The sequence below is a fragment of the Haliotis rubra genome, unplaced genomic scaffold, assembly GCF_003918875.1.
Source record: "Haliotis rubra isolate DU_JTF1 unplaced genomic scaffold, ASM391887v1 Scf35, whole genome shotgun sequence".
Lineage (NCBI taxonomy): Eukaryota > Metazoa > Mollusca > Gastropoda > Lepetellida > Haliotidae > Haliotis > Haliotis rubra.
Genome location: NW_025767024.1, coordinates 1,401,885 through 1,473,973, shown reverse-complemented (window position 1 = coordinate 1,473,973; position 72,089 = coordinate 1,401,885). Strand labels below are relative to the sequence as shown.

General features: G+C 39.2%; 1 protein-coding gene across 1 annotated transcript; it reads left to right on the top strand.

The window, feature by feature from the left end:
- Positions 1-45,294: 45,294 nt before the first annotated feature.
- On the top strand, positions 45,295-65,780 carry LOC124284973 (homeotic protein proboscipedia-like). Its single transcript, XM_046721101.1, is given in 3 exon segments — positions 45,295-45,672; positions 62,490-62,996; positions 62,999-65,780. Coding segments are annotated over 3 exon segments (2,079 nt in total). The 5' UTR covers positions 45,295-45,380; the 3' UTR covers positions 64,279-65,780.
- The last annotated feature ends 6,309 nt before the right edge of the window (positions 65,781-72,089 follow it).

Here is a 72,089-nt window from a genome sequence, read left to right as displayed (position 1 = left end):
ATGGGGCCCGCTGAATGGAAGACAATTCCCCATGCGCGGTCGCAAGCGTACGCAATTTTCGGAGCGATTTCTCCCCGATTCTAGCTTTCTATCACTCTTGCTTGAAAGATATGTAACTTTTATCGACAGGAGAATAGGGTTATTAAAAGCTAGGATGACTGCGGTGGGAACGTGGACATGATTGGACTTGATGTCGTTGGTCCTTCCACACGAGATGCACGTGCGATAGATTCACAACGTTGGGAATTTTTGTCAAAGGACGATGCATTGCAACCATCCGTCATATGTCGTCTGTCAACTGACAAGGAAAGCTCTATTTTTTTCTCTCTAAAATCTTCTTCTAGTGATCTGGTGCAATTTCCTTCAGAAGCCTGCGCAAAATAATCTTGATGTTTTCTGAAATCGATCCTGTTGCACGCTTTCCCTTATTTTCCTCTTTTCAAGAAAAGCGTGTACGAAATACAGCGATAATGACGAAGGTTAGCATTAGTAGCTTCCATTGTGACATTTGAGAGCGTTGGTTAATATTTTGAGTCTAAGGTATCAAATTGTAATCACATACCTTCAAAGATTTTCGTGTAAATAGGAAGGTCATTATCATTATAGTATTTGTATCGTAACGCGGGATAGCATTTCTGTCACAGGTATCAAATGTGTATATCATACCTCGGAAATTAAGACCGAATAAATCATTATGTCCATTTATAATGCAGTGATTTCGACCCAGTGAATGCACTATTAGTATCTAGGGGTATGGATCAATGTTCACTTGTCTTTCGTATTCAACTTCCTGGGGAGTATACAACGTAGCTTGAATTATTTAAAGGAGCATATAAAATGCAGGTCAAAATATGGTTTGCACCCATGTTTGATGGTAGCTACACGAGATATATCCAAGACGGGTATCATATAGTTTGTTACCATGAACCAATTGTGTTGTTTCAACTTTTTACATTTGCAGTGCTTCGGCAGCTGTTTGCATTCAGGTGGCAAACATTGGCAACTGTTTGCAGTCAGGTAACATGGCAACTGTTTGCAGTCAGGTAACATGCTGGTAACATTGGTATCGCTTTGAAGAAATATAATTTGTAATATATGTGTATATATAATTTGTTCCATGGTTTATAGTTTCTCCTTGTACCTCACGAACATACCATTCACCGTGTCATGGTATGTTCTAATTATATATTTTGTCATCTGTATTGCTCTTCTTAGCTGAACTGTTTCGATAACGTAATGTTTTGATGTATACAACGTTTACATTGATACACGTTTGTTACACAAACGTTTGAACGTGTAGTAAATATATTCGTATAACAGCTTTGGATGATAATTAATGTCTTCATACTGGGACACAATGTCAGCACCTTTTTAGTCAGCCTTTGCTGAATGTCCTCTATAAACGTCCAATCCATCAGACATGCATGTACACATGTACATATCTATATCTCTCAAACAAAACGTACGTACATATCTATTTTCTCAGTTGGGGCGGTGGGGTAGCCTTGTGGTTAAAGCGTTGGCTCGTCACACCGAAGACCCGGGTTCGAATCCCCACATGGTACAATGTGTGAAGCCCATTTCTGGTGTCCCCCGCCGTGATGTTGCTGGAATATTGCTAAAAGCGGCGTAAAACCATACTCAGTCAGTCAGTCAGTTTTCTCTGTTAACTTCTGTTGTACCCCTGTTATTGGGAGAGGCGCATTTCTAAGTTGGAAAACTTGTGCCCAATCCTTTTCTCGAATGAATAACATATGTTTCAATCGATAAACACAACCAAACCTCTCAGTGACAAACCTGTTTTTATATTTGATAATAACTGATCGTAAAAACAATTTTGAGAAGAGGAGACAGATTATCATTTTATCACAACAAAGTTCTTTTTACACACAATCAAACTTCTCAGTAACGAACCTGTTTCAGGCTCACCCTACTCTACTCACTAGACAGTGGACTGTTCCATTATACCCGTAGGTGTTACCCTAATTAACCTTCTAGTTCAGTGTCTGTCAATCGACTGTCTGTCAAATGGGTGTCTGTCAATTGGGAGATAACCGACATGTATACACCTGGTTAATAGTTAACCACCAATTAATTGTACTACACAAATGAGGTTAAAGAAATCATGAATTTTCAAATGACTGTAGTTACTCTGAGATTAACTATTACCACACGAAACCTACAGTTTAATCATCTTTTGATAAGTGGATAATTCCATACAGCATCGTTTCTTTAAGATCGTATCCTGTTTTAATTTTTCTTGATAAACATATTTGTTTTGTTCACAAAGGGAATACAAAACCGACACACCATCTTAATGGCTATATCATATGACGAATCGTTTATATGGTGCTTCTACTTGTTATGTTACATGTGCCCGTGAAGGTCCAGATAAGACTTGGTCTTCAGCAACCAATGTAAGAGTCGACTGGATCGAGTGGTCAGGCTGGCTGAATTGGTAGACACGTTCCATCGTATCCCAGTTGCGTAGATCGATGCTCATGATGTTGATCACTGGATTCATGGTGTTTATCTGTCAGTTATTTGAATTGTTTGAATCACGGATACAAATCTTTTTGTAGCCATCGCTAGATTTTGCTGACAAGAAAAACAGATTTAGAGTTATCTCCCTTCCATCGATTTGCATTCGGAAAATATCGGTAATTTCCGTACATCATACGTGATTCAATGTTATTTGAGATAATGAATTACTACCACGAAGTACAGAATGAGTTGCCATTGACAGCGGGGTACATTGAAATGTTACTCGCTTGTAAGCGGGATCCATTGAAAATAATAGAAGAGCGCTCAGCCAATCAGAAAGCGACATTTATGCGTGAGGTAAGATAAACACATATGTCCTAACACAAATATAACGGGATCTATTGCTCCAACTACACATGTCTATGTGACATAGTGAAGATCCATGTCAGGACTGGATTTCAGTAACCCATGCTTGTCGTCAGATGCGACTAACGGGATCGGGTGATCAAGGCTTCTTGCCATGGTTGACACATGTCATCGTATCATAATCACGTAGATCAATGATCATGATATTAGTCACTGGATTGTCTGTTCCAGACTCGATTATTCACAGACCGACGTAATATAGTTGGAATACTGCTGAGTGCGGCGTAAAAGAGCAGCAAAGAGCAGAGCAGTGTGTAATGCGGATTCTCTTTCTCTTTCTCCACCATCCCCACCCACCAACCCCTCTCTCGTGATATGGCAGGAATATTGCTGAAACTGGTGCGTAGATGCTCATGATGTCAATCACTGGATTGTCAATGTTGGTAAAAAAAATTCAGACCGCCATCATATGGCTGGCATATCTCTGCACTTAGCAACAAACGGACGAACTAAGAAATCATACGTTTGTGTAGAAGAATCAATCCCTCTCCTGTTAAAAAATAACATCATTATCTGAACATTTAAACCTACGCAAGATTCGCTAACTTTGCACCAAAACAAAAACTTTCCACAAATGTTTTCTAAATTTCTAGTTAGTTCATTCTCATGTGTAACAATCGCAGAATATACACCCACGTGCTAATGTTATATTTTATGTAATAATTTCACCTAAAAAATGTATGTATAATTCATATATCATTTTCGTTATATATCATAATCGCTTTATGCATAATTAGAAATGAGACCCTTTCGAGAGGTTACAGCTGATATTATCCTTACGACAACTAACAACCATTCTTTGCTACAAAGAAAACCCGATACTCTTAACCTGTTTATAATATTTTACCATATTTTTAATACAATGTATTTATGTTCAGTTCCTCGAGACAATATCCTTTAAATCAGCGATCTCGTGTCTCCTGTCATATATATTTGGGAAACGGGAAAGGTGGTTTAATTCCAAAGGGAATACGCCGTTTCACAACTGTAGAATTCTGGCACCAAATGTGATCACAATTGGAATCGTTTCCCAGATTGGCAATCGCATGGGCTTTGGTTAATCTTGTTTAATTGCTGGCCCATTTATCACTTTGTCATCTAACTGGCGCAGTTTTTTGTATTAATGAAATCTTCGCTTCTGTGTCGTGTCTTCCGTCCACAGCGACGACGCGAAGAAACATTACAAACCGTAGGTGAAAATTTGTAAATTTAATGGAACGCGCATTTATCATTCCTTGTCTCTGGCCGTTATCTAATTTTCGTTGAAGTTTGCAAATAAACTGTTTTTGAGTATCTACGTGTACAAGAAGATGGGTTTTTATTTTATTTGAACTTATACATCGAAAAATAAATTCTTTAAGTGTTTGTACAATCTTTCGTGTAGCAGATTTAGATTTACCATACACGTCAGTCTGTTAAACAAAAAGCAGACAATACAAATGTCTCATATTTAGATTTTGGTTAGTGTGAATTCTTTAGTTTCTCAAAAGTGTCCTTTCTAAATCAGAATTAAATCATATGTTTTTTCGGTTTTACTTTTGTAAAAATAATTGGTTGTAATCGATTCCAAATTATGTATTTCGTGTGTGCGTTGTTTTATGCTGCAAAGAATTAAAGTTTGTTTTTCATGTGAAATATTCAGATGTTTTCACATGACAAATATGAGTAACAATCAAATCATTGTTCTTGCGTTTGGTCCATTGTGCATGTATTGTAATGTAACAAATTATTTTTCTTTCGCGTTTCATGTTTCGTTCTAATATGGTAACGTTATGTTTTTGTATTGCTTAACCGATATAGAGATACTGCGGAAAATATCAAATAACATATAATAACATCATTTTACAATATCTTCCTGATATAGGATTTTAATAACATCAATTTCTCCTCAAAAGTAACCTATGAACTTTTTTAAAGGTCACATAATTAGGTTATCATACATTGTTTGATGATTGTAAATAGACAAAATTCTTTTTTTTACTGGCATATCTGTTTTTGTACATAATGACAGATGTTTGATGGTGATGTATTTTTTACTCAGCATAAGGTTATTATTAGTGAGGTAGGTGACATATGTCGCAAGGTTGATCGTGTAACCATATAGTTGGTCCAGCTTCCGAGAAGATATTATATGAAAATTTTAACATTTATATAATTATAAATTGCTTACGGCTGTATACGCATCGCTTATGCTTCATAGTGAACGTGATTTACCGATCGACCCGCTAACTGGCTTGTCAAATACTCTGTGGGGGAAACTGTTTTGGTGTTTCACCTAAGCCTGTTTCTAAAGGAGATGTGTAGTTCTCGCAGTGATATAGGTCCCGTATGAAAAGCACTATAAAGTCACTGAAGGCTCATCGCCGTCAAGGGCCACGATAGCCAATTATTCGAGGATGAAACCTTTAAAATTTATTAGATTATTTTTGAAAAACGAGGTCGTAAAGATTAAGGGGAAATTTCATTCTGGGTGGTATGCATAAATTTCAAATTCAGCTTTGGGGGTGATCAACAGGGCAATTTGCGTTGATGGATTTAGGAGATTACAACAAAAAAATTAAATTAATTTTGAGGACGCCATTGTGCACAGATGTATACTACTCAAAATAATTTAAACAAACACACGATTCTTTGAAATCAATAAATATGATCTGTTAAGGCATGAATATTAATTATAGTAATATGAGAAACATTAGATGTTCTTTAACTTTTATTGTGTAGTATATACAGGACTATATTCGTTCAAAGGTTCAATGCTAACATTATTAACTTTAGATGTTCCAGATACATTCATGATAAACAAAATGTACGACCGTTACGTTTTTCTCTTTCTGTGGAATCAGGGAGGAAAACAGATGTGACAAGAATTAGGACGTTTATTTAAAATTGATTGATTTTGAATGACGTATTTTAAATGGGATTCTAATGTAGAAGAAGAACTAAAAAATATGGTCGGTATTGAAGAACATTGTAATACACTTAATTCTATGTTCCAAAAATATCAGTTATGAAAAAGTATCATAAGAAGTGGGGTACATAGATCTTATTGGTTGAAGTAGATTTCTATATTGCATCAACGGGCGTTCTTATTTATGTTTTTAACTCAATCTGTGATAATCTAGTGGTTTTACTGTCCTTCGTTGACAGAGTTTTATATATTATATGTATGTATTACAAATTTAGAACTAGGTTTAGTCACGATATGGCTGAAATATTGCCGATGTGACTTTAAATCTTAACTAACTCACTCACTCACTCACTCTTATTTATGTGCTTGAGTCGGGTGTTGCAGGTAGGACTGGATACGTTCACCGTTCGTGAACACCTGATATTGTCACGGTTTGATAGTGAATCATAAACAGAATCCTGTGATTCAGTCAGAATCGAAGAATAGGCGCTGTACATAGCTGAGAGTTCTTATGGATAGCTCTTTTGTCGTTTTCCTGTCGTGAGTCTTTAGGTCCTTGTAGATGGATTCAAGAGAGTCCAGTCTACAAGGGTTGCTGTTTGACGTGTTGTAAATGTATTGTGACGTCATTCACCACTCGTTATTCCGGACATTCGTTAATCCGGATAACCCTGGGTGGTAAAGTTTAGATTAACTAGTATCACTGAATAATCTTGATTCTTAAATTCATCGGGATGATTAAAAACACACTCCCTACACTCGTTATTCCGAGACGAGAGAGAGAGAGAGACAGAGAGAGAGAGAGAGAGAGTATGTGATACATACCCTCAAACAAATGTATACACTGCTTGCAATTCTATAATATTTTTCAAGTCTAGAAATCGGCATTCTAAAATTGTTTCCTCGCTTATTTTTATTTCATTGTATTGTTTTTATCTGTAAAATATGCTTTGAGATACTAGATATCTATCTTACCCAACCCTGCTTATTCCTTTACCATTACAGGGTTTCTCTCCTTTGGAATCGTATTTACCTTTTCACGTGGACTCCAAATAGAACACACCAGATCAACTTCACAAAACCGTTAGAGCCTGTCACGCCAAAAATCATTCTCTATGTACCAGTCGAAACACTGTAAAAGTTGCTGTAACTTCATTGCGTCGCTAAAATTCATCATCAACGGACTATATTAAGTGCAGAGAAGTCAGCACACAAAGCTGTGAAACAGGAAATTTTAGTATAATGAAGTGCATTTGAATATGACATTTAATTCAAATTAAAACTGAAATTGCTAGGGGAGACAAAATTGGAAAATTATTGAAATCTCAAATCAACAATAGTATTCAGCCTCAATCACTATTCCTCTACAGAAATGTGGGCCGGGTATTGTAATGTAGATATCGACCAGACATAGAAGTGAAATTTGCTATCCACAGCCACCCATTTATTCCCCCGCCCGTCAATTATCCGGTATTGTCTATTTCAGTTCACACATTTTGACCGTGCAATCTGCAAGTGGTTGGAAAACAAGTGAAATCTATAAATTACAGCCAACCGGAACTCCGCATCCTGCCTTGTGACAGTAATTGACAACACTACGTCAATCAGTCGAAGTGTTACTGTTTATACAAGATATTCATCAGAGGCCCAAACAGAACGTGTCAATATCATGAAATAGACCGGCTTAAATCTCGCATAATCAATTTCTATAATTCGATGGGCTGCCTTTGAAACCGAACTCCAATCGATGTAGTGTTTGTGTATATATCTTCAATATGGAACCTCGATTTTATGCGTTTCCTGAAATTGTAGATGGCTTTGAGTTGATAGATGGAAATATTCGCCGGATCACGTTTTCAACGCCCCGCGCTGACAAGTGAGAAAGCTCCCATTTTAATCTGAAGTGCGGTGTTTACTGTAGAAATACTGTGTACATGATAATTAAATAGCCCTATTGTGAATGAAGGATGGAGCTTCATTGACTTGCACGAATGTTAGAATGGAAAGTGTTTATTTAAATTGAAAATATATGTTCTGGTTGTATTTTTTTAAATTTCATATACACACTTGTCTGAACAACGAAGAGTGATCAATGGATATACAACTACGTTCTTAATATGAGCGACGTTCCGGTGCAACTAACACCCATATCAAGCAAGTTCTAAATGTCACTCAAAGCTGTTATACACTTGTCTGTTAACCTCGGATAACTCTTGATAACAAAATATAACAGCACATCGTTGCTTACAAAACAGTGACGGTTTTAAAGTTAAAAAAGGTCATATCTTCTAATACTAACGAAACAATAAATCACTGACTTTTTGTCATCGATTTGTGGGGACAGGAACAGCAGTGATAGTTGTGGCTGCAGCAGTAGTCGCCGCAAAAGCAACAGCAGTAACAACACTGACAGCAGCGGTTCTTGTTACAGTAGTAATCTGTCTCCCAGTCCCTGAACCATATTATTTTCCCTACAGCCTAACCCTCCCCCGCAGTGCTAAAGCCCTATATGTAGCAAGTCTAGATTTCCCCAGGTTCTGAATTTCCCATCTCACTGGGGCTCCTTTTCAAATTAAATGGGTTTATTTGGTACAATCAAAATTATATATTCAAAGACTAAGCGTTAGTCTGTTAGAGTATTAGCGAAGCAGAAACAGTGTTAGTAGCAGCAGTAGAAGTAGAAATAATAATAGTAGTAGTAGTAGTAGCAGTAGTAGTAGTAGTAGTAGTAGTAGTAGTAGCAGCAGAAGAAGAAGTAATAGTGGTAGTAGCAGAGGTAGGAGTTGTGGTGGCAGTAGTAGTAGTAGCAGTAGTAGAAGTAGAGGAACAGCAACAGTAGAAGTAACAGTAGTCGTTCTTGTAGTAGTAGCAGCAACAGCAGCAGTAGTACCAGCATGGACAGGCGTAGTAGCATCAGTGGCAGGAGGAGCAGTAGTAGCAGCAACAGCAACGGAGGTAGTAATAGTAGTAGTAGTTATAGACCGACTGACTGAGTTTAGTTTTACGCCGCTTTAAGCAATATTCCAGAAACATCACGGCGGGGGACACCAGAAATGGGCTTCACACATTGTACCCATGTGGGGATTCAAACCCAGGTCTTTGGCGTGACGAGCGGACGCCTTAACCACTAGGCTACCCCACCGCCCAGTAGTTATAGAAGTAGCAGTAGTAGTAGTATTAGTAGTAGATGTCGTGGTAGGAGTAGTAACAGCAGACGTGGAAGTAGTCATAAGAGTAGAAGTGGCAACAGCGGTAGTTGTAGTAGCGGCAATAGTAGTAGTAGTAGTAGTAGTAGTAGTAGTAGTAGTAGTAGCAGTAGTAGTAGTAGTAGTACACCTCGATGACTTAATTAACTCAACTATTTACCGCTGTACCTTGGGCCATCTTCGTGGACAGTTATACATTATTTTCAAATTTATTAACAGTAGTAAACGTCCTTCCCTCTCTCACCCATATCTCCCTCAAACAAACAATCCAAACCGCAACAACACGACGCAGTGGACCAATTATTTGTTATCCAAGTTTCAAAGTATCCGCAGTAAAGATACAATAATGATACGCACAATTTTGCGAAACATGTCCCCTGAATACAGCAACAGTTTTATGTTGTATTGTTACATTTTCGTGTGAGCACTGTCTAAAGTTGACAGCTCAGGGCTTGATCTTGGTTCATTATTGTCAACAGTTGTTACATGCTCAAGCACTACAAGTCTCCATTTTCGCGTCAACAGAAAAGCATTCGTTCCAATGTTCCATATATAATGTAATGTCATCCATTAAAGTTTTTTCTTTAAATATTTTTTCAACCATTTACTTATCTCGAGAAGCTATTCGTCACAAGGGACAATCGATCTTTGTTTTTAGAGTACCGTGCTTTTTCCAGGGAGATTAACAAATCTTTCACAAAGAAATTCTAAAAAGCTTCTTTTTCTTTACAAATAGCAAAACTATTCCAGCAGAGACTCTCTGGCACCAAAATAGGATTTAGATATCTATTGCCGAGAGCAAAATACTTTTTTGAACTCCATGAACCATGTCTTCATAAAAAACAGTTTTCCCCGATATCCACATTCAAAATAACATAGCCATTTAACCTCTTTTATAATATAGAAAAGAATAATGTAATACAATAATTTCCCGTTAAATTTTAACATAAATTGCTGTAAAAACATGTATTCATTTTCAAGTTGTAAATATAGTCTTTTGTGGATCATATTTAAATTATCGGGAAAAAGTATACCCTTGAAAATTACATTTGACGAACAAACTCACGTTAATACTACGTTGTTCAAAAAACAGTTGCTGCGAAAACAGCAAAAAGTAAGGACCCAAAACATAACCATGACATGCGTATCATATACATATACATCACAGAATTATTCCTGTATCAGCTTCATGTCAACCACCTTGAAACCAAAGTGTATACCAGTTGTGTGAGGTCCTGTGCACGGAGCTCAGGTCACAAATCAGTTGAAGTTTAGCAACGTTGGGCACGGAGAGTCATTGGATGGGTGACCGTGTTAGCAGTTCGACGCCTTAAAGTTTCTGGGACTTCAGACCTGCCCCACAACAAAGCACGTAGTTATGCGGTCTCACCTTAGGCAAGTGAGTTTGTTCACAATTGCCTCTGTTCACCCAGCAGAAAATGGGTACCCGGTGGGATAAGTCTAGCGCTTCACAGGCAGCTTGGTTTAACCGGAGTACTAATGTACTGCGCTTTGATATTTAACACTATGAGCATTTCACTAGTGAATGGAGAGTTTAGCGCATTGTAAATTAAATTGATTGTTATTTATTGTTATACATTTTATAGCCCGACAGTTTACATAGCCATTATTTATTAACAAAAACAAACAGCAAAATGTTTAATCTGCGTGTACATGCTTGCCCCAAACTGACCAAACCAATCTTAAGAAAGGATTAAGTCAAGTCCCTCTAAACTCTACTCCTAGAAGATCTCATCCTCGGGAGATCAGATCTAAGTATTGCTATAAAATCACACAACGGAAGAATCAATATTGAAACTTGTCGATGCCCAAGGTAATTAAGATTTCGTCTCGCGGGTTCTGTATCTGTATCAAGGCGGTTTTCGCGGTTTAACCTAGGATTACTACAAGCCCGTAGTTGAAACGGCAACCAATTCCGGTTTTTCTGAACTTAATTCCCCGCGGTCAGTGCACGTGAGGTGGAAGTGGTCAGCGTGGAACCATCTCTGCGCATGACAAATTCAGCGAAGCGCGTATAAAATTATCACACCTGTTTAGTCATGCGGCGATTCACGGATGAATAATATGTATACCACAAAGCGTATTGATTTTTCGCTTGAGTTCGATTCAGTGGATGTGGGAACATAAAGTGATGTATTCCTACTGAAATGGGCGTTTTGTCGGAGACCTTAACTTCCATTTTCACGGTCGAATGTAACAGGATCGAACAGCGTGACTTTTGCTCCTTTTTGCTCCTCCACCATTGAGTGAATAGTGTTTTACTCTTAAGTTTTTAACCGACAGCGGTTACAGAAATCGAGTTTGATATTAAACCACGAGCAAATATCAGTGGCATTTGGGTGTAGCGTCACTCGGTCATCACAACGAAAGTTGTGACAATGCTTAGATTGTATAGATATTTAAGAACAAGTTGTCCCCATAAACGACTGGCGTCCGTTGAGGCTGTAAAGTCCTCTCTGCTAAACTTGACTATTGTAGGAAAAGAATTGCTGTGCATCCATGGCCATATGATTCAGTAAGAGACTTGGAGTAGTAGTAGTAAGTTGGTAGTAGTAGTATTGTTGTTGTAGTAGTAGTTGTTGTAGTAGTAGTTGTTGTTGTAGTAGTAGTAGTAGTTGTTGTTGTTGTAGTAGTAGTAGTAGTAGTTGTTGTTGTTGTTGTAGTAGTAGTAGTAGTTGTTGTAGTAGTAGTAGTAGTAGTAGTAGTAGTTGTTGTAGTAGTAGTAGTTGTTGTTGTAGTAGTAGTAGTTGTTGTTGTAGTAGTAGTAGTAGTAGTTGTTGTAGTAGTAGTAGTTGTTGTTGTAGTAGTAGTAGTTGTAGTAGTTGTTGTTGTGTAGTAGTAGTAGTAGTAGTTGTAGTAGTAGTAGTAGCAGCAGCAGCAGTAGTATTAGCAGCAGAAGTATTAGTTGTTGAAGTAGTAGTAGACGTATCCAGTTGTAGTAGTTAGTAGCAACAGCTGTAGTAGTTGCAGGAAGAGTATCTGTAGCAGTTGTTGAAGCAGAAGTTGTGGTAGCAGTAGTAGTAGAGGTAGTGGCAGTAGTAGTAGCAGGTGTATTAGCAGCAGACGTATTAGCAGTTGAAGTAGTAGTAGACGTAGTTGCAGTAGTTGGTAGTAGTTGTTGCTGCAGCAGTTGACGTAGCTGAAGTGGCAACAAAAGTCGCAGAGGCAGAAGCTGAAGTTGTTGTAGTAATAGGAGCAGCAACAGCAGTAGTCTGCCATACAGGCCCTGAAGCAAATATATCAAAGAAAGACCACGTAAGTCTAGCAAATGTAGCCAGTCTAGATTTCCACAGCTCCGAAAATGAAGAAACTCTCAGGGCTCCTTTTCAGTATATATATATTTTTTTTCTATGAGCTTTTTCTGTAAAATAGGTTCCTTTCAGAGACAACTTGTTAGCCTACAACAGTAGTAGTTGGAGTCGTAGTCGTAGTCGTAGTCGTTGACGCAATAATAGAAGCAGTAGTTGTAGCAGGAGTCGTAATTGTGGTAGCTACAGAAGCAGCAGTAGTATAGTCGAAGTAGTCGTAAAAGTAGTCTGTCGTACAGACCCCGAAGCAAACATAACCAAGAAAGCCCACGCAAGTCTAGAAAATGTGGCAAGTCGAGATTGCCACAGCTTCAGGGTCTCTGAAAATGAAGAAAGTCTCAGGTCTCCTTTTCAGACTGAGTATATTATATTGTTTTCACTAGGAGCTTTTTCTGTAAAATATCTTCATTTCAGAGACTAGTTGTTAGTCTATCGTAAAAGTAGTAGTAGTAGTAGTAGTAGTAGTAGTAGTAGTAGTAGTAGTAAAAGCAGTAGTAGTAGACTCTACAGGAGTAGTAGTGCACCAACGGCATACCGCAGCGTGGGGCCCAGAACGGCCACAGTTCAGTTGAATCCAAGATGGAGCTAAATGACGTTTGGTAACGATCGTTCTAGCAGCAGCGACGGGGAATTGGGTTGTATTAGAGGATCGAGGGATAGTCTCAATTAATGCCAACATGTCTCCCCCTGTTATTACAGGGAACAGCTGTTGGTTATCAGACAACGTTGTCCTCAGAGCAGAGTCCTGTTCTTGCTTGTCTGCAACAGAGTTCATTTGTATTCCAAATATCTGCTTAACATGAAACAAAACGCATGCATTGGACCAGAGCATAAATGTATTTTTAAAAATAATGTATCTGTTTATAGAGTGGAAATTAAAACAAACCAAAAAAAATAAAAAATATAATTTTGAGTTTGGCCGATTACTCTTCCGTACTTAAACAAGAATTGGTAAAAACATTTTACTGAACGTAAATTTTCAAATACATTTTGTACATGTAACTAATAGAACACTTATCACAATTTAGGTTCCCCATATTCAACATTCTTGTCTTTCAATAAGTCGAAAACCTAAAATGTAATATAAACTATGTCACACAAACGATATACTGTGTTACACAAAATACTATCACATTTTAAGCCGAGCTACCCAAGCTCACAATTTGAGCACTCAACCATAAAATCAAGCAAGTGTGTTCAGTGAGGAAACGGCCATTTTTATGCCAATGGAAACCCAATCCGTTGTTGGTGCCTGTCAGTGAGTATTATGTGAAAACGACTTATTGTTGCATGAGCAAGTTTCACATATTTAAAGCGGCGACACGCGATACCGTTATCACCTTGCCTCAGACTCCGTCAGTGGGAAGTTGACCGACTTAATGAAGCGTACATAAAAGCGTGTCCCACTAAATCTTATTATTAAATTATGCAAATGATCTCGAATTTAAATTAAACTATTCAACTTTTAACACGAAGGTTGTTTCGTGATTTATTGGCAGAGTTTTTTGTTGGTGTAATAGAGGTGCATTGGCATGACCATATGATGAAATATACTTGATACCTGTCTCTTAAAGAGATATCTAAAGCAGTAGTGTAAAGGGTTGTGGATAAATTTCGTACAGTATTTCAATCATGTCATGATATATATCTCAACTTCCAGCAGCATTGATAAATATCACGTAGTTGACATGAAATAAATAATTGTTACAAACAAAGTGAGTGAGTTTGGTTTTATGTCGCTTTTAGCAATATTCCAGCAATATCACGGCGGTGGACACCAGAACTGTCCGCTTCACACTTTTGTACCAATGTTGGGAATTGAACCGGGGTCTTTGGAGTGACGAGCGAACACTTTAACCAATAGGCTACCCCACCGCCCCGAATCGTGTCTGAACTGCCGTGTAAAAGTATACACTTTAATATTGGACCAAACAATTACAAACGTTATGTGAACGGTTGCTATCCTAAAAAACAGTAGCTCTGTGATGCGCGTATCAAGTGCGATGGCGATATCCGTATCAGCAAGGAATAACCATTTCTTAATTGTTTGTTTCAGTTCCAGCTAACTTCTGGGTGTATTCGTTCTTTTTCATTCAACACCATAAACCTACACTAATCTGTATGTTTATTTTGTAAATATGCATATTTTCAAGTTTGGCTAAGATTTTCTAAGGAACCAACGCGTTGCTTCTTTGCTTCCCAACATCTGATAATGGTTACTATGGTGACCGTCACATTTGGGCACCAATCAAGACATGCCCTCCTTTGTAGTTGAACGTCACAGCACTTCGTAGGTGCCATATAATGCGAGAGAAATGTTGGCAAGCCAACTTAAGAATTTCCTCAAAGTCGCGTTAAGATCTCGTATGTGTGACACTGTCTCGATCACTTAACACATAGCTGGTGTTCAGCCTCCGAAACGGGAGCCCCGTACACGATTACTTGTGTAGCTTTCTACGCCCATCTCTTAACCAGGTGTCGAGATGGAGGTGCTTGACCCTGCACCATAACAGAAGCAACGAACTGCAAAACACATGTCGTTGAACAATCAAACCAGATTTAACGAATTTGTGGTTAACGTCGCGTACAAGATTGTCTCACTTGTATATATACATACATCCCAATGTGTGTGGCCGCTTTTACTAGTCAGGAGTGATGTAGGTTTTTATAGTGGAGTCAGTCAATACTGACTCCAAGATGACCAGTCCGCGTGTAACTCCCTCAAAGCCTCACACGAGAACGGGTAGCAGCGAGTATGATCTTTTCATATGTTTATGGGGGCGGTAGGGTAGCTTAATGGTTAAAGCGTTCGCTCGTCTCGCCGAAGGCCCGGGTTCGATTCCCCACATGGGTACAATGTGTGAAGCCCATTTCTGGTGTTCCCCGTCGTGATATTGCTGGAATATTGCTAAAAGCGGCGTAAAACTAAACTCACTCATTCACATGTTTATAATGCGGCCTGGGAGCGAACCGCGACAATGTATCCACTACACCAATGAGTAGTTTGGAACCGTGATCGATCTGACGGTCATTGTTTCCTGACGCGTCAAAGGGAAGTAACTGTGGGCAAACTCGTGCCAGTTCATGCTTTGTTGTTGTTATTTGTTCTTTGATGGGCCAGACCATCTAGTGATCGACATTATGATCACCAAACTACGTAAATGTGACACGATAACTTGTATTACCCAGGAAGGAGTTATCTATTACGGATTCAACTCGTGAAGATCCGGGTTAGAATTGATCTTCAGCAACCTATGCTTGTCGTAAGAGGCGACGAGCGGGATCGGATGGTCAGGCTCGCTGATTTGGTTGACACATGTTAAGGTATCCCAGTTGCGTAGATGCTCATGCTTTTGATCACTGGATTGTCTGGTCCAGACCATTATTTACAGACCGCCTCCATATAGCTGGAATATTGAGTGAGGCGCTAAACAACAATCCAACCAACCAACCAACCAACCAACTTACGGATGCATTTCTTGAGCTGGGTATGAAATCGATCTAAACATTAATCAAATTATATCACGGCATGTTTTAAGGGGGAGGAAAGATCGAACTGATGCAAATATCAGACGTTCACCACTGTGGTCAAACAGACGAGCACGGGTATGGAACGGGCAAACCAAAAATATTTATCGGGGTGAATCTGGATTCAAATTCTCGCGCACATATCTGTTGCGTCCCCAACTCCGCACAGAACATTGCGACACTCTAGACGTCCAGGGGACCGGTGCCCCACCATGAAACACACAACAACACATCAAATGATCATACAACGCAGCGCACCAATTTCAGATTTTAAAGGACATGGGGCGATTTAGGTCAAATTTAATCCTCAGGATATTCATAATTTCAAAGATTAACAAAGCATATATTTGGTTATTTTCCTGGATTAAACACAAGACAGTAGATCTTACTCATAATCAGATTTTCTTTCAAAATTAAAACTTCGACACTTTCGCTTACTTGAAATTGCAAGAAGTAAATTACATATGTGGAAAAAGGCAAAAATGTTATACTGGAGGGCTATTTGACAATTCTTACAATTGTCAGGATTTTCAAATTTTCACTTTGTCACTTCTGGATTAAGAAACCATGGGTTGTGATATGTGCCTGTTCCAATTGCAGTTTTCAAGAAGGCATTGATTCTGATTTGACCAGGTTCGGATTAATAAGGTTCAATTGTTTTCAGCCTTAAAGTGAAAAATTGCTGAAGTTATCACTCGATAATCAAGGTAAGTTTCTACAAATCGTATGCGATTTTGGTTAATAGACCTTTTGCTTGGTTTCCACTAAATATTTGATTACCTAAAAGAGAAACTATTTGATATACTTGTTGAGATGATTCTGGGAAATAATTGGAACGAATAAACACACCTCGGGTTATGAATAACATTAGGAAAAAAATAAAAAAAGATAGAATTAAATGTATGTCTCGAAGCACTGGTTTAGGAATCCATCGACCTGGAAAATTGATCTATATCAACGCCAATCCTTCAATTTTATTGCATCCAGGTTATAACTGTGTAAGCTGTAGAGATAGCATCTGACCCTTATATTGACGCTGACTGTAAATTTCATGTTATCATTAACAAAATCTGTAACGTTCAAAGCAACGATGACTAATTCCATCACAAATACAAACAGTCAAATAAAATAGATGTCTCAAGGCTGTGTATGCTAACAGCAGTGCGATTAAACAGTTTACTGTCTCGAAGGGCCTTTAGGTCGGAGCAAATGTTTTCAGGCTTATATAAATTTAGTAGAAATAAAAATTGATCTATATTGCACTTGCATATAATTGTATGAACATCTATTCTTCACTGGTACATATACTTGGTGCCACGTTAACTGCTATTTGACCTGTATCGGTCACGTTCGCCGCTGCCTCTACAGGTCCAACACAGGTCATCTTCGACGGAGCCTCCTGAACTTATGTTGGTCCCACAGAAGTCCCGTACGCTGGTGCCTCTTCAACTAGACTATGTCCCACACGGGTCCCGCTCGACGGAGCCTCCCCCTGTTGGTGCTACACTACAATAATGCTTAATCTCTGAATATATATAATTTTGATAGTAACAAACAAGCCCATTTAAACTGAAAAGGAGCCCTAGGGAGACCAGAGATTCAGAAACCTGAACCTGACGAAATCTAGATTTGCTTAATTTAGGGCTTTAGCACTGGAGAGAAAGCTTGACAGTAGGGAAAATAATGTGGTTCAGGGACTGTGAGACAGACTAGTGCTACCCAGGTAGTCTGTCTTCCAGTCCCTGAACCGTATTATTTACCTTCTGCTCAGCCCTTTCACCAATGCTAAACAATTCATGAAACAATTCTGCATTTTTTCGGTTCTGAATCCCCTTCTCACTTGGGTTCCTTTTCAATTCATAAGGAATATTTTGTTTTTTTCTATCAAAATTGCAGAAACGTCTGTTCACTGGTGCCCCTGCAATTTGGATCTGTCCAACACGTATGCTTGTGCCAATTTAACCGTCACTTTATCTTACCAAGCTGTTCAAGACTGACTGGTGCCTCTTGGTCAAGGTTTAGTCCTACGCCGTACATGTTTGCTAGCTGTGCTGTTCCGGAAGCTTGTCAACTGTTTGTTCTACATAAACCATGTTGGTATCTGTTCTACACAAACCATGTCTACTAGTATTTGTTCTATACAAGCCATGTTTATTAGTATTTATTCTACACAAGCCATGCCTCTTGATGTCTGTTCCACACACGCCATGCCCCTTGATGTCTGTTCCACACAAGCCGTGTCTCTTGATGTCTGTTCTACACAAGCCATGCCTCTTGATGTCTGTTCTACACAAGCCATGTCGCTTGATGTCTGTTCCACACAAGCCGTGTCTCTTGATGTCTGTTCTACACAAGCCATGCCTCTTGATGTCTGTTCTACACAAGCCATGTCGCTTGATGTCTGTTCTACACAAGCCATATATGTTGGTGTCTGATCTACACAATCCATGTCTGTTAATGTCTGTTCTCATATTTATATCTGCTGGTGTCTGGTTTTACATCAGCTGTCTCTGTGGGTAGATGTTCTACACACGCCAGGTATATAATCTGTTCAAGTCTTCGTTGTAACAGTACTGTGATCTGGCTCATAGTCTTCAGTGTTACCTACTGGGTATCTGTCGCGAGCAGCTTCTGTTACCTCCCGTAATCTGTTACCTGCCAAGTCTTCTGTTACCTGTCATAATCTGTTCAAGTCTTCTGTTACCTGCCATAATCTGTTCAAGTCCCCTGTTACCTGTTGAATCTGTTCAAGTCTTCTGTTTACCTTGTTATCTGTTCAGGCTTCTGTTACCGATCGTAGTCTGTTCACAGTCAATTCTGTTACCTGTTGTGATCTGTTCAAGTCTTCTGTTACCTATTGTGATCAGTTATAGTCTTCTGTTACCTGTTGTGATCTGTTCAAGTAATCTTGAAACCTGCTCTTAACAATTGGATAATCATCTACCTGTCGTAGTCTGTTCAAGGCTTCTGTTACCTGTCGTAGTCTGTTCAAGTCTTCTGTTACCTGTTGTAATCTGTTCAAGTCTTCTGTTACCTGTTGTGATCTGTTCAAGTCTTCTGTTACCTGTTGTGATCTGTTCAAGTCTTCTGTTACCTGCTGTTATCTGTTCAAGTCTTCTGTTACCTGTCGTAGTCTGTTCAAGTCTTCTGTTACCTGTCGTAGTCTGTTCAAGTCTTCTGTTACCTGCCGTAATCTGTCCAAGTCTTCTGTTACCTGTTGTGATCTGATCAAGTCTTCTGTTACCTGCTGTTATCTGTTCAAGGCTTCTGTTACCTGTCGTAGTCTGTTAAAGTCTTCTGTTACCTGTCGTAGTCTGTTCAAGTCTTCTGTTACCTGCCGTAATCTGTCCAAGTCTTCTGTTACCTGTTGTGATCTGTTCAAGTTTTCTGTTACCTGCTGTTATCTGTTCAAGGCTTCTGTTACCTGTCGTAGTCTGTTAAAGTCTTCTGTTACCTGTCGTAGTCTGTTCAAGTATTCTGTTACCTGCTGTGATCTGTTCAAGTTTTCTGTTACCTGTTGTTATCTGTTCAAAGCTTCTGTTACCTGTCGTAGTCTGTTCAAGTCTTCTGTTACCTGCCATAATCTGTTCAAGTCCTCTGTTACCTATCGTAATCTGTTGAAATCTTCTGTTACTGCCATAAATTGCCATGTCTGCTGGTATACACTCGGATAGCATGACGTCCCCTTAAATGTTAATGCTATGTATAATATTTATTGATCATCTCTGCTGCCAGCGAAATACATTCGGAGCGTAGTATTTGATTGCGCCTGATAAAATCAGTTTGGGCCATTCTGCTGCAGAAAAGGGAAGGTGAGAATCGGTAACTTCATACGCCTCGGAAGAATATCGATCTGGACAAGGATATCGATCTGAACAGAAATAAACGGTGCTGTCGCTCTCAATCCCCCGAGTTTCTCATACCCCTTATACTGGTGGAACCATCGTCTAGCAACGTTCAGTCTGCCCAAGTAACATTTAACAGTGTAATTCAGAGATACGAACCGTTGCCACTTTTAGTGTCAACTCTTGTTGAACGAGAACCATACCATCAACTAATCCTAAGTTCGAATCTCGACTGTCGTGTGAATTCCAAAATAAATCGAGAAAAGACTGAAAATCTCCTTTTTGCAAAATTACCTGTATTATCTCAGGATTTAACCTTTCAACGGTTTGTTCTAAAATCATTTAATCTGAACATCCTCTTAATTATAGCAACCCTTTATGAGTCAGTGAATCCAATTTCCAACACTTGATTTAAATTCAGATGCATTTCATTAGCGCTGTGAGACACCTGGACGATGGACTGACAATAGCTACAGCCAAGGTTGTCGTTACGCAATTGCCGTGTCGCCCGAATTAGCATCACGTGATGTAACCTGGACTTTTGATTGGATGATTCGAATGAATATAAGCCAGCTGTCGTGTCGTTACATTGTCCCTGATTGGTTGCGAGTTGTATTACAAAATAAACGTGTTAGCTATCATAAGGGATTTATGAATAGAATGTCTTGAAATGTAATCTCTTGCACAACAGAAATCAATGGGGTGATTGACAGATTTGAGTTATGTTAATTTCCTAGGCGTGAATTACAAACAGGCTTTGAAGGAATTATTTCCCTTGAATTATCAAAGCTATTTGATGTTTACCTCCTCTTTTAAAAGTATTTTAATAGTATCAGGTTGTGCAGCAGATTGATGCAGCTTGTTGACGTTGAGTACTTTGTTCAGACATCAAAACATGACGGATACAAACCAAGTTAAGAATGCCAGGGATTCGAAGCCGTTACCGAGTTATTGTGAATACTTCTTTAAACTCCTCTATGTATCAGCTGTACCGACTGACGTGTGAGTGAGTATGGTTTTACGCCGCTTTTACCAATATTTCAACAGTATCACGACGGGGGACACCAGAAATAGACCAACACATTGTACTTATGTGGGGGAGTCGAACCCGGTTATTCGGCGTAACGGGTGAACGCTTTATCCACTTGACTACTCTACCACCCCTATGAGATGTAGGCCATATGTCGAGGTAACTGAATACACAGTGTACCCCGGGTTAGAAATGGTCGTTTTAGCGGGCGAGTGAGGGGTCGGGTTTTCTGCATGTGGTTGGTATCCCAACAGCGTCGACTGAGGCTCATTATGTCAATCACTAGACTCACTGGTCCAGAATCGATTATTTACAGACTGTTGTCTCAGACCTGGAATGTACATGGATTATGTCGGACAAAAGAAGGTACTTGAAAATTAGAAATCATACAATATTTACAAACGGTATCAAAACGTTACTCGGCTGAAAGTAGTCCCCGAACCACAGCAAATGAAGTAGCCTGTCTCACAGTCCCTGAATTGTCCCTACTGCCTTGTCCTTCCTGCAATGCTAAAGCCCTAAATGAAGCAAGTCATTTCCTCAGGTTCAGGAATCGGGCTCCTTTTCAATTTAAATGGTATTATTTGTTACTCTTCTTTGAGAGGCATTTTAGAAGTTGTGAAGATGAAGGAAAACTTTGTTCTATTAGTTGACTATCCATAGAACTTAGTTTTCCTTTATTTGTTACTATCAAAATTATATTCATGCAGAGACTAAAATATAATAATAATAAGTCATCTTCTATAGCGCACAGTCTCCAAACACCAAGTGATTGCTCGCGGCGCTTAATCAGAATCTGATTCTTATTACCCCGGATAACCCAAGCTGCCTGTTAGGCGCTAGAAGGTTATAGTCACATGACTTTATCCCACCGGGTACCCATTTTCTGCTAGGTGAACAGAGGCAATTTGAACAAACTCACTTGCCTAAGGTGAGACCACATGCATCACATGTGCTTCGTTGTGGGGCAGGACTGAAGTCCTAGAAACTCTCAGGAGTCAGGCTGCCAAACACGGTCACCCATCCAAGGACTGTCCGAGCTCGACGTTGCTTAACTTCAACTGATTTGTGACCTGAGCTCTGTGCACAGGACAGTCTACAAATGAAGGTGCAAAACACAACTCCGTATAAATAGGTCACTATTCCATTAACATTTCTGTTTGTTTACTTCTTAATCCATCATCATCCAAAGTTGTAGATGTAGTACGATTTTGATTCCTTTTCTTTAGCAGTACTAATAGACATTGAAGATATGTATCGATGAATAAAACCTGATGCTACAACGCTTATAAATAAATATATATAAAATATAAATAAATTACAAATATATATAACTGACATCTTTATCGACACCGTTGTCAATATTTAAATCTACTTGTCTCGAAATACAAGATCGACATAAATTTATATTAATCAGTATATACGTGTAAAATATCATAACTGAAAACCAATTGAGTATCTTCTTCTGCACAATCGTCGATATTCACCTCCACATATCTCGAACTGCGACATGATCGAAATATATACATCACATAAATTTCGCAACTTGTATCCGATCAATATGTATCCTGGTAGTAAAATATGTTTAAACTAAATTCGACATATTATTGATTTCACCAAGGACTTAACGCCAACAGAGCATAAACCTAACTGTATGTTGTGATCGCTTGCCTAGCTCGCTGTATAAATACACATACAATTTCAGAGGGGACGGAAAACCATAAACACAAACACGAATTTAAACGCAGTATCAGCATTCATACCAAAACGCAATGTTTCCGCTTCGTTGTACATTGTGAGGCGATTGCCGCGACATATAATGTAGGATCATGTCCTTCTAACATCTGGTGTATGTTTTCCCAGCACACATGACTGACTTGCTTCTCAACACGTCTGAATTACAGGAATCAGGCTCTCAACTCCCGCTGCTGGCTTTCGTTTAGGAAGTTCACACCCCAGAAAAGCGTTCCTGCCACGCATGAACGATTAGCAATGCTTCTGTAACTCTCTCCATTCAGTGAGCCTGGTCTGCGTATGACCCGCTTGCCCCCTTCTTCATTCAGGCGTGGGTGAACCTGTCTATTTTCTATGCTTTCGTGAGTTTGATCCCTATAGCCTGGCAAGAAATACTGCCCAGCATCGGCCCAGCTGTATGGCAGGCCTCGTTCCAGCGAGCAGCCCACTTTATAAAACAGCTTCAAATTTTCCTGTTTCTTTCAACTCCGTTGACAGTCCTTTGAGTTGGTTGTAAGCCTACCCCAATCCAAGACTGTTTGCGCCGCGCGAGACCTTGAAACAAACTGTACCGCATTTACGTTTTCTCGTATGGACCAGGGAGCCTAGTTTTGCTTTGTGTGGTTTCCTAGGGATTAGCACAAACCACGCCCTGAACGATTCGAGAGGTTTTTCTCAACAAGTGTGCAATTCCGCCATAATGGCAAGAAAAGTTCTATTGGTCTGATACAAGGTTGATCTTTTGCTCCTTTTGTATTATCACACTCTGCAGGATTTAGATTAATGTCATAGAAGTAAGTGGATCAATTGGTAATTGGTAGCATTTTAAGAGTAGAATGGGGACAAAACACTAAAAAATGCGTTGTTCGCCGGACTTTTAGAGAAATTATATGTCTGATGATTCCTCTCACCTTCAATCCAGGAATGCGTCGAAGAAAGGTTATGAAGATATTCAGCGTATTGTTCTGCTTTATTCAAGCAACAGGATATGGTCACTTAGACTTACACTAGTCTCTAAGGTAGAAATTAATAGTTTCAATGATAATTTCTAAAAATATCGCTTATCTAGACTTGCCTCTTCGAACTATACATCGATGTGCTCAGCGTTCGGTATAGACTAACGCTTAGTCTCTGAATATATAATTTTGATAGTAACTAACAAACCCATTTAAATGGAAAAGGAGCCCAGTGCAGACCAGAGATTCACCTGCACCTGAGGAAATCTAGACTTGCTTCATTTAGGGCTTCAGCACTGCAGAGAGGGCTAGGTAGACTAATGCTTAGTCTCTGAATATATATAAGTTTGATAGTAACAAACAAGCCCATTTAAATGGAAAAGGAGCCCCGGGGAGACCAGAGATTCAGAAACCTGAACCTGACGAAATCTCGATTTGCTTAATTTAGGGCTTTAGCACTGGAGAGAGGGCTTGGCAGTAGGGAAAATGATGTGGTTCAGGGACTGTGAGACAGACTAGTGCTAGGCAGTAGGGAAAATAATGTTGTTCAGGGACTGTGAGACAGACGACGTTCAGCACAGCCTTAGAGGAAGACTAATGGTCACTCTGAGACTGTAGTTATACCAAACGACGTTACGAGATGATACTATAGTACTTGTTTCCCTGGTGTCGCTCGAATTCAGATGGTAAGCAAGCACATGACGGCTCGGAGTCAGTATGCTATGTGTGAGTGGGGTATCCATGTCAAACAGCGTTATGGTACGTCACTGGGTCAACATTGCGAAATCAGGATAGGTCTGGATCAGTCTCAGCAGCCACACATAAAGCAAACTACGTTATAGCGAACACGCTTATACCGAACTGACGGATATACCGAACTCTTTTGAGGGTCCCAGCCGCTTAGGGTATATACTGACGTTCATAAGAAAGTACACACCTGGTGTTTTGGGACTGTTCCCCAAAAGACCATAAATATTTTGCTAGTAATGTTGTAATTGGGTACGATATCTGTGGTGTTTTGGAAACACTTGCGTAAATGCTTGTGATAAGGCAGAATCAAAACACGTCTTAAATATTAATGCTGTTTTCAAGAAAATATTTTATAAAAAAATCAGGTGTGTACTTTCTTTTGAACGGCAGTATTATTTTAGCCGAAATTCTTATATCGAACTATAACGAACTAATTTGACGATTCCTTTGCGTTAATGATCTTGAACGAGTTAAACCCGTTTTCAGCTGTCTTCGCCCAATTGGTAAATGTCGAATACATTCATCCCCGGTCTTTCCGCAGTCATTACAATGATAAGATTAACACTGCTGAATTACATTTCAAAGAGGATTTAAACCAAGATACCTCACGTAATAAAATGAAGCAACATAAGTGAGATTTTTTTGGTATTTACACCGCTTTTAGCAACATTCCAGCAATATCACGGCTGGGGACACCAAAAATGATCTTCACACATTGTACCCATGTGGAGAATCGAACCCGGGTCTTCGGTCTGACGAGCGCACGCTTATACCACTAGGCTACCCCATAATCGCCCAAACAACATAAGTCGACATCCTTTCAATCACTACAGGGCACTGAGGTGTGTTTTCACGGATTTAAGTTATCATGACCGCGACATCTCATCACTTCACGAGATACAGCCTCGAAGATCATTTATATTTTTCTACATGCCTGACCCAGTTTTCAAGTAAAGAATCAGATCAAATCGGAAATACATCATGACCAAAAAGTAGGACAGAATAAGATACAACTGACTTATACTATCGTGGTTAAATGTGCCAGAAGAAATGAGTAGAGTTTCAGGGCAGTTCAGGGCTATCCCGTTAGTTGTAGTTGACTTCTTTTATTGCTACCCGTTGGCAGTTCGTGTCCGACTGGTCTCCAAATAATGTTTGGCAGTACATATAGGTCGGTGATATTTGGTTTTAGGTCGCGGTCAATATTTTTGTCACAGATATGGACTAGTTTTGGAACAATGCACCGGCCTCTGAACAGAGACCTTATTACATGATCTCTGCTCTGAAGTATCGGTTCTACATGGGAAACCCAGTCAAAAAACATTATACTGACTTCGAGCTTACTAGTGCTTGTTTTATCCTCAAAATGCAAAACGCCAATCAGGGTAACAAAAAGTACCATTTTTGGTATGGTGCGCCCAGGGGAACGATCCTCTCTCCCTCTGCTGTACCTTCAGTTGCTAAGGTCATATTTTAACTTAAACATGTGTTTGTCTACTAACTAAGCTGGGTCACCGGTGATTGTTGTATATCACATCCCGATAATTTGGGTCGTTCCATCCTCCATGGACACATAGTCCAAAGTCGACTTTTTACGTGTCTCTGTGATGTGGAACGGTGGGGTCGCCTAGTGATAAAAGCGTTTGCTCGTCGCTCCGAAGACCCGGGTTCGATTCCCCACATGGGTACAATGTGTGACGCCAATTTCTTGTGTCCCTTGCCGTCATACATCCGATAAATCTCCACTATACCCTGGATGCATCTAAGGTTCGAGCCGATGATTTTATTACCTCCCTTGGTTGGCTTTTTATCCATTCAGGTGTCTACGCTGGGAAGTTGAGCGTACCAATCACAACTCACTTTCGCTTTTTAAATTATCTAACCGATTAAACTTGGCAACACAATAATATATTGTTGCAGAAGTACCCTGAAAGAGGTAGAAGGAGTTCTTGCATATATCTTTTTTAAGATTTCAGACCTGTCAATTTGTCTGTATGTTTTTCCCCCAAATCTGAGTCTCACTGCGAACATACTTTCGCGGCTGCGACCGCTATTTTTGATGACACTGGCATGCTTGGTTGCAACGGCGGCTTATCTGATTGGCTACTGTGAGAATGCGGAGCCAGCAAAGGGAGGTAATAAAATCAACGGCTTGAGCCGTAGATGCATCCAGGGTATAGTGGAGATTGATACCCTGGAGATTATCGAGGATGGCCGTCATATTGCTGGAATGTTTCTAAAATCGGCTTAAAACCATACTCACTCACTCAATGAGTGATATGTAGTCAAAATCACACACATCACACACGTCTCTGTCTTAGGCATTCCTATTGCTGGACTGTCAATATCAATAAAACCTCCTGTTCTCAATTCATGTTCGGTATCCTGTTCCAAATATTGATATTAGCAGAGTTTGGACACAAAAGACATGGCTGCGGTTTGACAAAACTCTCTTAAACAAAAAACAGTTTCAATTTATTGTTAATAAAAAATATTTCGAACACAACGTTATCCTCACATTTTCTACTTTATTTCATTAAAACATACACACATTAACTGTTCCATCAGAAAAATGCAGAGCGTTATCGATGCGTTAAACCAATCCGATACACTTGGTATCGCGATCTAAAAATTATGCAAATGAGATCTCCAGAAGAAACTAATTCCAGCCGAAAGAAATGAAAAAAAATGAAACTAGTTCCAAGCTCCATACATCGATGCAATGAATTGTTTTTCAATTAACTATTGACTAACGCTCTTAATATCCCAAGAAGAGGGTTCTCAACGAGCTTCTGTATACAAACATATCTGCAGGGTTTATTTCAATCGGGCGGCTCACTCACGCACCTTATTCATTAGCAGTTAATTAACTGAAAGAAATTACGTTTTAAGCGTCCAGTAGTTCAAGAATGAAATCATGCAATAAAGATACTATTGTCCTCGTATGTTTCCGTATTGCAAATATATTATTAATAACAAATAATCTGACTGCAAAAGAAAGTACATGATTGGTATTTTTGATTACTACGGATAACAATTTCTTGTTTCTTTCACATTAAGACAATTATAGAAATAGGCGTATACCATTTGTTAACACGAATAACGTGATCGCCTGTTAATAGACTAACACTTTGCTGAACAACGTTCGTAGGAGTTACTGGCAATCTCGTTGTAAGGCAGTTACTGGCAATCTTGTTGTAAGGCAGTTACTGGCAATCTTGTTGTAAGGCAGTTCCTGGCAATCTTGTTGTAAGGCAGTTACTGGCAATCTTGTTGTAAGGCAGTTCCTGGCAATCTTGTTGTAAGGCAGTTCCTGGCAATCTTGTTGTAAGGCAGTTACTGGCAATCTTGTTGTAAGGCAGTTCCTGGCAATCTTGTTGCAAGGCAGTTCCTGGCAATCATAAGGCAGTTCCTGGCAAGGCAGTTACTGGCAATCTTGTTGTAAGGCAGTTACTGGCAATCTTGTTGTAAGGCAGTTCCTGGCAATCTTGTTGTAAGGCAGTTACTGGCAATCTTGTTGTAAGGCAGTTACTGGCAATCTTGTTGTAAGGCAGTTCCTGGCAATCTTGTTGTAAGGCAGTTGTTTCAAATGCCTCTGATGTATAGATGGGGATGTTCCACGATCGGCGGAAATGTTTCCAAGTCCACTTCAGTCTGAAAACATGAAAATACACATTTCATTAAAAAAATAACCCACCCTGATGGCCTTGAATACAAGATGCTATGAAAATACTATCTTGTCAAAGGAAAAGGGGCTTGGAACGTATTGACGTAAATCAACAAGTGAAACAAAGACTACACACAGGGATAGGTATAGTTAGTGTTATGACATTATGGAAATGTGAGTGAGTGAGTGAAGTTTCAGAATTTATGGAAATTTAGCTCAGGCACAGGAACAGCCTCTTAATGGACAAACGTCTGCAACGCGATCATGTTGATAATTTATTATACAAACACTGATTACTTGAAATAATGTAATGTCTCATACATAATCCGAATTGACTCGCTGGCTTGGTGACACATGTCATCGTATTCCAATTGCGTAGATCAATGTTCATGTTGTTGATCACTGGATTGTCTGGACCAGACTCGATTATTTACAGACTGACGACATACAGCTGGGATATTGCTGAGTGCGGCGTTAAACAACAACCAACGCCTCGAATTCAAGCACGGTCGTAATAGGAACACAACTACGTAAAACATATGTTTTAAATGTTCAGATATACAGACAATGGATTACTTACAAAGACATACATCTTCTCATAACGACCGTAACGTGTTATTATCAAATGTTTGCCCAATTTCATTTTAAGTAATCTTAGGTAGTAATAAGTCTTGCGATTATTGTCAACCAAACCATATATCACTAGTGGCAGAACCGTATCACAGGAGGGTGTCACAGCCTTTAGAAATGATCTTGGTTATCGGTTGGGCCCAGAAAATCAGCTGTCACCAATCAATATAAATTGGTAAGGAACAAACGTTATAATCTACCTATAAACCAATATATCTGGAATAAAGACATGGATACCAACTGTGCACATCCATAACAAGTCCACAACAATCAAGGACTCTGAGGCTGACATTTTGAGGACATTTCCAAATTAGTCGAATCTGTGATTAAAATGGTGTCATTCCACTCTTTGACTGAACTTTGTACTGGCACTATATTGTGTACTATCTTCGTCATTACTCTGCATTAGATTGCATTAACTTATAAACATGGTAAATGTTACAATAAAAGTTTGATTTTTACATGTTTGTTTCACAATGAATTTTAGGGCGTATAGATTTCTGGATTAACTTTTTAAAATTTGGAATTAGATTCGTGACAGAATATAGGTACATGTTGGTCATCCACGAATATGACAAAAACTAATCCCAAAACCCCAAAGCAAGTTTGAAATACGTTTTAAGTCGAGATTACTTTAGTTTCAGTAACTAACACTGGTCTGTAGATATCGTTGCCTGACCAGCCACATTTACCAAGCTGCTTTTCATAGAACTCGTTCTCAGTCTCTCTGGGGAAAGAGTATTTCTGAATTTTATGGTTTTCTAAGGTTACAGACAATTTCTGTAAATTTCCCGATAACACCTTATTTTGACAAGTTAGTGTCCTTTGGGAAAATCGTAAAAAAAGATGACGAGGAAAGTTAAATGAATTACATATGGGTTTTTTTCTTCTTTTTTTTTTTGGTAGTATGTGGTTGGAAAATTTGTGCTTTGAAATCACATCCACATTATTTAAATGAAACATGAATTTTGAATATCAACCGTTGCATGTAATCAGCCTCGCTCATATGCTCACATATGGGTTGATGTCACTCGGTGCGAGACCACAGTCGCTACACTCTGCATCCTCTGATCGATGAAGGAGACGATGGAACTATTTCTTGTTGTTTCATTGAAGTCAGAGGGTAAAGCTATGCACACATGTGGCAGTTAATTACCTTTTCCTCGAAAAAAATAACTTTATAAGAGAATTCTAAGGGAAAACATGTGCTTTAGTTTAACCCGAAAGTGCACCTAAATCTACCTCTCACACTTTGAAAGTCTCAAAGGTGTAATATATTCTACAGATTCATCTAATTTTATGAATATTCTGTCTCTGAGTGCAGATATACAAACGCAGCCATGGCAAAGGGGACGGCATATCGTGGGATTGATGCATTTGAAATAACGGAGTTCGTTTATATGCAGAATTTTGATGAACAGCAACATGTACCATTTTAAAATAAGACGAATTTAGTTTACATTTGAAAGGACAATCTCACAGAATGAGAGAGGAAATGATACAGTGGTTCAATGAGGGAATCCTGAATGAGGGAAGGGGTGAGGATGGGTGGGTCTGCGAGTACAGGGAGAGAGTTAGTCTGTCTCACGGTCCCTGAACCATATTATATTCCCTACTGCCTAGCCCTCTCTGCAGTGCTAAAGCCCTAAATAAAGCAAGTCTAGATTTCCAGGGGCTCCTTTTTAATTTAAATCGGTTTATTTGCTACTATCAAAATTGTATGTATTCAGGGACTAAACGTTAGTCTATATGCTCCTAGACACGCCACTTGTTAACTGTGTGTCAGTTTACGTAACCTCGGACGTAAATACAGCAATGATCGAGGTCATATTCTAAGCGGGACAACCCGAAGGATCTGGGGTCCGGGTTCGTGATCGTCATTAACGGCATCCTCTGAATCTCTGGTCTCCGTAGGGCTCCTTTTCAATATAAATGGGCTTGTTTGTTACTATCAAAATTATATATATTCAGAGACTAAGCCTTAGTCTAGAGAGAGTGAGAGAGAGGGCGGGCGAAAGAATGGAGACGGAGGGGAGAGTAGGTTTATGGACTAAAATGGAACATAGAATATAGAATAGAAACAGAATAATAGTCAATGGCGAAACCCATAATTGTACTTTCAAAAGACTAATTTTTTTCATGAAATGTGTATATTCATCTAATGTTTCTGATACAAGTGAGTGAGTATGGTTTTACGCCGCTTTTAGCAATGTTCCAGCAATATCACGGCTGGGGACACCAGAAATGAGCTTCACACATTGTGCCCATGTGGGGAATCGAACCTCCACCTTTCTTTTCAGCAACGCGTTGTCACGGTTGTGCAAGTGTCCATGGCGTATGTTGACGTTGACGTAAACGTCTATCAAGATCATCCCACAAATATTCTATCGTGTCCAGATACGGAGACCTGGAACACCATGACGACTGAATTAAGGAGGAAGTCAACCGTGACACGAGCTGAATGTGGTGTCACGTTGAAACAGCTCCCCTCGATGTGTACCGAGTTGCCGTTATATTACCCTGAACTAACACCACCACCAAGTTAGATCTGATTGTGTCGGAAACTGGCACCACACACCATAATACTTCCGACATCGAATATGTCGACCTGTCGAACTCAGCTGGATCCGAACGTTCGTTTCGACGTCGGTATGTAGAGTGGCGTTGGAGAAGACATCGAGATACTTCCATCCGTTGCGGTGCTGCTTCGTCACAGACGTTGTGGTCAATGTAAACGTCTCAATCCAGGGACAAATATCAGTCTTCTGGGACAAATTCCAACCTCTTCCAAACGGTTCCTGATTGTTCGGTCCGACACTGCCCTCACCATATGCCCTGCTGTCCAGGCGGAAGACGTGGATGAAAGAACCGGACGCAGTGATGTTGTGCAGAGGTGGTGACCCCTGGTCTACCACTACGTGGACAGTCTTAGGTTCAACTGAAGCGGGTATGTCGACGCCATTAACGAAACATGGTGCTTTGGTGTACGTACGGGTTCGGAATCTCCTGTTTCAAGACGTCATGTGGCGATGTTGTGACGGGCAGCATTCAGTCTCGGCACTGTCCCTCCTCCAGTAAGTGGACAAACTTATGACGCCACTCTCACTGCACCTAATGGTCAAAACCTGCACGAGCATTCTATTTTAAATTCCCTTTCTATGAAAGTCTTATTGAAACGGCTGAATAACGCTACAGAAGTTAAAATGCACATACTATGAAACCACGTTTGTATTTTACACCGGTGAACGAGTGAGTGAGTGAGTTTGGTTTTACTCCTCTTTTAGCAATATTCCAGTAATATCACGGCGGGGGACACCAGAAATGGGCTTCACACATTGTACCCATGTGGGACATCTAACCCGGGTCTTCAGCCTTACGAGCGGACGCTTTAACCATTAGGCTACCATTAGGCTGAAATAGCAATCAAAATCCGCATTTGTATACCGCCCACACCGGTGAACAAACATCGGCCAATCAAAATATTGCATTTGCATAGTTTTTGAAGAGTGTATCAGCCTACATTAATTCAATGCAATAACAATCTCGTAAAGTAACTACACCACAAGGCCCAATGAATACTAATCTGTTTGAGAAGCGTTGAGAAAATAATTGGCTGCGATAACAAAGCTGTACGGAGGCCATTTGGCCAACGTTTACCTCAAGATAGACCAGGTAGGTAAAACTGTCAGTTGGGTGTTCATCAAAGACGTTAACGACATGTACAGTACTGTTCAAAACAAAGCGCCTCTTTCCAGACCAAAACATGTTCCTTTATACATTGCCGTCAAAACGTTCTTTGGGTTGTTGGGGTAGCATGGTGGTCGTTCACGCCAAAGACCCGGGTTCGATTCCCCATATGGGTATAATGTGTGAAGCCCATTTCTGGTGTCCCCCAGCGTGATATTGCTGGAATATTGCTAAAAGCGGCGTAAATATAACTCTCCCACTTACTCAACACATTCTTCGGGGAGATGCTTCATGTATCAGAAGGAGGGTGGGGCTCACAACACTAGAAACATATTCAGGACGAAGATGGGATTCGAACCCATGATCATACTTGTCCGGTACGCCTGAAGGAAACAGCTAGGCACAGAGAATGGGATAGGCTCATGCGACTTGGCCATCCTTGACCCTTTGAGTCCGTCTTCATCAACTGCAATATAAAAAGCACAACCGCACATGATGTATCAATTTCCTCGAAGTTCCGGGACGGTGGGTAGCCTTGTGGTTAAAGCGGTCGCTCGTCATACCGAAGACATGGGTTCGATTCCCACATGGGTACAATGTGAGAAGCCCAATTCTGGTGTCCCCTGTCGATGTTGCTGGAATATTGCTACATCGGCTTAAAACCACGCTCACTCACAACCTCCTCGAAGATCGGTTAAATCGATACTTTTCGACAACCCACCACTTGCTAGATATGACTGAGATTGACATCATGTTCTTGGTGAATAGAGGGATTCTGTTTGACGGACGATGTTGACCAACCTAGAAACAATCTCGTCTCACAATCGAGACTTCATGGGGCGAACAGGCGAAGACGTTGGGATTAGGTCATAATTAGTCGCTACCATGTACCAAGAGTCCCATCACAAAAGCTGTTATGGGATTAGAACACACACAAGCTACTACCAGCTACTCTGAAAATCCGCAAAGATCTACAAACAACCAAGTTTTTATGTCCCCATATTTTACGCTTGACCGATCGGTACCTTAGTTTCGTTTTGGTATGGAAATGACTCAACATTGACCGTCCAATGAAATTGCCCCGACGGGCGACGAAAATGTTGTGAAAAGTTACCGCAGGAGGTCTGGCTGGAGATGGTGATATCACTTCTTTTAAAGGAAACCAAGGCAGAAAATTAGACCAGGGCATGTATCATAATGACGTAGAGATACTTTAAACTGGATATGGGAAGGTGTACCCTTTTCGTGAACACCTGGTGTTGTCTCTGATTTGAAATTATCCATTATATTTGGCCTTTTATGGAATATGTTTCATCAGACAATCGAGACTGGTTAGTTTCTGGCTTTGACGTTATGTGTTCAAAATGAGGCACAAACGTTTATTAATACAAATTTCGTTAGTTGTAAAGAAAGTTAAAGTGAAGAATATCAAATTTCACTATATAGGGAAAACTTCCAGTAAATATTAATTCATAAAGGTGATATAACGAAGTGTCTTGTAGCCGAGAGATGACTATAGCCAATCAGGTGTTCGAGAAAGTTAAATATAATCTGGTATCTGATATCCATGACATAAACACAACATATATAATTATATTCACCGTTAGTCCGGTGAAAAGGTTAGCAGTAAGCATTTCATGATTAAAAATTCATAAATAAGATCTAGTACCAAACACAACAAAGCCCCGTTAATCAGGACGATATTGTCCGAGAGCAATCGTTGGCATTTACGATGGTCCTGCTGAACGACTCACTGGTATTTAGTAATGTAAATATATATGTGTATATATTCCTCTAACGGTAACCGTTGGTATACTTGGGTTTCCAGACTAACGAGGTTTAACTTTAATTTATACCTATCATCAATAATTTCACACTGGTATGGTTTTATGACATTTTTGACAAAACCTTAACTGACAATCGACGGAAGTCGTTAAACGTGAAAACTGTACAAGCGTCTGATTGTACAATTCTTCTGACAGACGCGTGTACAGTTGAAACTACATAATAAAGCCATAATAAAGTCATTTATCGCCTAGACTTAGTGTTGTACTTGATAAATTATTACTGCGGCAAAACTGAATACATTCAATTGTTCTTTTACGCCGTTGCAGCAAAAATATGAAATGTAAAACCTGATCCGGATAATTAAATGGTAATTCAGTATTCCTTGAGGGCAATGTCAAACAGAATAATAATAACAGCTGCTAGTTTTAAAATAATTTTACTGCTCTAAGTTCTTTTACACAGCCATAATAAAACCTACCACACAGACAAGTAGAAACAATCCCCCTTTCAATGAAATTCTAAGTTTTCAGCATGATTTGAACTATCTGTTAATAAATTTATGATTTGGGTTAAAATCTTCAAAATAATCTAAACATTGTACCGGAGGTCTTTCTGTCTGGACAACAATATTCCAGTTTTAGTCAGAAATGGTTTAGTATTGTTCTATTGTGCACTAGGATAATTAAAATAGAATTATTATTTGATGTTTGTATTGTTGAGGTCTGGAATGTTCAATATTTTAAGACATAGGTACGCTTGCTTCTTGGATGGTGCACATGAATGAAAAGCCTGAACGGTGCATAATGAATTATGAATTAATGTGTGTTCTATCTATGAATCCATAAATACCAAACGGAAGATAATAGATTTCATAACAGAAAAGAGACAATCGCTCATATGACGACGTGCATGCGTGTGTATGAGTATGTGCGGCTGCTTGTACTAGCCCAGACTTAAGCTGGTTTTATAGTGCTAGCCCACTGAGATACCATGCCGCAGTGAAGCATGAATACCCAACTCAGACACATTATACTGACTCCGAGCCGACCAGTCCTTGTTGTACCCATTAATGCCGAGCGCCAGGCAGGGACCAACAAGTACCATATTTTAACGTCTTTTGGTATGACGCGGTCGGGGATCGAACCCGCGACTTTCCGCTCTCCGGGCGGACGCTCTTACCACTACACCACGGAGGCGGCCCAGAAATCACAATAGATAACGAAACCCTTTAATATTTACATCAATGTAAAATACGACGGAGGTCTGAATGAGACGTTTCGAAACGCATAAATGTCAAGGCCCCTACTTTAAAGTCAAATCCACGAAAATTATCGATTGATAGCTATTATTGTCGTACCATAACAGAGACGTTCTAGTCTGTCATGCAGGCTCTGAAACAAATATACCCAATGCAGCCCATGCAAGTCTAGAATGTGTGGTAAGTCACAGAACATGAAGAAAGTCTCCGGGCTCCTTTTTATTTTATTTTATTTTAATTTAAAAACTTTTGCTTCTCTGTAAAATATGTTCATATCAGAGACTAGCTGTTAGTCTAGGACATTTCTCCACATCACTTTACACGAAATGGTAAATAAATGTGACAAAACACCAAAGGCATTTTCAGTTTCGTTTTACCTTCATCCTTCGTGTTACATCAGTTTCACATTTTACCTTCATGTTACATCTCTTTCGTTTTACCTTCATGTTACAGAGAAACAATAATACCACCTTTAAATATTTGGGTATCGAAAAGGAACATTTGGTACGGTCTTTTGTTTCATAAGCGGACATTTCAAATAACACAATTCGCCCCCGACCCATCTGGACTTTAATATGGGCCCTATCGAATATCCCTCCCCCTCCCCCTCAAATGAGATAACGATAGGCTGTGTAAGAACATATGTTGATAGGTACTATACGCAGACAGGTGTGATACCTAAAGGTGCGTGGCAATTATCTCGTAAAACTATCAGCTTCTTAGTCGAAGCAACAGTAAGCGTAAGAGTCGATTACAGCGCATTGTGGTCGGAGACAAAACAGGCTGTCTTACCGGAGACAGGTGCCCAGTTCTAGGTCACGATCCTTGCAGGAGCTCAAAGATTATTTGAAAACATGCACAAAGGCAATTGTAGTGACGTGGCTGGATGTAGAACGAATTTCTCACCTTTCTAAATATATACATTGCATGCTTAAGTCGAACATTGGTACCGTCCAGATGAAGGGCTGATGAAATCTTTGAAATTCTATATGGTGGTGGTTGAGGTAAATTTTGTAAATAACGTTGAACCCTCTAATCTAAGCGATGGTTAAAGAGAAGTGTGTTTGTCTGTTAGTCGAACATCGTTTATCTCGAATATGAAAGGGAGAATTAAACTTCGAGATTTTCTGAAATGATAGATGGGTTGTGTTAGTTAAGTTTATGAATGAACACTGTAATTCAAGTGATGGTTTGGGGGATGATGTTCCAGGGTCTAATCTAAGCGATGGTTAAAGAGAAGTGTGTTTGTCTGTTAGTCGAACATCGTTTATCTCGAATATGAAAGGGAGAATTAAACTTCGAGATTTTCTGAAATGATAGATGTGTTGTGTTAAGTTTATGAATGAACACTGTAATCCAAGTGGTGGTTTGGGGGATGATGTTCAAGGGTCTATTTGCAGTTTGGTTTTCGGATAAATGTGCGTTTGGAAACAAAACAGAGCAACACACTTGGGTTTGGGTACCAAATATGAGCCAAAGCTTTTGATTCCGGTTGGAATCTAGATCACGTCAATCAATTTATGCTTGTCGTAAGGGGATGCTAAATGGATCACGTGATCAGGTTCGGTGACGGTTAACGGCAAACTATAGATCACGTGACTGATGCTTATGATATCAATCGAGATATTTTCTGGACCAAGTCAGATAATTTACAGATCGACGTTATCCGTGAAAGTCCGGGTTAGAATATTGATCTTCAGTAACCCATGCTTGTCATAAGAGGCGACTAACGGGATCGGGTGGTCAGGCTCGCTGACTTGGTTGACACATGTCATCGGTTCCCAATTGCGCAGATCGATGCTCATGCTGTTGATCACTGGATTGTCTGGTCCAGACTCGATTATCTACAGACCGCCACCATATAGCTGGAATATTGCTGAGTGCGGCGTAAAACTAAACTCACTCACTACAGATCGACGTCATATATACTCCCCATTAAAAGTTTAGACTCACTTATAAGCACTCAGTATATGTTATGTGTATATATGTATATGTAGTTACATCGAAGATGAATTTCTCCACTAACTTTGGGGAACCAACTGCATATGAACAGCACGAGAATCATGCATCAAATTGCTGAAAAGCATGTGCACATATCGTGCATGTGAACAGCTGCATTTGGGTGTAAAGTTTTGTTGGGAATTCGCCAATTATCACCGAGTTTCATCATTTATTGAACTCATGACAATAATCTTTTCAACGTTACGAATTTGTTTTACAATACATCAGTTCATGTGTAAACAGTACCTTTAAACAGTATAGAAAATCAAGTTTAGAACAGTTGACTGAAGTAAGTGGCTACATTTACACTAGTGAGTCTAAACGTTTGAAGGGTAGTATAGATTGAATATTGACTGGAGTGGCGTAAAACACCACGCAAAGGAGGAAACAGGTTTGCGCGGTGTAGATGTAATGATAGCTAGCTACTATTACCTGTCATAAATGTTCGATCTAGATAAAAGACTAGGTGGAAACAGACTGTAATGTGAGAGCAGTAGGCAAATATATATGTCGACTACGGTTATAACGAACTCAAAGGTACCACTAATTTTAATTCGTCATAAACGTTGTTTGTTATACGCATTTCGACTAAAACAAACTGCAAGTGGCCGGAAATCCTATCAGTTTGTTATATCCATCAATCAGTTAATCTAGTCTGTCATACAGACCCTGAAGCAAATATATCCAAGAAAGCCCACGCAAGTCTAGCAAATGTGGCATGTCTAGATTTCCACAGCTGAAAATGAAGAAAGTCTCAGGGCTCTTTTTCATATTTTATTCTTTTTACTATAAACTTTTTTTTCTGTAAAATATGTTCATTTCAGAGACAAGGTGTTAGTCTATTAGTTAATCCTAAACTTGTTTACTATTATCGTAGATTTCTGTACGACACAAAATGAAGTTAAAAATACCCGACTTCTTGTACGACTACAAGTGAATTTGTTATGTACATCCTATTAAGCAGTGTTGACCCCAAGTCGAAGGCACAAAGTGTACCTTGTTTTGTGAGAAGTCTTGGATTGTCAACATGGCATTTATTATTGGCGAAGAATAGTTGATATATTTTGATATATGGCATCAGGTAAACGTTGTTCGACTGACTGACTGAGTTTAGTTTTACGCCGCTTTTAGCAATATTCCAGCAACATCACGGCGGGTGAAACCAGAAATGGGCTTCACACATTGTACCCATGTGGGGATTCAAACCCGGGTCTTCGGCGTGACGAGCCAACGTTTTAACCACTAGGCTACCCCACAGCCCCAAACGGTGTTCGATGCTCACATACTGAAGTCAGGACTCACGATGTTGATTATGCAGTGCTATGGTATAATTTGTTACCATTACGTTGTGATATACTATGTTTGAATATTTAGGTTTGGGGAGATAGTTGGGTTTGGTAATTATATCATATTAGGCTATATTGGTTTAAACTGTTCCACGCTTTATTGGTCTGAAAACAGTCGCGGAAACACTGCAAACATGGGTTCAAAAACAGTTGTGATAACTGTACCAATTACACAAGACTCTGAGGTAAAAATAGTTTAAATGATAATTTCTAAAAAAATCGCCTATCTAGACTTGCCTCTTCGAAGGATAGAATTACTATACATCCATAGGCTCAACGTTCAGTACAGCCTTGGAGGCTGCAAAGGCTGCAAAAACATCACTGTCGATTAAACCTTTTCCTGATTGTATCATTTAAAGTCAAGATCAAACGTAGAGTTTGACATGCAGAGCTGGAATATTTTAATTAATATTTGAGGATACGCTATGCTGCAGTATTAATTGTTACTGTGACCTTGTGCGTTTATTTATATTGCATAAATGCATTATTGTTAATTAATAATGATAATTTATGATAGACAATAATTATAAGATAAAAAGCTAGAAAATTAGCAACACTAAAACGATGCAATGTGAAACAATAACACTCCAATTACCTATCTCTTATCATGTCATCTCCTATGACACATTTGAAATTATGTTGAGCAACCCGTGTTCAGTAAACTTAAATTTACAGTTTAACTGTTGAAGTTCATTTGGTAAACATCACTGCATGTGCTTCTCTTTCACGCCCCCGTCTAACCTTTCAACTAATCTGAACCTTCTTAAAGAGGGGATAACCCTTTGACCCGCCATGTGGTAGGATTGTGCTCTTTTACACACCAACCTGTGGGCCTTCGTGCGCCTCCGATACTCTGTGATAATAATGGAATAGTCTGAATTCAATATGCATCGAAATATATGTATTTCCTCAGTCAAAGTGAAATTTTACTTTATATTAAAATTTACTTTTTCAGTATAATTATGTTTGTGCTTCTTTTACGTGTTATTTTTACTATTCCTATTGATAACATTATCTTATTTCAATACGCAAGAATTATGAAACTGTATTTTCTCGTGTCTGCTAATGTTTAACAACTGAAATATGAATATGCATGATGAAAAAGCTCGTGTTTTGAAACTTAAGGAGACAGGGGTGAGAGCTAACGCTATGCTAAAAAGTCATATTCGTTTCTTTTCCTCAGTCAAGGCGACTGACACTCCCTAACCTGGCGGGTCGATTTTCTTTACACTGCTGTCATTATGGAGGGAGGGCATTGAAACGCGTGAGTCAGTTGAGACGATAAACAGCGCTAAACAAATTCCAGTGTTTACTTTCCAAACAGAAAACAGTAGATGTTACAATATCCAATCGGATCAGCAATTTTTAAGCAAATACAAACTAATCACCGTGAAAAAATAGCGAGAGGGTATTTGGCGTTGGGCTAATTTGCAAAATCAAGATCGAGACAAATAATCAATATAGGGACGGCTCTGAAATTAATATTTTAATCAGGGAATTCTTTGTTGGTCAAACATCTGCGGAGAGTGAGATACCTCGCGCTTAGAGGAAGCGATATCTACGAAAATATTCCTCAGCTGACAAACACAACTCGACAGATGAAATGCGATCTAAGATGTGTCATTCAAACGCGATCAGCGGCAGTAGTAGCGAGTGAAACTGACATCTCTTGGGCTGAAACTAGCATTCTGACAATACTACACATTCGGGCTTTCTCAGACGGGCTCGATGAAAGTAGCCCCGGTCTTGGGTCAATTATTTTTAATGAGAATTGACAGGGGAACGCGGCTCGCAGTCCCAGCCAATCAGACGTGAGACTTGGGGGCATACAGAGCCACCGTCCTCGGTCTTGGACAGATCCTAGACTTCCACGTGGTATTGCAGGAATTTGGGGAAATGTGTTGGCTTTAGGTGGCTGGTATTTTGTAAACGAATCTCAGAGGTATTTTGGATATTGGACTGTAAACCAACGGTATCTGTAACGCTTGTAACATAGAAACAAACCAATTTGAAGCGGTTGAGCCTGCGTATCATATAACGGTTTTCTTCCCCAGAAGGGTTCGTTTCCACTCAAAAACGTTCCTTTCATATTCGCTTTATTTTGCCAAAACAAATGTAAATAGAAACATTCCTTGCATGCGTTTCACGTGCAGTTTTTCAAACTATTGATAAATTTCGCTTCCTGGGAAATTATGCAAGGGCACTGCTTGAGAATTAGGTTAATAATGTTGTGTGCTGATAGTGCGGGCCGCACTCTGTGGGACAATCTGCACATGTGGTTGTTACAAAAACAGCTCCTGAATACGATACCCAAATATAGACGAATGGGTTTTTTTCTGTTTTCTATTGAAATGTGTTTAAAGAGTATATATTCTGACAATAACAGGAATATCAGTGATCGTGATAATAGTTCAGAATGACTTCATGAACTATGTGATCAATAGACATGAAATGGACACCGTATCAAATGAAATACACACCGCTATGTACACTCCTGACAGGTCAAGTATATTAGCGATTTATTAATGTACGTATTCCATACATATTCTATTATTCAAGAGCCAAGTGTCTTATTATGGACTTTTTATGACTTCGGGTTAATAGCTCAGAAAATTAATTGCTATATATTATTATTCTTTTGTAAACAGGGGGTTCCTGATATTGACAAGCACCATAAACCGACACGATATACATTTGAAATACAACCACCACGGTTGTACACATGAATCAGTTAGTAGATCCCTTTGATCTTCTCATCCGTGCAATCTCATAATCCTTGTAACAACATTCATAATTCATTGTTCTATCACCCTGGCGACAAAACCGCGAGTGATCATTTGAAATATTAATTGTTCTAAAGCCAATAATTCCATTAATTCCGTTGCCTATACAAATGAAAGACACGATTCGCTCAATTTGAGAGGCATTCGCTTGTACGTTGCAGTCGCGCTTGAAGGGCCCAGTTGCTCAGCTGAGAAAATATTCGTTAATTCAACGTCATCTGTAAATGAGATATCGCTAACAGAGAGAAAAATCAAAGAAAATCTTCTGCACAAAAATAATGTGAAATATGATTCTTTAACATTTTTCGCAATCTCTAATTTTTTATGGAATATTTAAAGAGAAGAAGAAAAAAAGAAGTAAAATCATTACGATTTTAAAAAACCACAAGTCATAAATCACACTTCTCGTTGCTGATAACAAACTGGAGGATTTCAATATTAATTTATTTTTTTCATTCCATGTCTTATTATTACAAATTGGAGAAAAGGATTAGAAAGGAGATATATTAGCGTTATATCTTACACATAATGGAATATTTTTAATAATGTGTGATAATTTTTTTGCTTCATAAGACCGCAAATAATTCACAGGATTTAATATGTTTCTGTAACTTCCTATTTGCAAAATGTCATAAAGAAAACAGTTCACATAATGAAATGATAGACACCATAATCATATTATGTTAACTTGAAGTAACTGACATAGATTTTTTAAATAATACATTTCATGCACTTCGAAACAAAGTATACAGAAAAAGTGATTCCTTCGTCCTGCACAGTCTCGTGTTGAAATAGACAAATATGAGTGACGTAATGTCAATTTCAAATTTTTAAAATCTTGATAATTGCATGCTAGTGACAAGCCAAGTCAACACGTTGTCAATGGAAGCGACACGTTGTCAGCCCAGTTAGAACTGCAATCGACATGTCTACGTATCAAGTTGCCAGAACGGTAACCCAGGTTAGAGAATGGCAAAATCAGGTTGACCAAATCTGTTGAAATTGACACAACCCGACAGGAATGAGGCCTTCAAAATACGAATGATTGAACGGCTCTGAAGAACACCACCAGATAATTTGGGCGAAGGTGATAATTAAACTAACCATCTCCGGGCCGTCTTCTTCTATAGAGACCCCGATTAGTTGTAGGGCTCCACGCCGCACCCTTGTGCTAAGAGAAGTCGAATTAAGGCTAGGGGCGACAGGTTGTTAGGACGGTCTGGGAAGAATGCTGCCGCTGCGTGTGTCCGTTTGGTCAAACTGGACACCGCTTTGATCTGATCATCCTCCGTATTTGAACACATTATTATACAATGATGACACTGTTCAACATATTGTTTTAATCATTATGACTTACGTTTTCAATAATTTGAGTTTTTAGAAAATAACGTAACGACATATGCACATATTTAACAATCATCACAATTTTGTAATATTATTTTCAATACAATGTTGGAAGGACTGAATGCTGTGTGAAATTATCAGTTGATACATAAATTATTTTTTTTCGAATTCCGTCTCCATTTCATGAAATAGATAATGTAAATTATATGTAAATATATATTAATGAAATACGCCTGCTTCAATGCAAAAGTAGCACAAACGTGTTTACAAATTGTCATCCTATTGTTGTACCTAGTACACAAATTTCTATTATGAGTTGTCTCTTTGAAATAAAGATAGATTTCATTTCAGAAAGTATCGATGTTGAAATAAATCAATTACTTTCAGTTTTCTACCATGAAATTACATTTTTGAAAAGGGTATTGCGAAATTCAAAGAAAATAAAAAAACATGCTACCTGGAAATATACATGCATAAATGAAATATAGCAAAGTTTTGACAAATTGTGAGAACTATGAAGTCTATAGACGGACACTAATCACACAGCATACTGCAACAACTACACACACAATACTATATGTATATTCAAAATATTACAATAGAAATTTTACCTGCAAGGTGTGTCAGACATATAGAATTATATGCTTTAATCATGATATCAATAAAAACACCTCACACATTTTACAGAAAGGGTATAAAATGTATAAATATAATAACAATATTTTAATAAGGTTTCGTAACTCACATATGCTAATTTTTATATGTATACCCCAGCATATAGTAATAATTTATGTGAAATTTAAAGATGAGCATTATAAAAATAATCGTGTGTGTTTCACAATAGAGAAAATGTATACCAGTTCCACGTTTCTTATTCTGCTATTGTTTCAACAGGTACTGTGTCTTGTATATCATTTGTCTATACTGTCATGACTACAAAGGTAAAGATGTTGTTACAAGTGATTTAATCCACATGTTTAACTTAACAATTTATCCCACAGCTGTTCCTAATGGGTTAGCAAATAATATAAGAAAATTGGCAAAAGAAATCAAAACCTGTCTATCTGTCGACAAAACACTTTACAAAAGATTAAGCATTCAAACAAAATGTTTTCGGATACTTCGCCAAAACCGGATAAACATTTCAGTATGGCCCAGGGTTACGGGAAGATTCAAGTTGGACAAAAATATTTTGAGAGATTAACCTGTTAAGATTACAGCGATCAAGTACAGCAGAATAACCTTTACAATCTGTTTTCATTATGAACAATAGAGCAATTGAAAAGTGAAAAGGCAAAGATGGTTTTAACAGGATATGGCGAGTGCGCCATAGGATTTTCATTACAACTTGTTCCCCGTGTCCTTCGGCAACGTCTTAACGCATAAAGGCACCCGCGTTAAAAATTATCACCTCGAAGCGAAAAGACTGTTTCCCCCAAGGGTCCTTTTTGTTTCCGGCGGGGTAGGGTGGGGACAAATTTGGCTTTTTTAGAAACGGGTGCATATTATGGTGGTTTGATGTAATTGTGTCCTTGGTAGCTGTTGATAGGCAGCGTATAGAAAGAACAATAGGCTATCTTCTGCTTGAAGGGGGATAGCAAAATGCTCACACCTGTGTTAGGGGCGACGGACGTGGGCCTAGACGCCAGTATTGTCGGATGGGCTGGCTTGTTCACAGTCGGCTAAACTGGTCTTTGAGCAGGTAGCCCAAACAAAGACGTTATTTCGCGAAAACCACAACTCCCCCGCCCCCAAACAGACACAAATCTCCCCATATGACTAACATTTCATTGAGAGGATCAGGTCGGGTATTTCAAAGATCGATAACAAAATACCGTACGTGTTTGGGCAGGGCCAGGAACGTGCATTAATGAAAAATAGACACCGGTATGAAATATACTCACTCGTTTAAAACTCGAGCATGGCTGAGTTATAATTCTACGTCCTACAAGCAGACTGTGAGCTTTGTTCCAATCTTGTATTCCCGGCCTGGTTCATATGATGCCACCAGGCGCGGACTGAGTATACTAGACAAGCAGGACGATTTTATCTCACTTGAGATTCTGCTTAGCAGACTACTGAAAAACACGCTCATTCATCGAGCGCTTCAGACCTAAATGGCTGGTTAGAAAAAAGAGATCGCGTGGTTGCCTGAGATATTTTTTATTACCGGTTGAAAGATATGGGGGTCGCGCAATTGAAGTGATGCTGTTAGCCAAGCTGACAAGGGATGAAAAATAACGAAATTATTGACTATAATTGCCGTGTGTTGATCTAATGAAGCGTGGGGCCCTAGCAGACGACACTATCCGCCATATTGCTATTCCGACTGGCATGTGCCGAAATAATATATTCGCGCAATCAATTCCTAGTTTTCAATGTAAATTTTTCTGTTACTTGTAATCCCATGCCCTAACGAGTCCGTTAGTGATCGAATACTACCACTGTGCGTTCGGCCCCTTTTCGTCTGCTCGAAGGGAAGATTCGTTATCTTGACGCTGATTGGTGGACCATGGTCACGTGGTGTCTCCCTACGTTGGATATTGCTTGAAGGCTCGGCCTGAGTGTAAGCTTAGTATTAATGCATCCACAGACTCATCAATGGCTGGATGTGGACTTTTCTTAATAAGAAAACTGAAATCTTGAGTTGAGTTGACCAGTCTGTGTTTTGACATTCAACATGGAAACGGACCACGAGAGTGGATATTTATATAATCAACAAGGACTGGGGTTTATGAGTGGAGTATCGCATATCAGCGATTCCCTCCCGTCATCAATCATTTCCGAGGCAAACATGCGGTATTGTCAGTCCTACAACAATATGCACCCACTTCAAGAAGGGGTTGAGGGTCTTGGCAGCACCCATGGGCTACCAGACGGGCCTTGTATCGCGGGAAAGATACCAGAGTTCGCTTGGATGAAGGAGAAGAAAAATGTCCGGAAAAATACAGGGAGCTCATCGAATGATCCAGGTACGTGCTGTGACAGTTGATTTGCATTTTAGAACATAAATGTTTGTAATGATGACTTGTTATGAAAAAACCTATATTGTGTTTTTAGCATAGATTTTACACTTTTTTGTTGTGTATAGGTTTAAATATGGCTGTCATGCATTTCAATATGTCCATATCGAATCGTACAGAAATTGTCCCATGACAGATATTTAGCTAGACATTGACATCTTTTGAATCTGTCATTCAAACACAACATACCTCTCCGGTATTAAAAGGTTCGAGTATAGAGAGAATTCATTCGAGAATCACTAACTAAAACCCTCAGTAAACACAGAAATCCGTTTCGATCACAATGCTTATTTTGTTAAGTTATTGAATCTCTAAACTTGTTACATGAATTGGTGAATGGGCAGGATATATTGGTTATTTCATTCAACATTTCTTTCCAATGATCTCCCAGCAATAAGACAGCTTAATGTCTTACATTCAAATAAATATTTTTAAATGTCCCACAAGTATACATGTGGCTACCGTCGATAGTCTTATTTCATTCACAGACTTGATGTGATGGTGGTGATATATAGGCTGTGATATGAGCAATCGGAGCTAATCGTCTGTCACAAGCTGAAATTGAAACCTGTTCTCCCAAGTACAGCCTGATTTGAGTATTTATTCAACTAACTGAAGAATGACAAGGGATTTTCTAAACAAAATCTCTCAGGTTTCAACTGGTATTCATTGTTAAAAACCTCTCTCAAATGTATAGAAGACTTGCCGAGACGTACTCAATGCTCTCTAACATTCTCGAGGCGGAAGTGAAAAAATCTGCTTTACTGAACTGCGGTCATTAATCATGTATTTTCATAAATCATAAAACATATTTTGACGTATATTTCAAGAGAGAGATATCTATCAAAGGAAGACTGGCGTTAGGGTAAAACGAAATTTGTAATCTACAGAGTATTTGACGGGTTGACAGCAAGCATAAAGTTAATCATAATATAAATAATTGTTGATTGACTCATTCACAGAAAACAGAGATACAAATGTGTTTTTTCTTAAAAACCTGCAGATATATTATCGTAAACAGATTCCAAAAGACGATGACTCATCATAGATAAGATATGTATTTTAATAGGAGAGTGATTAATAACATTATATTATCATTCACTTCTGCAAAGATGGATTATGTGTAAGTGATGCAGCTCAGGGCAAGTAATGACAAATGATGTTTAATTTGCTCCCAAGTCAATAATAGATTGATCCATTTCTATATTTTAAATATGAAACCAGCTTTGACAATTATACATTTTGGAGGATTTATTAAGTTTCTGTCATCCTCGCCTTATGGTAGCGAACTGTTAGATGAAGATCTTAATTTTCATCCCAAACATATGAGTGAAGGTTATCAAAATGAGAATGCATTTGTCTGTTTACTTTAAGGCAAAAGTAAATGTTATTATATTAAATTTAAGACATTTATGTATTTATATTACATATAAAAAGATGTCAGTCATAATTAATGGAAGAAAGCATAACGGTTTACAGTCTAATGTTGTGACTGAAGCGATGTCTATTTCTTATTATCATAATCTAATAGGGATGGTCTGGTTAACGGTACTGTTTGTTTGATTTAGTAGTGTCTATTTCCCATACAACAACAGCTGCTGGTCGTTAACTAAAAACTTCCATATTCAAGAAATTATGGTTATGCGATAATTACGGTGAAGATATGTGTCTGTCGTTGATTCAACATTTCAACTCATTATGCATGCTATTATACAAAATAGCATAAATACATTAAACTGTGATAACAAATATTATGATAATGGCACATTGGAGATATAAGTTACATGAAATATCATTTCACGTCACTGCACATGATGTTCAGATAAGCGTAATCAATATCCATCCAAATCAATCCACACTGAAATGTACATGAAATAGATGACACTTCTATCTGCATATGATCTAAACAATTAACGTCATATAATAGGCATCTCGCGATAATCAACAGATGTTATCAGCTGTCTCAATTGAAATATCGTGAACTGGTGGGGTGAACCACTCTTCTTCCTCTTCTGGACACTGGTCAAGCGGCTGGACAAGGAAATTTACAACCCTTCACGCGAACATCGCCACGAGCAGTTTATGACAGCTTGCTTGCTCATTTCACTGTTAATGCCTTCCTAGTAGGCGCTTTGCTGAGTGATAGATGTTTTTGTTATCTCTTGAATTAAATGATGATTATTTGTTTATGTTGCGTTACACAACAGCAATAAATCTAGGAAACAGTTGGAATGTGGTCGCGGTATGGCAGCTGACGGAAAAGGGCCGGGGTCTGATAAGAATTTCAGCACTTTACGACCCTAATTAATTTGTACTTAGTAATCTTACCTCAAGCTAATAACCCGGTTTAACCCGAGATCAATTGTTGGGTCAGTTTTGTAAATAATCACATACAAATAGCAACATGGTTGATGTTATGACGATCCACAATTATCCCGTTTCGAGAATTATTATTTAAATCTAAAATTCATTTTGATATATGTTGTTTCTGAATACTAGGGTAGCGTTGTCTAATATTACTGCACCGTCCCTTGACAGAATCTAAGACTTTCCCCAACGTTTTTGAATATTTTAAAGTCACGTTTTGTTTAAAAATAGCTCAGAAAATGTGATGTTGGATAACATTAATATAAAGATTAGATATAAATATATGTGATTTGAAAGTAAACAAGCAATACTTGAAAAGAAAATTATAACATTTTCATAACGTGGCTTTGTATGGTTGTAAAAGCCACGTTCACCCATCAGGATCAAGTCTCGTGTGAAATTGCGTGGACAATGCAAGTGGTAGGACGCCTGAAAGGTTCCAAACATCACTATGGCGACTATTTAATACAAGCCTCAACAGCAAGAAATCACTGTGCTCAAATTGACAAGTCGAGTCACTATGGCGTTCGTTTTAAAGACAGCCAAGGGACTTAGCCTCCAATTCGGGGGGATTTGTGACAATTTTCTCGACGATCAATGGCCGACAATTTGTGCTTAATTGCTGTTAAGCAGTTTACACGGCAATACACACTTTATCTCAGGCCTGAAGAATCGCTCCCTCTCTACATGTCTTTCTTTATGGCGAAGACTGGATGAAATAAGCCAAGCAAAGAGAGAAATTGCCCCATATTTATATTAGTTATTGAATCATACTTGAGTGTCAGAGACTGATAAACGTATTCCAATATTTGGAAGCCGAAGTGATGGTAATAGGTCGTTGTTGTTGATGTTGATGGTGCAGATTGTGCCGTACAACTGCTCAGGATATTTTTTAATAAAGTCAGGCTGGTAGTGTTTATGTTCTCTCCTTATGCTATTTTCTTAATGTCGTGTTCTTAAAATCAAACTGCCAACAGAATTACCCCTTTTCCGCAATGGAATGTTTTGGGGTTTTAGCAATGAATATATCTTATCCTCGATGTTATCTAATATACGTGTTAATGTCAAGGTTGTGTCGTGCTACGTAAATTGTCCCGATAGATGAATTTAGGTTAAAGTGTTATATTTATGTACATGTGCTAGTTTAGGTTGGTAAGGTTGTAATCTTTTTGGATATGTTATTTAGAAATAAATGTATCGACGGTATTCCATTTCAAAAACAACTACCAGCAACAGAGAACCAAGTGCGTCAATTACTAGGGATGTCAATAACACCTCCCAACCAATCCATCAATCACAATAGTGACAAATTAGAGGAAAGCTATTTACAAGCTTATTGAAATACATTTCACACACCGATAATGCTTGATTGCTGGAAAGTGGAAGTGTAGTTTTTGATGTCATGCTTATTTAAGCATATATAGCTGTCTATTTCATGTGTTGTCAAATAAATTCATTATGCACACTGGTCAATTTTAACGGATAGCAATATTTCTCGTTAGAGCCTTTTGTCACAATTGACTATCCTTATCTAATACTAATCAGTTGTTTAGGATAGCATTTTTGATTCTGTTAAGTGTGTAAGGAATATACAGCTCAACTGATTAGATCAATGTTAATTGAATTAAAACAATAACATTTCGTAAATATTACAACATTTGTTACAATTTGTGTGAGAAATACTGCTAAATTAGCCTAAAGGATGTTCTGTGAATCGCATTTTCCCTACAAATCTGAAGTGGTGAAATTTTGAATAATCTTGAAACATAACTGAATACCACAACATATCGCCTTTGACATCACAACATCTAAATATCATCACCAGTAAAAAATTCATTTCTTAGATTTATGCATTGGGAGGATTAGATTGACCACAAAACTGGGCTGAGATCCGAGAACGCGCTTGTTACACTTGTGATTTACATGCCTGAAAAGTTCTAAGCTAATTGTGGCGGCAATAAGCGGTCTTGTAGGGCTGTAAAGGGCTTTGACGGTGAAATCAACGCATAAAACTGTCATTTTTATGTTCCTCTGCTGTCGTTCATCATCATGAGAGATAGCACATCTCCGCCTGATAGCTTTTTAGCTTTCAGACAAATGTCTTTATTTAGGACGCGTGTTGTATATAAAAAAACGAACACAAACATACTTACCGCACTTACATCAACCATAAGATTAACGGTGATATATGTAGAAATAGAAAAAAAAACTAGTCATACATTCTGAAATATAATAACACGTAAAATATATCTATAATTTTTATGGGCTGTAGTTTAATGATTCAAAACATTGGGAATTTAAGAGTACGGTTATTTTATTTTTATATTTAGGGACTGGTGGTGGAAATATTGGTAGAATAATATCTCTGAGACAGGATTCCAACCCTAACGGGTTTGTCCGTGTTGGCAGTCGGGGCAGGGACGCGAGCGACTACTGTAGCCGCTAAGCCGATTAAATGATCAATTAAGATGGGATTGGTATCGAGTGAGGCAGTCATACATTTTGCTGAGAACCGTTTGGGAATGTTTACATAGAAAACTACACCCCGGACTTTAAGATTTACAATGTTTACTCAGCAAAACTGTTCATTTATTTGCTATTGATTTGGGTAAATTGCTATCAGAAAACGTTTGTGAAATACAAATTTAGAAAATTTCACATATCAACGATTTTATAAAAATATTAGTATGCAGTGCAGAAATAGTCATGTCAATGACCTCAGTATATTGCTACAGTTAAGGACACTTGATATATGTGGTAAATATTTAACTTGTCAGGATCTTGTGGTAAAGATTGCTTAACCATAACACGCTAATATTCTTACAATTACATCGAAAAAAACTATTTAGCAAAATGTAACTTTTTACGATATCAAATAACAAATTCTATAATCTTGATGAAATATAGACCGCTTTTCCACACAAAATATTTCCCCAAGACACTAATATTATCAAGGGAAAGTTTAGGAATTCGGTTTATGAGAAATCATTCTGCTGATGAAAGATTAAGCGTTTATAGTACCTGACCTACATTTGATGCTTTCGTAGGCGTAATATTCATCAGTTTAGTGACCCTATGCCATAAACGTTGTATACAATCAATGGAATTTCATAAACCTGTTACACATTCAGACAGCTTTAAACGATGTTTGTATTCTCAAAATGATCTATAGACCTCCTTGGCAATAAACAGTGCCACATCTGTACGCGGGCTGCAAAGGAAATGCAACCTGTTACTTGTTGTGTGGAATATGGTATCACGCAATAAACCGTATCACAACTGCGGATTATTTATTGGTAGTCGCTACATTCAGTGGAGTTGGTTTACAACTGCCCTGAGTTGCATAACACTAGTACCGTAATCGCATATCACTTACACCAGATTGTTTATTATTGTAACATGTAGATACAGAAAGAGCTTTGAAATCTCGCGCCAAACCGCTAGGTTTTATTGTTATTTCTGTTAATTCGTTTTACGACATGTGTCGGTTACATATTCATTTGTTATTCGAACAATACTAGACATTTCAAATGGATTGATCAAGAAATACTAACGTGATCGGAGTTTTAATGATACGGAAGAGTTTAAGGAGAGATTTTATTGCCGGCGTGTAGGTGGGGGTGGGAGTGGGAGTGGGGGTTAAAAGCAGGTAATAATTTACATGTATGCAAGGGAGTTGTGTTATTAATGCAAAGAGGTTATTATTCACATTCATCCACCCCCCTCACACACACACTCACCCCACCCCACCCCATACACATACACACACACACACACACACACACACATACATACACACACACTACACCACACACACACACACACACACACACACACACACACACACACACATACATACATATATACATACATACAAGTTTCATGTAATACCTGTACAACATTAAACGTACATATATAATAACAGACCTGTTTCACATACCAGAGTTAATAAGCTTGATACCACAGTTAGAGAAATGTCAAAACTCAAACTAATACTAAAACCGAAAGTTCAGATATTAAAATATGGCCATATTCCCCGAAGCCATACTGGCTATAGGATTAACTCAGAGGTCATCAGAAACACTCTCCTATCCCTACTCCCCACCCGCACTATGTGCAAATATTGATAAACAGAGAGATAAATAAATAAAGAGACAATTATACAACCGTCTCTGTATTCCAGCGTGGTATGCCTGCTGAACGAGATTGTGAAATATACCACTCGAGGTATCATGTAAAACGACACATATTTCTTAGACAAACAACGTGTCATAGCTGATATCATCAGGCGAATCCACAACTGACAACCAGTGTTTCCAGCGTCTCTCAAACTTGGCAAAGCCAGACCAAAACATAGCCTGGAAATGTGATCCATATGTTATGTTTTTTTATCTTTCACTTATGTCCTGACAGAGTCGATTGGAGATCCGATAAGCGGAAAAACATCCCTTTATATTTGAAGAGAAAACACAGTTCGGATGTGCCGGAAATATATTCTGCTTGTAATCTCTAGACCGTGACATCGTGTTGAATTACATGACATACGCATTCATGACTAGCTGTATCTACCACCGAAGCATCCATGTTAGAATTACATATGGGGAGAGTATGTGTTAAAAAACATATGGGCTGGAGGCGAGAGATGCAGCCTTGCAATGTGGCGTCAGATTGTTATATGTGTACAAGCTGTTGTAGTTGTATTGGGCTGTTGGTGCAGCAGACTGTGCTTATAATGCTAATGAGGAATTGATCTGTACTACTACTACTACTACTACTACTACTACCACTACCACTACCACTACCACTACCACTACCACTACTACTACTACCACCACTACTACCACTACCACTACCACTACCACTACCACTACCACTACTACTACTACTACTTCTACTACAACTACTACTACTACTACTGCCACTACCTCTGCTACTACTGCTACCACAACTGCTACAGATACTCTTCCTGCAACTACTACAGCTGTTGCTACTGCTACTCCAGCTATGGATACAACGCCTGCTACTATTTCCACTGCCCCTTCTGTTGCTGCTGCTATGCCACTGTTACTACTGCTGCTACTACTACTACTACAACAAGAACTACTACAACAACAACAACTATTACTACGACAACAACAACTACTATTACTACAATAACTACTACTACTACTACTACAACAACAACAACTACTACTACTACGACAACAACTACTACTACTACGACAACAATAACTACTACTACTACAACAACTACTACTACTACAACAACTACTTCTACTACTGCTGCTGTTGCTGCTAATACTTCTACTGCTACTGCTACTACTACTACTACTACTACTACTGCTGTTGCAGCTACTACTACTGCTACTACTAGTACTACTACTACTTCTGCTACCACTCCTCCTCCTACTTCTGCTAGTATTACTGCATTTTCTATTGCTTATATATGTAAATGTTTTATATAGTGCTACTATACTGGGGCTGCTACAACTACCACAAGCACCACCACTACTACTACTACTGTTGTTGCTACTACTACTACTACTACTTTTGCTATTATCACAGTCTCTACAGCTATTAAATGAACGACTACTGCTATTAAATGAACGACTACTCCAACCACTACTACTACTACTACTACTACTACTGCTGCTGCTGCTACTACTACTACTACTGCTGCTGCTACTACTACTACTACTACTACTGCTGCTGCTGCTACTACTACTACTACTACTGCTGCTGCTGCTGCTACTACTACTACTACTACTATTGCTACTATAACACCCTCTACAACTATTATATGAAAAGACGACTACAGTTATAATTACTCTACAACCAATACTGATATTAATAATAAAAGTCCACATGATACTATTGCAGTTACTACTACAACAGCTTCTACAACCACCACGACTACCACAAGCACACCTAAAACTACAACATCAATGTTTACTACAAATACTACCATAGACCACCACTATTGTACTTCTACACCTACCGCTACAATGGTACGATTAACTACCATATACAGACAGACAGACAGACAGACAGACAGACAGACAAAATAGTTTATTTATGTGTCACGTGAATGTAGATGTCAAAAATGGCCACGGTAAAAAAACATAGAAAAATACAGACACCAGGCCAGATGGCCAATGAGACACACTAGACAATATGTGCATAAAATGTATAAAATATAAGATTAAAACATTAAGGAGTATCACACATATGAAAGACCTAAGGAAAAAGAAGAAACTTTATAGGGATGATAGCTTACGCCGGTACATACGGCTAACTAAAGCGGCCAGTGGATTAACAATAATTTCTGTTTGTAAGAGGAGTGTAGCTTGTTCAGTGTTTGATAACTGAGCAAAATTTGGGTATAAGATACTAGTTTTTCTAAACAGATCATACCGAAGATCAGAATAATAAAGACAGCTAACTAAGAAATGGACTTCTACAGTGACGACAAAGCCTGTCTGCAAGTGGCGTCGCAGGACGAGAAAATCTACCACGTCCTATTTCTAATGGAAGTGTACCCCAGCGAAGTTTACCTATAACACTACGGTGCCATCTGGGCAGTATAGCAGTTATGTATGGTTCTGGAGTAACACCACCACACTATAGAACTCACACAAGCCAAAACACAGGCCCGCCTACACCTACCACATCAACTGCACTGCATACTGACAGACAGACAGACAGATATTTTAAAGTCTCACCTCGTATTTACAATATAAAACAATTGATAAGTGATTAAAACAAACTATCCTGTACGAGCCACCCATTGAGGGTTACGAGAGACTATATGTACAATGTAAAATACAGTTTAATTAATACAAGGTATTAAAAAAGCAATAATGGTTAAATACACACTACACATTCGACATTCTAAAAGAAAAACTACCCATCATGATATAAAATACTTTGCCGTTTTCCCAATAAAAGTTTGCAGGTTTTGGCTGCTAAAAAGGTCGGACATGATGAATCTAAACTTGTCACTATCACGCAAACATTTAAAATCATAACATATTTCTTCCCATTTGACGAAAAGAATTGGACATTACATGACATTCATCCTCAACGCACTCATTACAATTAAAACACAAGGGCACGTTGGTGTGTCGGCCCGTAGTACTAGTAGTACTACAACTACTCCCACTACTACAGTGATGCCCCCAATCCCTATTTCTACAGCTGTATGATCTACTACATGATGACGTTAAAGATCACCCACTACATCAAACATCATTCACTTAACGAAACACTGATCGGTTGTTTCCCTGACACGTATGACCGGATCGGAAAAAGCTCCGTTAGTACTGTTCAATAGGCAAATATATACAGGTAGCTGAATTAAATTTCCTTTGACACTTCTAGAACTATAAGCAACCAAACATACAACAAACTACACAATTTCACATTAGCATCATCAGCTTTGGTAATGGCGTTCCCATCACACAGACAACCTACATTTATAGCAGTCGGATTTACAGATGATCACTGCAATACCGATGACCACATTAGTCCATGCAGTTCACGTATTGATTGTTGAAGCAGATAATGGATGCGAATTTGAAAATACATAGTGATATTCATATAGATTTCTCGATATGAGAGGCGACACCTTGTTGATAAGTATGGGCTGGTATAGTGCATCATGCATCAGATAGCAAATATAAAATAGACAATACATGATACATTTATGTGTATCTCGAAATAAGATGAGTGTTATGCGTTGTTTACTTTTTGTTTGTGACGTATCAGTGAAACGAAACATATCGATTCGTTTATAATGAAAAATATTATTCATATCTTCAGATTTACTACTGAGAATACATAGTAATATTTATACGAATATTTGAAAACGTGATAAGATATTAGAACAGAACAGGATTTTATTCTCACAAATCATACAAAATGATATAGAACATGAATATATTTTGATATAATACAATTTTGATATCAACCATAGGCAGTCGTTGGTATGTGGTATCAGCTCGCCCATACGAAAATGAAGACCAATAATAATATTTACAAGGAATAATAAGTATAATAATTAAATCTTTTTAAAAAAATACAACTGTGTTTAGCTATTTTGATATAATACAATTTTGATATCAACCATAGGCAGTCTTTGGTATGGGGTATCGGCTCGCCCATACGAATATGAAGACCAATAATAATATTTACACGGAATAATAAGTATAATAATTAAAACTTTAAAAAAAATACAACTGTGTTTAGCGTCTGTGTGTTCAAAAATACTCCGAGCCCAGATCGACCGTTGATGTGGGTGAGACAATTTTCACACGTGTCAAAAGCGCAGTGATTAGCCTTCGGTCTGGGCATCACAACATCGACTGGGAAAATACTCTCATAGTAAGGTTTATTTCTCTTTCGACAGATACCCAAAACAGCTCCCGGGAGATCCCCATTTCCTCACACACATCAACCGTTGTTTATTTGAAATCGACACGGAATCCTTGAAACTGACATACAAATATCCTATCACATGACGAAATGAAAGGGTGTAAATTGCTTTGCGTCTTCGCTGTAATCACCTTCACAGACTGAAACTGAGGATTGTCGATATTGAAGTCCCCGTACATATAACATATCTCATATGTATGCAAACAGTTGGGGGGATAGCCGCTAGTTGTTGCTAACACAGTTGTATTAACGTCATAAATATATGAAAATATGTGTCAATATATTTATGAATTCACCAGAAAACACCAAGACATATTTGAGAATCGGAAATCGATGTCTTGTATCGGGTAGGAACACCTTGAACAGATATGTACTGAATATGTTAACGAAAGTGTGCATACATTAGCCAATAAGTTTCAATAATTTCCAATTTGGCGAAGTATTTCCTAAAGTATTGCTAATATATTTATATCATATCGCTGAAACCTGCACATAATTACAGCACAAAAATAATAATTTCATCATAAATAAACATTTATTCAAGACAATCATTGTGTTTCGAGTTATGTGAATATTATAATGTTTCGGTTCTATGAGAAATATCATCTTTCATTCAACAAGCAACCACATATGAAATAGCCTATAAATTCGCAGAATCATCTTCTTTCCACACCTCGAATAAGTATTGTGTTCTTTGCCAAACAAAAGAAGGACGTGGTCTGCGGGTTGACATTACAAGGGTAATCCCGGGGTATATATGATAGTATACAAACACGATGGCAGGTCTCGAGTTTCAGTCCCTGCCGTTGAGGCATTGTCCGTTGATACATTCCTCTCCGGTAGCTTAGATCGATACGTACAATATCTTGACCACTGGTCAGTGTCCGGAGTCACTCATGAGTTCTGTCCGTGTGTTTTTAAATTTATTCTTCTCTAAATCTTGTCTGCCCATCTACGAATGGATCTGTTTTAAAATGACTTGTATCAACGCGAGACCAAAATGTATGTTGTTACCGTCAGTGTTGAATGTCTTGGGGTTTCATATTGGTTAATTGATTGACAGGCGCGTATTTCAGATTAGGCAGTTCACGCTCGCAACTGAACATAACACACACGTTGCACCGGTCATAATAAACGTACGTTAACGATCGACGGGTACCAAGTCGACAGTGAGACAGCATATTTGTCAATGTCGCTGGGCTATGGACATGGATCTATTACATTGTATACTAAAAGTTTGATAATGTAATAATACGCAGTTTGTGTGGACGAGAATACAGTTGTCATGCTTGCATATTTACTTACAAATTGTACTGTGAAGTATTAAATGGCTAAGGTTTAAACGTATTACAGTTGAAGACGTTGTAGCTGTGTTGAAGTGGTTGAAGTTGTAGAGGAGAGGTAGTTATTGGTGTTGTTGGTAGTAGTAGTAGTAGTAGTTAGTAGAAGACGTTGTAGCTGTGTTGAAGTGGTTGAAGTTGTAGAGGAGAGGTAGTTATTGGTGTTGTTGGTAGTAGTAGTAGTAGTAGTAGTTGAAGACGTTGTAGCTGTGTTGAAGTGGTTGAAGTTGTAGAGGAGAGGTAGTTATTGGTGTTGTTGGTAGTAGTAGTAGTAGTAGTAGTAGTAGTAGTAGTAGTTGAAGACGTTGTGGCTGTGTTGAAGTGGTTGAAGTTGTAGAGGAGAGGTAGTTATTGGTGGTGTTGGTAGTAGTAGTAGTAGTAGTAGTAGTAGTAGTAGTAGTAGTAGTAGTAGTAGTTGTAGTAGTCGAAGAGGTTGTGGCTGTGTTGAAGTGGTTGAAGTTGTAGAGGAGAGGTAGTTATTGGTGGTGTTGGTAGTAATAGTAGTAGTAGTAGTAGTAGTTGTAGTAGTTGAAGAGTTTTGGCTGTGTTGAAGTGGTTGAAGTTGTAGAGGAGAGGTAGTTATTGGTGGTGTTGGTAGTAGTAGTAGTAGTAGTAGTAGTAGTAGTTGAAGAGGTTGTGGCTGTAGATGTAATAGTAGTGACAAATAGTAGCAGCAGTATTGGTAGTAGCAGTAACAGTTACAGATGTAGCAGCAGTAACAGTAGTAACAGCAGCATCAGCAGTAGCCTTAGCAGCAGTAGGTGTAGTAGCAATCGTCACAGAAGTAACAGGGCGGTGGGGTGGCCTAGTGGTTAAAGCGTTTGCTCGTCACGCCAAAGACCCTGGTTCGATTCCCCACATGGGTACAGTGTGTGATGCCCATTTCGGGTGTCCCCCGCCGTGATGTTGCTGGAATATTGCTAAAAGCGGCGTAAAACCATACTCACTAACAGCAGTAACAGTAGTAGTATCATTGCGTAGTAGTAGCACTAAGAGCTGCAGCAAACAGCAGCAGCAGCATTAACAGTAGTAGTAGCATCAGCAATAGCAGTAGCAATAAAGTTTGTAGTAATAGCAGCAACAGTAACAGCAGTAGTAGCATCAGCAATAGCAGTAGCAATAAAATTTGTAACAAAAGCAGCAACAGTAACAGCAGTAGTAGCAGCAGTAGCAGGTGTCGCAGGAGAAGACATAATAGCAGTATTAATTGCCAAATGTTATCAGATTATTAACACACAATAACAAAATGTCACACACACTACACTGTCAAGACAACAACACGTTAATCCAGTCAAATTGTCTCATACATTACAAAAGATATATAGTGTGGTATTTCTTCATAAACTGATTAATAATTATGTAAATTTACAATACTTACAACACACACATATGACTTAGACACTGGTCTTCATATCCCCCTAAACGCAGTCACACGTAAATCAACTTCAAGCGGATTATCTCCGCTGCATCTGCTAATTAGATTAATTCAAGTACAAGCGTGCGGTAATAAAACTCCCCTCAACACCAATTACCAAAGACAATTTTTATTCCACGTTCTTCTCCTGACCAGATTAATGATTAAAACGAGTAGTCAAGCTTGAAAATTATTTCTGACAAGAAATTTCACTAAAAGCCTATTGATGAGCGAGTATCTCTGTAAATCCTCGCGGGAGTCAGTGAGATTCATAAGTGATTAAGCTTGGAACCTTAGAACTCTGATGGTTTCAATCGGCAAATCCCCACGTTCTGTCAAGAAATGCCCCTTGTCACTTCTCTATCACTGGCTATTCCCCCTGTCCTGTGACCGGATCATTGGGAACATAATTTATTGTCAATTCAGGTGTTAGTTAGACCGTCTCATTTACTATACGTTACAGCATTGTCGAATAACAATTGGTAAGATTTGAAAATTTAACTTTTCGATCGTATCGAATTTTTATCACAATTATATAACAAAGTGTCTAAAACGTTAAGAGTTTTGATTAACGGCTCATTCAACGGTATTCCTCTTATATTACGATATGACAGGTTAATGTGGGAGATAAGATCGATGCTATGCAGGTCTCAGTCGTTTAGCTCTTCGATGAACACACACACACACACACATGATGCGGTGCTGTCAAACTAAAAAATAGTCTTAGGAATCGGACTTTGAAAATGTAATCCTAGGTTCCTGATGTACCCAAGGGAGGTAACTTTGAACAGCAAATTTCTGGGCCTTCGATGACTGGGCCCTCCGTACGCCGTTAAGATGACTGGAGGCCATATTTTATTGTGACATTAACATATGAATACGTAGTCAAACATCTTTAACCTGAAACCATTGAGACCAACGGATATGTCATTATCCGTTGTTCGAAAAAGGCGTTTCGTCGCTGTAAATCATGATAACGATGTCGTCGTAAACGATAGTATCAAGATAATAAAGTTCGATATAACCAGGTCAGGCTTTATTTCAGATAGAAGGGGTTTTGTTGCAGATAAACATTTTGAAAGTGAAATACGGTTCCAGGAACATGGAATATGATTTCTTGGTTACTAATGTATGTAAAAACGTGTGGTAGCTAAGTCCTATTTCTGAAGGCAGTGAGTGGCACTGGCATGTCAAAACTCATCGAAGTAGGGGACCCTTCCACGAAGCGATCGTATCTCTGCGACACTCGTAAGTCTATTTTGAGGTATGGACGTTAAGATCATCTTTGTACTACAATCGCTTTGCGGAATAGGAACCATTCTTCGTAAATACAGAGTGTTGCAATGTCATTTCATATTCGTTTCATGTTCATTGCATGTCTATTGCATGCTCAGTGTATGCTCATTGCATGTTCATTGCATGTCCATTGCATGTCTATATCATCCTGAGCCTCGGTGATTTGACAGCTGTAACATAAAACCCCATACTGTCAGGCGTGTTGCTAAATTATTGAAATCAACAACTGGTCTTTCTTCCCAAATACAATTCCACACGTTAATGCATTATGTTAATACGGTTTAAATATTTATATTTTATTGCACCCGTCCTTTTTGGCACAATCAATTGGGTTCCGAACTTTGTCTGAAATTCCCATGTGGGTGAATGAAAATCTCGATACTGGATGAAAACTCGCCGTGATTTACTGATAATCGAGATTAGTTATTCACCAGTGTCGGTGTTTTATATTTACAGTTATGGACGCCAAACCAAGTCTGAAAAACCCCATAACATGTGCAATCCGCAGTATTTCATAACAACCACTAAACAAAATCAAGTTGAAATTTCAGCGCATTTCCTCTGAAGGATGAAAAGCCTTGTTTTATTGCCCTAATTAACATAATATAACATAAAAGTTATTGTGTAAAATATATAAAAGACTCGCAATCGGACGGTGTAACACAATTAGCATAGTTGTGTTGGTGGCAACGTGAAATAAAATTATACATTATATTTTTATGGCATTCAGACATCATGTCCCAAGGAATGAAAGGTTTGCACAGCAGTGTAGATATTAAATCACGCCTGATATGTTAATATCATTATTAATATCATAACTTTCACGCCGTGGTACAACACAGGTACACGCCTCGTAACTCTGATGTTTGTCAGAGCGAGTGATTTTATGTGTACAGTGTGCATAATGTGTCCCTCTATACCACATCTGGGAGTTACGGCGTAAGGATATGCTTTCTACTGTCACATTAATCACGATAAGGCGAGGTGAAACGAGTTTAATGCGATGTTCAAGGTTACTGCCTGTATGCTGCGACATGCATGCACGTGTGCGTTGTCGCTTGTCCTTGTCAGGATCAATGTCACTTTCATAGTGCTAGGACATTGGGATTCCATACCCACTAATACCCAGCTCAGCGTGGGGCGGTGGGGTAGCCTAATGGTTTAAGCGCCCGCTTGTAACGCTGAAGAGTCGGGTTCGATTCCCTGCATGGGCACAAAGTCCATTTGTGGTGTCCCTCTCCGTGATATTGTTGGAATATTGCTAAACGCGGCGTAAAACCATACTCACTCACTCACTGCAGCTCAGACACAATATACTAGCTCCGCGTCCACGACTACAAGTTACATCTCCTTAAGATCAAGCGCATCACAGGGTAACAATTAGAAACACCTCAAGTCCTTTGATTTGATGCAGCCGAGAATCGAACCCCGACCTTCCACTCTCCGTTCAGATGATCTGTCCACTAGACCAATATCTGATCAATATGAAATGATATATCTGAAAATAAAAAGATGTTGAAATAGCAAGTCAGTCCTGCGTGTATTGATGCAACACTAGTCTGTCTCACAGTCCCTGAACCACATTATTTTCCTACTGCCAAGCCCTCTCTGCAGTGCTAAAGCCTTAAATAAAGCAAGTCTAGATTTCCTCAGGTTCAATCTCTGGTCTCCCTGGGGCTCCTTTTCAATTTAAATGGGCTTGTTTGTTACTATCAAAATTATATATATTCAGAGACTAAGCATTAGTCTAATGCAAAACCTTCTAAGCAGCCTATGAGATAGTATAGATGTGTAAAAGGACTGTTATGACATATTGAATGGGCTACCTCTTGTATACAGGGAGCTAGATTTTTAGTAGCTGGTTTTGAATGATGTGAAGTTTACATTGAAATAATACTTATATATATTCATTTCAGGGTTCAGCCCAAACTCCGTCGGCAGTAACGGCAACTCCAGCACGTCGAGGAGGCTGCGGACGGCGTATACGAACACCCAACTGTTGGAACTCGAGAAGGAATTTCACTTCAACAAGTATCTTTGCAGGCCGCGAAGGATCGAGATAGCAGCTTCACTCGACCTTACAGAGCGACAAGTCAAAGTCTGGTTTCAGAACAGACGGATGAAGTACAAACGTCAGACTCAGTCCCAGCGACAGAAAGCGGAGTATGATATCAAAAACGTTGGCAGTCGTGTGGATCGGGAGATTGGGAGTCCAGGATCTCTGGGAGATAGCAACGATAGGCTGGATGATAAAGACGGCATGGAGTCCGATTCGGACCGCAGCGAGATAAAGGAAATTGCTGAAGCAGACGGCTTTAAGCGAGAAGCCAGGAACGGCTTTCAATTGAAAGACAATGTCTTTGCTCACAATGAAAGCTCGTTGATGTGTAAAGATTCGTTTTTAAAGAGACAATGCTCAGTGAGAACTCGCACTCCCAAACGAAAACGGAGCCCATTGAACCGGAAGTGAAAGAGAATGGCGATCGGCAGACGACAAGTCCGCAGACGACAAGAAGTTTGAGTTCATCGGCAGACTCTGGACTCTGCTCACCAGACAGTCTGCGCAGCGCTACAAGTCCGGCTTTGTCCACTGGTAGTGTCCCTCAGCAGATACAAGCTTCAATCTCCCCAAACCAAACTCATCAGCGAGTTCCCTCACAAGACGTCAAAGGGTCATCTCCAAGCCCAGGCGAACAACCTGGATTGCATAATCCGTTTGCAGCCCACAAATCAGAACAGGACGGATACCCCACAGACGTTGCCGTCTCTCACGGCGCAGTCATGAACGACGCAGCCTCTCTGCAAGGAGACTACCCAACGACAAAGCCAAGATTTGAGGTCAGCAATCCTTTTACTCAAGGTCAGCCTCAATGTCCATCAGGGTATTCTGCAGTGAATGTGTGTACCCAAGACCCGCGGTATCAGGTATCCGATCAGATCGCGTATCAGCGACAGGCTTCTAATTCGAAACAGTTTAGTCCGAACACATTGACCGGCTTTCCCGGTCAGCGATACCCCGGATTTGGTCACGGTGACTGTGGTAGCGCCGATACCCCCCGAGGGACGGAGGGAGCAGCCCCGGGGATGCCACCCCCTCCTCAGTACCCGATACCTCAAGGACAAGGTCAAACCTCCGACCGCCCTACTCGGGATGCTCAGCCCACATTCCCATACAGACCCAGAAACAACAGCGAAGCAGGCTTTACCCAAAACGGCTTCAAAGATGACAATTTGAATTACCACTATCAATACGAGGTGAATTTTGCCGCACGGGGAAGTTTGAATAGGCAGAGTCAAGCGTCAAGCATGGGCTACAGTAATGGGTTCTACGCTAGAAGCGCGAGTAATAGAACTGGCAATCTGAATTATAATGCCGGCTATGGCGAGAAATCGACTGCATATCCCCAGCAGAATTCTTCAATAGACTCACATTCAGCCAATACGCTTTATGATAGTGATTACATGGCGAGCTACCCGTCAGCTGCCAATCAGCCGAGTGAGCAGAGGCCTCATCTGCAATCGACACAGATGTATGCCAATTTCACCCCAGCATGCAATGTACAAGAGTACCAAAGCAGCAGCTCCTGTAACGCACAGGCCCCGAACATGTGTAACGGATACATGGACAATTATAACTCCGAAATAAACAATCCCTTTAATGACTTTTACAACCAGGCCCAAGAATTCCATATGATAAACTTGTGAAACCGACGTTGTAATTGACACCATCGTCAATTTGACAGATGTGTGGTAAATCATCCAAGAACTGAAGTCGAAGCTGATCTTTACAAGGGGTTGTGCATTTCAATGGTATATCGTTCATTTGCTTGTGAGTGATCTATTTTGTCTTGTAAAACGGGTAAAGTTGTGAAAGTCTTGTCCTGGTAGCTCGGTATATATCATATTCATTTCGCAATTGATTACATTTCAACATGTTTATACCTATGTAACTTTCATCCCAGGATGTAGAATGATTGACACATCGCTCCCCGCTGCGCTTCCAAGCGTTTGCACATGTCTTTTCTTTTCATAGATCAACATTGTTGATTGTCATTTTTTCCAACTCTTAGCAAAAGAGGTATTCTTTTCTGTGTCACGTTTATTAAAAGAAAATCAGCGCAGCAAACTGTTGCACAGCTGAATTGAACATTGACTTAATTCCATTGTTCATGTTTTGTAGTAGTAGAAGTATTAAAATTATGTAAAATACATTTTAATGCATATATACCAGAAATATTATTGAACATATTATGCACGAAGTGCGCATATAGTAATAAGAACTATTTGTTAAAATATTCGATGAAATCGGCGAAGCGTTTTGGTTTGAAAAACCTTTGTATAGATGAGATCAATACCTTGTTATTTAAACAGTCACGTGGGGAGTTTTAATCTCTTGATCTGAGAAATTCATGGACATATTAATTTGATTGTATATATTTCGTTCAAAGAAAAAGGAATGAACAAAACGCCATTATGGACAAAGGTATATTCTTCACAGTCATTTGATGACGTTATTTATAACTGTTATAATACTCTACCAACATTCATCAACACCAGAATCCTCACAACGAGATTTCTCATTTATCATATTAGAGCCACGAAACGATATTACAATTTCGTTGCAATATTTTTGAAGTTTTGAATTTATTCAATTATTTGTTCGTGTACAGCACCACATACTTTGATATACGATGAAATACGCACTTGTACATGTCACCTGTTTCGTGTCAATGAATCTCATATGTACAAAAAAGGCAGCAGATGATAAATATCATGTCGACGTCAATTTGCTATCAGAAACCCTAGTCATGTCATAGTTTGTCTAAACTTTTCAAAGGTTAAAATTAACGAAAATTTCAAAATATCCGGGTAACAAGAATATTAATAATTGTAAAAAATTAGGATGTTACTTAATGCTTATGAATATGTAAACATTAGTATATACTACTGTAATTGTTTAATATTTTAACATGTGATCAATAATTCATTTTGTTTGTATTTGGGGGTAAGGTGTTTTATTGGTAGCGGTTTGGATCTAAATACGTCTCAATATTTATATTCAACCATTGAAAGGTTTATGACTTAATTCGCTGTTATATTTCGCTCACCTGCACATGAAGTGTCTTTCATATGTCAAACTGTTGTTTAGTGGCGATTTCCCATTCCTTATTTATTGTGAAACAACGAGAAATAAAAACATTTGTGATCTTAAAACAGAATGTTTTTGTTGTTCCTTCGATTGATCGTATATCTCCAACTAACGGGATCGGGTGGTCAAGCTCGCTGACTTGTTTGATACATGTCATCGTATTCGGAATACGTCGATCGACGCGTATGATGTCCATCACATGATTGTCTGGTCCATACTCGATTATTTGCAGGTCGCCGTCATATAGGCTGAAATATTGCTCAGTACGGCGTTAAACAACAGACAAATCTTGTTTCTCAAAGAGGACTTGCAAAATCGGAGTCCCTGTTATTCACCTTTAACCAAGCACTGCTTGTCTCGAACAGTGCAAAACTGGGATTGCAAAGCTAATTCGAGGCAAGAAGTGTTCCAGACCGGACCGTCAGTGTAACGTTTTTCATTTTTATTGCTCTGGAACTTACAAAATTCCAGCTTTATGAAAAGTGAGTGAGTGAGTTTAGTTTTAGGCCGCTTTTAGCAATATTCCAGCAATATCACGGCGGGGGACACCAGAAATGGGCGTCACACATTGTGCCCATGTGGGGAATCGAACCCGGGTCTTCGGCGTGACGAGCGAACGCTTTAACCACTAGGCTACCCCACCGGCCCCTAGCTTTATGAAGAGGGTCTGTAAATAATCGAGTCTGGCCCTGACAATCCAGTCATCATAACTACAGTTGAACCCCCTTAATGAAGAACCCGTTTATCCGGAATCTCTGTTTTTCCCAACATCCTGTTGGGACGCCTTCATGCACCTAGGTCATTACGCGATACCAATGAATTGTTATCTCGAACATTTGTCAATATCACTGTAAACGGTTCTGTTTGTGTTAACGGGGTGCGCTTGTTTGTAAACACAGCGATTAAGGACTGAGATAACTGAGAAAAGATTACATTTTGCTGTGATCTATGTTTTCATTTTAGGTAATAATTTTCAGAATACACTGGATTACCAGCAATGAAATAAGGGTTTGACGTTTCCTTCACAATTATTGAACAGACATGCAATGTGTGTATGTGCGTCCGCGTTTGTTGCTGTTTGATTGTATTAGTCAGGACTTATGACCAGTGCTTGTTTTATACTCATACTATCGAGCAGGGCCTCCTTTCACAAAGCACTGAGGTGATCGTAAGTCACTAAGGTAACCTGTTAAAGAATGGGAGTTACGGTTAACCTTAGTAAAGCTTCGAGGGAGGTGGGGTAGCCCAGTGGTTAAAGCGTTCGCTCGTCACGCCGAAGACCCGGGTTCGAATCCCCACATGGGTACAATGTGTGAAGCCCATTTCTGGTGTCCCCCGCCGTGATATTGCTGGAATATTGCTAAAAGCGGCGTAAAACCATACTCACTCACTCACTAGTAAAGCTTCGTGGAAGGAGCCCCAGAGGTCTTCAGCAACCCTGTCGTAAGACACAACAAATAGATCCTGGTGCTCTGTCTCGCTAACTTGGCTGATGCCTGTCATCCTATCCCAGTTGCAGGATCAATGCTCAAGTTGTCTGGTATAGACTCGATTATTTATAGACCGCTGTCATATGGATGGAATAGTGCGCACAGAGGCCATGAGCAACGAAAGAACCGAGCGCCAGGCACGGTAACAACATATACCATCTTTTAACGCCTAATGTGACAGGCCGGGGATCGAACAACCGATCTCCCAATTTTTGTTATTAAAGTGAGTGAGTGAGTTTAGTTTTACGCCGCACTCAGCAATATTCAACTATATGGCGTCGGTCTGTAAATAATCGAGTCTGGACCAGACAATCCAGTGATCAACAGCATGAGCATCGATCTGCACAACTGAGAACCGATGACAAGTGTCAACCAAGTCAGCGAGCCTGACCACCCGATCCCGTTAGTCGCCTCTTACGACAAGCACGGGTTACTGAAGATCAATTCTAACCCGGACCTTCACGGGTTTTGTTATTAAAACAAGTGTAGACAACAGTAGCACGTTTGGTATTATCCTCGAAATGCTACTTTGTGTAGGTGCCAAATGGAATATCCTGTGTCCTGTTAACTATTGGCAGCTGTCTGGTAGCTGAGGCAATGCCATGCAAGGCACGCTCTAGTTGCACCGGCCCGTTGCACCACTGACAGCCACTGAACACGTCACCTCGTAACACACTGCCCCTTTAAGACCAGGTGTTAACGAATACACAGTTCCTGTGTTACCCAGCTCTCAGTTTGTCAGGAAATACCAGACTCATGGACAGACGAATTTCAAGAGGCTGATCAGGTCGATTTCATATCCGTTGGTTTCTTGTCATTCGAACAGTTACAAGGTGGCTAAGGGTTACAACGACCTCGATGTTTCCTGTAAAACACAAACAACAGGAAACATTTATAATCATAGTAAATCTCTTAAAAAGCAGTGTCCATTGCCCTATTGCGACATCATCAGCAGTTGTACATGGCGGCAGTCTGTAAATAATCGAGTTTGGACCAGATAATCCAGTGATCAACATCACGAGCACAATTGGGATGCGATGACATGTGTCAACCAAGTCAGCGAGCCTGACCACCCGATCCCATTAGTCGCCTCTTTCGACATGGATGGGTTACTGAAGATCAAATCGAACCCGGATCTTCACGGGTTCAACTCACGAAGCTAGATGCTCGGTTTTGAACTAGTGTCAACACCGATATTCGTTTGTTGTCGTTTAACTCCGCAGTTAGCAACATTCCAGGTGCATGACGGTAGTATTTTAAATAACCGGGTCAGGACTTGACAATCCAGTGACCGACATCATGAACAACGATCCACGTCGTAAGGGTAAAATGACAAGTTACAAACCTGTCCATCGACCCTCTTAAGACAACAATAGGTTGTTAGGAACTTGAAACTCGAAACGTGGGGTCCCAGAAGTGTCATCAATCGATAACAATAAAATACTACTGAACCTATTTGCATAATTTCATATTTCATACTTTACATATATTTCATTTGCCTTCAATTAAAAGATCGCTAGAGTGAAACAAAGTTCGTGTGTGCGCGCGTCCGTCCGTCCGCGTGAGTGAGTGAGTGGGTTTGGGTTTTATGCCGTTTTAGCAATATTCCAGCAATATCACGGCGGGGGACATCAGAAATGGGCTTCACACATTGTGCCCATGTGGGGAATCGAACCCGGGTCTTCGGTGTGACGAGCGAACGATTTAACCACTGGGCAACTCCCCCGGCCCCCGTCCGCGCTCGCGCATGTGTGTGTGTGTGTGTGCTCGCACGCGCGCGTAATCAGGCAGGGTGTATTTTAATCAAACACATCGCTGTCACCTGAAATTTCGTAAACTATATTTAATCAATTCTTCGAATAGGTATGGTAATACATAGCAATCAGATGATCCTTAACATCTTTTGAGTAACATATCAGTTTTATATTTGTCTCGAGCTAGATCTTACTCGATGTAGTTTTAATGTCTTTTCCACAAGAGGGTAACCATTCCCACACACCATATTATAATGGCCTATCTTGAATTTCCTACACAATCCCAAGTTGTACAAAAGTTGTACATGAGTTGTAATCGGTTATCCAGTGCGCCTCCACATCCGTGTGGATTACATAACACAACATTACCATTGTTTGAGGACACTGACACCACTGTGCATATACACGTTTATATATTTATAGCTGACGGAAGCGTAAAGCTTTACGTGAGTAACATTGGATGACAGCCAAACCAAATCATTTCCTTCATGCATATTTCACTGTGCTCAGGCCGCAAATAACAGATTGGATTCCATCTCAAAAAGATACAGTGAATAATGCCATTATGATCTGCATCTATTTACTGGGAGATATGCGGTGCCTACATATTCTGGTGGCTATAGTAACAAGATCTGTGGTCGATTACCCTGAAGGGAGCATAGTGTGATGCCAGTTCTCGTCAATAACCCCCGTGACTTTCTGCGAATTGCGGCTCCCACTTCGGGACAGCTGAGCGTTCTTCATCTATATGATGAACCGCTTGTTGATAGAATGCATTGTAATTACTGACACAGTCTCTGATAGGAGTAGGTTACGTTTCTTGTGCATTTTGGTATTTATCCTGTACATATCGGATTATGTAAATTTATATATTGTTGCAGGTGTATATTGTTTGTTCATTTCAGTAGTCACTGCTTGCGTTACTTGCACATTTCAGTAGATGTCTGACAGTCTGATCGCATGACTTCACGTTTTAGTCGATGACTTTTTACTTTTGCTGTACATTTCAGTAGACGGTTGATTACATTACTTGTACATTTCAACAGACGGCTGATTGCATTACTTGTACATTTCAGTAGACAGCTGATTACATTACTTGTACATTTCAGTAGACGGTTGATAACATTACTTGTACATTTCAGTAGACGGTTGATTACATTACGTGTACATTTCAGTAGACGGTTGATTACATTACTTGTACATTTCAGTAGACAGTTGATTACATTACTTGCACATTTTAGTAGACGGCTGATTTCATTGCTTGTACATTTCAGTAGACAGTTGATTACATTACTTGTACATTTCAGTAGACAGTTGATAACATTACTTGCACATTTCATTAGACAACTGATTACATTACTTGTACATTTCAGTAGACGGTTGATTACATTACTTGTACATTTCAGTAGACGATTGATAACATTACTTGTACATTTCAGTAGACGGTTGATTACATTACCTGTACATTTCAGTAGACGGTTGATAACATTACTTGCACATTTCAGTAGACGGTTGATAACATTACTTGTACATTTCAGTAGACGGTTGTTTAATTACGTGTACATTTCAGTAGACGGCTGATTACATTACTTGTACATTTCAGTAGACAGTTGATTACATTACTTGCACATTTTAGTAGACGGTTGATTACATTACTTGTACATTTCAGTAGACAGTTGATAACATTACCTGTACATTTCAGTAGACAGTTGATAACATTACTTGTACATTTCAGTAGACAGTTGATTACATTACCTGTACATTTCAGTAGACAGTTGATAACATTACCTGTACATTTCAGTAGACGGTTGATTACATTACTTGTACATTTCAGTAGACAGTTGATTACATTACTTGTACATTTCAGTACAGTTGTACATTTCAGTTACATTACACATTTCAGTAGACAGTTGATAACATTACCTGTACATTTCAGTAGACGGTTGATTACATTACTTGTACATTTCAGTAGACAGCTGGTTACATTACGTGGACCTTACAGTAAGCAGCTGATTTCATTATTTCACCTTACTGTACATAGATAATTATATTGCGTGCACATTTCAGTGGATGACTACACTTGCATATTTCAGTACCTTCCTCGCATACCGTTGCCTCCGTTACACATACATGTCAGCGGGTGTACGCTTACGATGTTGTAAGTCTCAGGAGGTGGCTTTACACGTGACTTACACATACCAGTAGATGTACGTTTCCGTTGCCTGTATGTGTCATTAGGTTGTGTTCATGTCATTTACATACGTCATTTGATTGTTGTTTATATTGCTTCTGTGTAGGTTGCATGCACGTTTAGCTGGATGGCTGTCTCCTTTGCTGGCACTTGTGTGTACATTCCCTTTCACATTGCTTGTCAGTTTCATCTGGTATTGTCGACATTATTTGTACATATCAGTAGGTGGTTGTTTGTGTTGCTTGCAGAGGAGTTGTACATTGCTGGGACCTGGAAGTAGGCTATGTTTATACTCCTAGTGCTTTTCACCTGACTTATGTTTGTTTTGCATTCACATTTCAGTAGGTGAGTGTTTATTTTGCTTTAGATTTAGAAGTGCCTGTTCACGTTGCACGTACACCTGGATGAGCGTTCATAGCTTGTGGATTTCAGCTGATGCTCATTTAGGTATGCGGGATTTCAGTCGATTTTGACTTATACTGCTTGTGCATTTCGACACGAGGGTGTCGTCATCACTTGTATATTTCAGTCAGTGATTGTGTAATATATACTATCTGTTACTTTCAATACATACCTGTTTGTAATACCTGTACATTTCAGCATGCGAGTGAATGCATGACTTGTACATTTCAGTCGATGGATGTGTCTGTATCTCTTGTACATTTCAGTCGATACATGTGTCTTTATCACTTGTACATTTTAGTCGTCGTTGGGTGTTTCTATATCTCTTGCACATTTCAGGTGATGGGTGTGTTCGTGTCTCTTGTACATTTCAGGTGATGGATGTGTATGTATCAGTTGTACATTTCAGTCGATAGATGTGCCTGTATCACTTGTACATTTCGGTCGATAGATGTGCCTGTATCACTTGTACATTTCAGTCGATAGATGTGCCTGTATCACTTGTACATTTCAGTCGATAGATGTGTCTG